The sequence below is a fragment of the Chenopodium album genome, chromosome 10, assembly GCF_948465745.1.
Source record: "Chenopodium album chromosome 10, dcCheAlbu1.1, whole genome shotgun sequence".
Classification (NCBI taxonomy): domain Eukaryota; kingdom Viridiplantae; phylum Streptophyta; class Magnoliopsida; order Caryophyllales; family Amaranthaceae; genus Chenopodium; species Chenopodium album.
Genome location: NC_137843.1, coordinates 38,081,552 through 38,153,640, shown reverse-complemented (window position 1 = coordinate 38,153,640; position 72,089 = coordinate 38,081,552). Strand labels below are relative to the sequence as shown.

Sequence of the window (72,089 nt, the reverse complement as noted above, 5' to 3'; positions counted from 1 at the left end):
CAAATCTGACAAGGTTTACTTTGTGGGCTACCCAAAAGAAACCAAAGGGTATTACTTCTACAACAAATCGGAGAACAAAGTGTTTGTTGCTCGCGATGGTGTCTTTTTGGAGAAGGAGCACCTTTCTAAAATGACAAGTGGGAGGAAAATCGAACTCGACGAAGTTCGTGAGGATGAGCAACAAAATCATAATGACAGTCAAAATGCTCAAACAGCATCTGTTGACGCAGGTCAAAATGATCAAAATGTGCAAAGTCGAACCGACAATGCAAATGCTCAATCCATTACCCTACGTAGGTCTCTGAGGCCGAGATCTCAACCTGAAAGATATCTTGGTTTAGTATTAACCGAGAATCAGGACATCCTGATTATGGATGGAGATGAACCAGCAACCTACAAGCAAGCGATGGCAAGCACCGACTCTGCTAAATGGCAAGAGGCCATGAGATCTGAAATGGATTCCATGTTTGAAAATCAAGTCTGGGACTTGGTTGACTTACCCGAAGGTTATACACCGATCGGATGTAAGTGGATTTTCAAGTTGAAAACCGACAAAGATGGAAATGTATTCATTTACAAAGCTAGATTGGTGGCAAAAGGTTACAGACAAGTTCATGGTATTGATTACGATGAAACCTTTTCACCAGTTGCAATGCTTAAATCCGTTCGGATCCTCCTAGCGATTGCTGCATATTACGACTATGAAATATGGCAGATGGACGTCAAAACCGCCTTCCTTAATGGTTATTTGGAAGAAACTGTGTATATGACACAGCCTGAAGGTTTTGTCGACCAAAACAATGCTGGGAAAGTTTGTAAGCTTAAGAAGTCCATTTATGGATTAAAGCAAGCAAGCAGAAGTTGGAATCTGCGTTTCGATGAAGCCATCAGTAAGTTTGGTTTTATCAAGAATCCAGATGAATCTTGTGTTTACAAGAAGGTCAGTGGGAGTGACATCGCCTTCCTAGTCTTATATGTCGATGACATATTGCTCATTGGAAACAGCATTCCGTTGTTAGAGTCTGTAAAGGCCTGGCTTGGAAAGTGCTTCTCAATGAAAGACTTGGGAGAGGCTCAGTACATACTAGGCATCAAGATCTATAGGGATAGATCGAAAAGGATGATTGGATTGAGTCAAAGTACTTATATTGATAAGGTACTTGCTCGATTTGGCATGGAGGAGGCCAAAAGAGGTCACCTGCCAATGTCACATGGCATAACCCTAAGCAAGAAGCAGTGTCCACAGACACCTGATGAGCGGGTAAGAATGAATCAGATTCCATATGCTTCGCTTATTGGATCTATCATGTATGCCATGATATGTACTAGGCCAGATGTGTCGTATGCCTTGAGTGCTACGAGCCGTTACCAATCAGACCCAGGAGAGGCGCATTGGACTGCGGCCAAAAATATCCTAAAGTACCTGAAAAGGAACAAGGATAAATTCCTGGTGTATGGTGGTACAAAGGATTTAGTTGTGGAAGGTTATACCGACGCAAGCTTCCAGACAGACAGAGACGATTTCAAATCGCAATCTGGATATGTGTTCTGTCTAAATGGAGGGGCGTTAAGTTGGAAGAGCGCAAAGCAGAGTACAACTGCAGATTCTACAACTGAAGCCGAATACTTGGCAGCTGCTGAGGCAGCTAAGGAGGCTGTTTGGATTCGTAAGTTCGTTGGCGAACTTGATGTTGTACCCTCTATAAAGGGTCCAATAGCCCTCTATTGTGACAACAATGGAGCTATTGCTCAGGCCAGAGAGCCTAGAGAACATCAGAAGGTCAAACATGTCAAGCGGCGATTTCACATGATTCGAGAATGGAAATTAGAGGGTGAAATCAGAATTTGCAAAGTTGGAACGGATGACAATGTAGCCGATCCACTTACTAAACCTTTGCCTCAAGTGAAGCACAACAAGCACGTTGAGGCAATGGGAATCAAGCATGTAGGAGACTGGCTTTGATTTCCTTGTTTAGTGTTTTAGTTAATTTTAAGAAAAGTTAATGTAAGACACTAAGGAAAACCATTCATGTTTTGGAGTAATATAAAATTTCATGCAACATTTTATTACTCCGTTATGCTATTTAATTGTGGTTTAGGATTAAATAATGAGTCCATTCGATTCTGAGAATATTCAAAATAAAGTATCAAGACCAGTCTTGGTAAGGAAACACCTATTAAGTGAACATTGAATATTATAATCGAAAATTATCCCTAATCAAGGTCATTTAAACGATGGACGATTAATGACCAATTGAGATTAGTGTGTAGTCTGATTTATAGCACCGTTTCATGTGCTACGAGGACATGATTGTCATAAATCATTTGCACAGGTATTGGTTTAGAACCATACTGGATCGACCTATGAGAATACTTTAAGAAATTAAAAATTTGTCATAAGTATACTTCTCATTATGGCTATCGGAACCTATTTCCTCGACCATGAGTAGTGTGAGTTCTCTTGTTTGAGTACTAGTTCGCTTTGATGTTGTCAAACGTCTGCCGTAATAGGGGATTATAACGGCAACACTCGGGCGGCTAGGTCCTCTCAGTAAGAGGAGCTACATTGCAAGACTGGGAATGTCCCCCTAGTAAAATAGGGAAGATGTCTTTGTTGTATACAAGGCCTCTCGTAGAGCGAGACTGTAAAATGCATGGCCGTGCTCGGATGGATTTTAGAAATCATCTGTTTATTGGCAGTCGGACTCGGAATCGGGAAACACTTCTGGACGTAATAAGGATGACAAAATAAATCTTACCTTATAGTTCATGAAGAGACATTAAGCGACATAGGAAAGGGCTGTACACAAAATGAGCACTTGTCCGGAAGGACAAGTGGGAGATTGAAAGGAATGGTGTCCTTCGAACAAGTATACTATTCCGTTAGCGGGTTCAGAATTATTAGAAAGCTAATATATTCAGTAAGGTCAAGTGATCGGAATGCCTGGGTGGAGGCCGCTTCCGATCAGTAATATTAATGGATAATTAATGTTACAGCTTAATCTTGACTGAACCCTTCGAGTCACACCCAAGCATTCAACAAACCGAAACGACGAATTAATTCGGAAGGAATTAATGAGTCGACCGAGTAATATTTATTTAGACGTCGGAAATTCGAGCTTAGAGCGTCGAAACCGAGCGTCGGAAGTCGAGTCGAAAAATAGTGAAAGACGAGACGAGAAATAGTAATAAATCAACAAAAGACCAAAATACCCCTAGCATCGGAATGCCCAAGCAAACCGAGTGCTAAGGGCGTATAGCCTAGCATGGTGGCTAGCATGCGCACCAAGCCGAGCCTAGGCTGGCTGGTGCGTGCTAGCGCACTCATGCTAGCATCGCAAGGCTAGGCGCTGCCTAGTGCGTGCTAGCATGCTAGGCGCAGCCTTGTGCGCGCAATGGCTAGCAAGCCATGCCGCAACAAGCTGCTGGAGCTAGCACGCTAGGCGCGCCAGCTCGCAACAGCTAGCAGCAGCATGGCTAGGCCATTGCTTGCTGCCTAGCAACGCTGGCCAAGGCACAAGGCCAGCAGCAGCAGCCCGCACAAGCATGCTGGGCGTGCTGGCCAGCAGCGGCTGGCAGCCCGCATGCAAGTGCTGGGCTTGCTGGGCTTGCTGGGCGTGGCTGCCACGGACAGCAGCACATGGCAGCCCACCTTGGCTGCCTTGGTGCCCAAGGGTGGGTGCCATGTGGCTTGTGGTCCTTGAGTGTGTGGGGAGTGAGGTGGCCGGTTATGGGAGAGGGAGTGGGGAGCAAGTTTGGTCCCCCCCTTCTCCAAATGGTCCTCACCTAACCACTCACATGAGCTTGCCACTTGTTGATTTATTACTAGCTTGATTATTGATTTTATTTTAGCTTTAAAATAAAATGGAAAAATCATACTATCCCACATTGATGGGAGAGTAAATGATACTCCCATCATTTCCTATAAATACCCAAGTATGGGCATTGGGAAAGATGCTTGAGTAAGAGTTGGAAAAGGCATCACAATTAGTGAAAACCTTTGAACTCAATATTATTACTCGGGTTTTGTTGGTCGGGTCTTGCTAACTCCAAGACATTGGACCTAGTCGGTTTTGTTGGTGCGGGTGGACTTCGTAGGAGGTCTCCGTGCGAGCGGGACTAGAAGCTTTCAAGTAAGAGCTCATTTGGAGCGAAGCACGCATCAAAGGTAATTAGCTTATCTTAATCTTGTGATTAATTTAATTATGTTTATGGTTTTATTTATTGCGAGTGCGGTCTTGGTTTTGGGTTTGTTTCCGCGGTGAGTCGGACTCACCAAACCCCAACATTGATGCCGAGCCGTTGCAGATCATAGACAGAAGCTCTACTTGGATGGAAGAAGTGGTCTCCTATCTGAGGGATGGAACACTCCCGGACGATCCCAAACACTACTACAAAAACCTTGTTTTCTCGACGCTATCATCTCGACGCCTGGGAAGACTGTCATTGTGAATTTGGAGTTTGCGTGTTTTGTCGACGCTTTTAAGCATCTTTTAAAATTGTCGGCTACTTTCCGCGTCGAGAGATTAATAATAGTCACGTGACCTGTCTGTGAAACTATCTTGGAGCCCGCGTATTCAAATTTTAGGGTTATCTTCCCCATTATCTTCATTCTCAACCGCCTCTCTATGCATTTTCTCTCTCTACTTCTTTATCTCTTTCATTGCTCAATTTTTTTCTTCTTCAAGATCTACTTCTGATTACTTATTTTGGTGCAATAACTTATCTTTCCGCTCACAATTTTATCGAATTTCCAGAATAATAAGTTGGTTTTTATCTTAGATTGAAAATTTTCCAGATCTCGTTGTTCATGTAAGTAATTTTTAATGAGTTTGAACGAGTTTTAATTACTTTCTGATACTATTGCAAACTTGAAACGAATATATGAAATATATGGCTTATTTTAACGTGCTACAGAGTAGTTCTTTGCAATTTTCAGTTCCAATTGATGTTATTTTCATTTTTTTTCCCTAATTTTAAACTAAGTATGGTTAGGATATTTTAAATTGATTTTGGTAAGTCTTACATTATTATTGTTTCAATTGATTTTGTTACTCCATTACAAAGTAATTGGTTGGACCAAATCAAAGTTTAAAATGGTTTTTGCAATCGAAGATCACAGTAAATGTTGGGCAGGGTAAACTCTGGTCTCTAACAATACGGGCAAAAATTGCTGAATTTATGTCTCTTTGTTATTTGCACTGTATAAAATTGATATGAAACTTTGATTTCTATTTTAATTTGTTGCTTTGATGTGATTTATTATTGGTGATTAACTAGGCTGAGATGAATTCATTTTCCGGGTAAGAAGAGGTTTGATAGATGTTAGTGGGTTTTTTCCCTTAATTGCAGAATTACATCAGATTTAGTGTTTAGATTCCAAGATGGTCAGCTTCATGATTTTGGTTATATTGATTTGCATAAATTTTGTTCAAATATTGCGTTTGTTATAACTATGCTGCTTGCTCCCTATATTTCTATTATAACTTTGCTACTTGCTCCCTATATTTCTATTATTGTGAACTTTTATTTTTTTGGGTTGTGTTTTGCTTTTGTTTAGAAAAAAAATTGTATTTTTATGCCTTTTATCTTCTCTAAATTCTGGAATTTTACTTTAACAGAATTTGACTTATTTTTTCACAAGAAGGATAATTCGAAATCAGGTAATTAGTAATATAGAATTTTAATTTATTGATTCATGAGAGGTGAGGATTCTGCTCATTGAACTTTTATTTTGGCTAGTTAATGTTTCCAGGTAGCAACTCTATGTTACATTCTATGTAGAATGCTCTAAGAGGTGACTACAAATTATATGATGTGTCTTTGGTGTAAAATGGGGGTGATTTTGTCCATTTTCTAAAATAAGCATTATACTTATGTTGCTCAGACTCGGATATGAGTGTCTAGCCTTACTGAAGTTTCCAAATTTTTTTTTTTTTTTTTTTTGGTAGTATCCGAGTGTTCCAAAATAACTTAAAACTGACGTGATGTTCCTAAAATCCCAACATCATCACTTTTTGGTGCTTCTTCAGTTCAAGGTGGATTTCCAACATATTTATTTGCCAAGTGATTCAAGAGGTGGATCCTTCCTGATAAGGTAACCTCTAATCTGCTAGTTAGACCTTTGGTTTTATAATTTTTTTTTATTTATGTGCAATTGGTAACTGATGGAGGCTTCCTCTTTACAGCCATTATAATTATAATAGTGAATTCATTATTTAGTTTTAAGTTTTTGCCTTAGACTTGATGTTATTCATCTAAGTTTACTTCAACTAAGATATTTTGCATATAATAATTTGTAGTAATATTGTGCTGTAACTATTAAAATTTGTACATGTTTTCATTTTGGCTCTCTAGCTCTTTTTTTCCTTTGTATTTTATATTTTGACGTTGTTTTCTATATACTAAAGAGTTTATGACTTAGCTTGAGCTAGATCAGTGAGAAATAGAAATGAATTATGTGGAAATTTGAATGGAATATCCCATGTATTGTCATGATAATGCATCTCCACTGTTCAAATTGTTTTTTTCATCGATATTTCTCACCATCCCTTTTTTCTTCTAAACACAAATAGCATCAAAATCAGAACAATAAGTTCTATAATAAATATATTGATGTTGTTATTGCTTCAGGATGCTGACCACACTGTTGTTGCTCCTCATTGCTAATGTTGCTGCTCCATAATGTCGGTGATGTTGTTAATCCACGATGATGTTGCTCTCTGTCTCCCTAAGCCACACTAAACCAGTAGTTCTTTCTTAAGGATTCATAAACATTAGAGGGTGTGCGGTGAATTCAAGGCTAACAATGAGTTATTGGTTAAAACTTTGCTTTACGCGCTTGTAGGCGTCGTTCGAAGTGCGCCTACGTTAAGCATGTGTGAATATGCTTGGCACTCATAGAAAGTGGGAATTGACGTATACGATTAGGGACAAATAAAGTAGGGAGCCGCCAACAAGTTTTCAAGGAACTTGTAAACCGTTCACGGATCATAAAAGGCAACCACGATAAGGGACAACGAAAGGCAACAACGATTGACCCGTGAAGGTTACACGCCATTCATAATCCATAAGATTACTAACCCCATATGGTTCGGAACCACGAAAGGAGGATCGGAGATGATGGTACGAAGTGATTCATGGAGTCACATTCGCCCGTATTGGCCTTTACTCGATTCTTATAGCAAAAAGTATTTCTGCGATCTCAAAGGCATGCAAACAAAGATTCAATTTGCTCCAAACTATTATTAAGCTAAATTGGTTGAATATTAATGCAACATATAATTCTAAAATATTAGTGATCACTTGATTTAATAACAAGATTAAAACGGAACCCAAACCGGTCGTTCAAATTATCTTATTAGGCGTGATGTTCAATTACATATTCCCTTTAAACATGCAATATGGTGATCAATAAATATAATAGAATAAACATTAATATTGGAAGCAATTCAACAATAATAACGTTAGTCAAATCAAATAATAACAAACCCTAATCATGATACTAGTAATATAAAAATAAGTAATTAAATTAAATAATTACTCACATTACGCGCGTTCCTTAAAATTACTACATCATGAACAAATTGTTAGTAACTTCAACAAAATTATTAATCAAATGGAAATTAAATTAAATAAGTGTAGAGTTTATTTGGTCCAAACCCTCAGTTAATTATACCTTTCACGCCTTGGTTTAAGGACAGAACCTCGGGTCAAGTATGGACTCCTTGGAGTGCTTAGGGAAGGACTAATGTAATTAGAAATACAGGTTTAAGGTTTAGAATATGAGAGAGAGAAGAGAATAATTTTTAGTGTAGAAGAGAGGAAGAGAGAATGATTTGGTACCCCGAACTATAGAAAGGAGGGGGTATTTTTAGAGAAAATGAGTAGAGGGAACACACGGAACCCTAAAAAGATAAAACCGTAAATTTGGGTGCCGTGACACGTCAGGGGTTTGCCGCGACACTCTAAAATATGCCGCAACGTGGCCAAATAACTGCCCTAAAAAGATAAAATGCATTCAGGTCTTACGCGGAGAAAACACGGGAAAATCCCGTGACATGACACATGTACCATGAAACGGCAGAAAATGTCGCGATGCGGCAATGTATACCGTGGCGCGGCACGCGGCGCCGTGTCATGGTGTACAATTTTCCAGATTTGCGTCCAGGGAAATTCCCGTGTCACGATATGTGTACCGTGACACGGCAGAAAATGTCGTGACGCGATAAAGTACACTGCGGCGCGGCACGTGGCGCCGTGTCACGGTGTACTTTTTTTTTGAAATGAGTGAGGAATTGCGGAAAATACACGAAAAATGCACCGTGACACGGTGTGGAGTACCGTGTCACGGCAACAAGCACCGTGCCACGTCACAGTTGGGTTTCGGTGAGTCCGACCCACCGGGGAAGGACACCCGAGCCAAGATCACACTCACAATAATTATAACCATAAGCATAATTAACATAAACACAAGACTAAGTAAGAGATTATTACCTATGTAGCGTGCTTCGCTCACCAAAACGAGCTCTTATTACTTGAAAGCCCTTTAGCTCCGCTCACACGGAGACCTCCTTCGAAGTCCACTTGCAACGCGAGCACCGAACTCGGTCTATTGCCTTGGAGTTAGCAAGGCCCGACCTCAAAACCCGAGTAATTAGTGTTCAAAGGTTTTCACACTGTGATGCCTTTTTCAACACTAACTCAAGTGAAGTATTCCCAACTTCCTAAGTTGGTATTTATAGGAAAAGGCTCTCAAAATTCCTATCATCTTTCCATGTGGGAGATTTTGATTTTATTCATTTTATTTTAAATCTAAAATAAAATAAATAAGCAAGCTACTAATAAATCAACAAGTGTCAAGCTCACATGAGGGGTTAGGTGAGGACCATTTGGAGGAGGAGGGACCAAACTTCCCCACTCCCTCTCCCAAAACCGGCCAACACACCACCAAGCCCTCCATTTCGCTCGCGCCACGTGGCAGCCCCACTTGGGCACTAAGGCACCCAAAGTGGGCTGCCATGGCTGCTGCCACCTTCGGCCCAACAGGCTTATGCGTGCGGGCTGCTGCTGGTTGAAGGCCGATGCTGGGCTTTTGGTGCTTGCGGCATGGCTGCTGCCTAGTAGCGCCAGCCTAGCAAGCTTGCTTGCTGCTTGCTGCTGGGCGTAGCGCGCCATGCTTCAGCTCCCCTTGGCTGGCCCTGCGCGCCAGCACGCATGCACTGCTAGCTAGCTAGCATTGCTAGCTTGCTGCTGCTAGCGTTGGTGCGCTATCACGCACCAACCAGCCTAGGCTTGGCTTGGTGCGCTTGCTAGCCACCTTGCTAGGCTATATGCCCCTAGCACTCGGTTTGCTCGGGGCATTCCGATGCTAGGGGTATTTTGGTCATTTTGTTGATTTATTAGTAATTTTCTCATCTCATCTTTTATTATTTTTGACTCGACTTCTGATGCTCCAAGCTCAAATTTCCGACATATAAATATTAATTACTCGGGCAACTCATTAATTCCTTCCGAATTAATTCGTCGCTTCGATTCGTTAGTTGCTTAGGTGTGACCCGAAGGGTTCAGTCAAGATTAAGCTGTTATATTAATTATTCATTAATAATACTGATCGGAAGTGGCCTCCACCCAGGCATTCCGGTCACTTGACCTCGGTGGATAATTGGCTTTCTAATAATTCCGAACCCTCTATCGGAATAATACACTTGTTCGAAGGACACCATTTCTTTCAATCTCCCACTTGTCCTTCTAGACAAGTGCGCATTTAGTGTATAGCCTTTTTCCTATGTCACTTAATGTCTCTTCATGAACTATAAGGTAAGATTTATTTGTCATCCTTATTATGTCCAAAAGTGTTTCTCGATCCCGAGTCCGACTGTCAATAAACAGATGATTTCTAAAATCCATCCGAGCACGGCCATGCATTTTACAGTCTCGCTATTCGAGAGGCCTTGTAAACAACAAAGACATCTTCCCTATTTTTAGTAGGAGGACATTCCCAGTCTTGTAATGTAGCTTCTCTTACTGAGAGGACCTAGCCGCCCGAGTGTTGCCGTTATAATCCCCTATTACGGTAGACGTTTGACAACATCAAAGCGGACTAGTACTCAAACAAGAAAACTCACAATACTCATGGTCGAGGAAATAGGTTCCGATAGCCATAATGAGAAGTATACTTATGACGATTTTTAATCTCTTAAAATATTCTCATAGGTCGATCCAGTATGGTTCTAAACCAATACCTGTGCAAATGATTTATGACGATCATGTCCTTGTAGCACAAGAAACGGTGCTATAAATCAAACTACACACTAATCTCAAATGGTCATTAATCGTCCATCGTTTAAATGACCTCGATCACGGATAATTTTTTATTATAATATTCAATGTTCACTTAATAAGTGTTTCCTGACCAAGACTAGTCTTGATACCCTATTTTGAATATTCTCATAATCGAATGGACTCATTATTTAATCCTAAACCACAATTAAATAGCAAACCGAGTGATAAAATATTGCATGAAATTTATATTACTCCAAAACTTGAATGGTTTTATTCTTAGTGTCTTACGTTAAATGTTCAAAAATTAACTAAAACACTAAATAGGGAATCAAAGCCAGTCTCCCACATGCCTGATTCCCATTGCCTCAACGTGCTTGTTGTGCTTCACTTGAGTCAAAGGTTTAGTAAGTGGATCGGCTACATTGTCATTCGTTCCAACTTTGCAAATTCTGATTTCACCTTCTGATTTCCATTCTCGAATCATGTGAAACTGCCGCTTGACATGTTTGACCTTCTGATGTTCCCTTGGCTCTCTGGCCAGAGCAATAAATCCATTGTTGTCACAATAGAGGGCTATTGGACCCTTGACTAAGGGTACAACATCAAGTTATCATACATGCATGGTCTTTACACAAACGTTGTATATTCTTTTTAAAAAAAAGAGAGACCGCCTAACTGAGAAAGTGGTCAAAGTTATTTCAAAAAGAGAGACCGCCTAAGTAAAAAAAGTGGTCTTAGTTTGGTGTACAAGAGACCGCTTTTCTGACAAAAACGGTCTCTTATGCTTCTACAATTTCAAAATATCAACCACCCAAAGAGACCGTTTTTGTCAGAAAAGCGGTCTCTGGTATAGCAGCTTAAGACCGCCTCTTTACAAGCGGTCTCTTAGCCAAAGAGACCACTGAGCTAGAGACCGCCTCGAAAGCAGTCTCTTTGGCCTTTTTCAACTGGTCTCTTTGGCCTTTTTTGTAGTAGTGGAACTTACAAATCCAAATAGCCTCCTTAGCTGCTTCAGCAACTGCCAAGTATTCGGCTTCAGTTGTAGAATCTGCAGTTGTGCTCTGCTTGGCACTCTTCCAACTAAACGCTCCTCCATTTAGACAGAACACATATCCAAATTGCGATTTGAAATCGTCTGTCTGTCTGGAATCTCGCGTCAGTATAACCTTAAACAACTAATTCCTCTGAACCACCATACACCAGGAATTTATCTGTGTTCCTTTCAAGTACTTTAGGATATTCTTGGAAGCAGTCCAATGGGCATCTCTTGGCTCTGATTGGTAACGGCTCGTAACACTCAAGGCATACGATACATCTGGCCTAGTACATATCATGGCATACATGATCGATCCAATAAGCGAAGCATATGGAATCTGATTCATTCTTACCCGCTCATCAGGTGTCTGTGGACACTGCTTCTTACTTAGGGTTATGCCATGTGACATTGGCAGGTGGCCTCTCTTGGCCTCCTCCATGCCAAATCGAGCAAGTACCTTGTCAATATAAGTACTTTAACTCAATCAAACCATCCTTTTCGATCTATCCCTATAGATCTTAATGCCTAGTATGTACTAAGCCTCTCCCAAGTCTTTCATTGAGAAACACTTTCTAAGCCAAGCCTTTACAGACTCTAACAACAGAATGTTGTTTCCAATGAGCAATATGTCATCGACATATAAGACTAGGAAGGCGATGTCAATCCCACTGACCTTCTTGTAAACACAAGATTCATCTGGATTCTTGATAAAACCAAACTTACTGATGGCTTCATCGAAACGCAGATTCCAACTACTGCTTGCTTGCTTTAGCCCATAAATGGACTTCTTAAGCTTACAAACTTTCCCAGCATTGTTTTGGTTGACAAAACCTTCAGGATGTGTGATATACACAGTTTCTTCCAAAATACCATTTAGGAAGGCGGTTTTGATGTCCATCTGCCATATTTCATAGTTGTAATATGCAGCAATCGCTAGGAGGATCCGAACGGATTTAGGCATTGCGACTGGAGAAAAGGTTTCATCGTAATCAATACCATGAATTTGCCTGTAACCTTTTGCTACTAATCTAGCTTTGTAAATGAATACGTTTCCATCTTTGTCGGTTTTCAACTTGAAAATCCACTTACATCCGATAGGTGTGTAACCTTCGGGTAAGTCAACCAAGTTCCCCAGACTTGATTTTCAAACATGGAATCCATTTCAGATCTCATGGCCTCTTGCCATTTAGCAAAGTCGGTGCTTGCCATCGCTTGCTTGTTGGTTGCCGGTTCATCTCCATCCATGATCAGGATGTCCTGATTCTCGGTTAATACTAAACCAAGATATCTATCAGGTTGAGATCTCGGTCTCTAAGACCTACGTAGGGTAATGGATTGAGCATTTGCATTGTCGGTTTGACTTTGCACTTTTTGATCATTTTGACCTGCGTCAACAGATGCTGTTTGAGCACTTTGACTGTCATTCTGATTTTGTTGCTCATCCTCACGAACTTCGTCGAGGTCGATTTTCCTCCCACTTGTCATTTTGGAAGGGTGCTCCAGGTTACTTTTGGGTAGCCCACAAAGTATACCTTGTCAGATTTGGGATGAAGTTTATCAGATTTCAATTTCTTGACATATGCTTCGCATCCCCATATCTTTAGAAAAGACGACCTAGGAGGTTTCTTCGTCCATAACTCGTATGGAGTCTTTTCTACAGCTTTTGATGGAGCACGGTTCAATGTTAGTGCCACAGTTAGAAGTGCGTGTCCCCAGAAAGAGATAGGAAGATCACTAAGACCCATTTGTAGATCGTACCATGTCTAACAAGGTTCGATTTCTCCTTTCGGATACTCCGTTCCATTGTGGAGTTCCTGGAGGTGTCAATTATGAAAGTATACCTTTTTCTTTCAGATGGTCATTGAATTCTTGGCTCAAGTATTCACCACCTCGATCCAATCGAAGGGCTTTGATTTTCTTGCCAAGCTGATTTTCAACTTCACTCTGAAATTCTTTGAACTTTTCAAATGATTCAGATTTATGCGACATGAGGTAGACATATCCATATCTACTGTAGTCTTCTGTGAAGGTGATAAAATATCGATGTCCGTTCCGTGTGGCGGAGCTCATTGGTCCATATACATCGGTGTGTATTAGACCCAATAAGTCTCCTGCCCTTTCTCCCAACTTGGAGAATGGCTGCTTAATTATCTTGCCTAATAAACATCCTTCGCAATTCTCAAATGATTCTAATCGAAAGAGTCAAGAACACCTTCTTGCAGAAGTTATCTTAATGCGTTTGATGTTAATGTGGCCAAGACGACAATGCCATAAGTACGTTTGATTTGACTAGCAATTATTATGCCTAGCTGTCCTAAGAATGGAGGTTCTTTCAAATATTGCAACTTGGCCGGATCTATGACCGAGTTGGCGAATTGGGGAAAGTGAAGACCCGGAGTTTGCCCGGACGCTTCCCTAGAAGAAGAGACGCCTTGCCTCCTCTAACGCTCTTCGAATGAGGCAGTCACTTCTACCGCCAAGCATTCGCTGCCACTAACCGTAGCGGTGTTTGTGTTTGTGTTTGTGGTGGTGTTTGCGATCTCCCCATCCGTGTTACTTGGATCATAGGGAACCCTTGGGTTTACCAGATTACTAGACTGCTGTCTAGATTTCTAGTGGGGTACTTGTCATACGTCTGCATGGTCTGTGCCATTTGCTACTGCAAGGATAGAGAAGAATAGGTGGATATGAGTTGGTACGCATTAGAAATGGACCCACTCCACAAGGGAGACGACTCGTCCCCGTCCACTCTAGACTCCTCAATCCCAGGCGAATGACCGGCCTCATGAGGAGAAACAGACGAAGCCGAGTATTGAGCCGGATTTAAAAATAAAAATGAAAAACAAAGCAAAGTAAAAGAGGAAGTAAAAGGGCAGGCGGTTACCTTCGTCCGTGCAGAAAACTTGGGAAAATCTTAAAGGTTAATCGGAAAACTCAAAAACTCTGACCGGAAACCTCAAACGTACGGCGGAGCTCTTGAAGATTTAGGGAGGAATTACTTTCTCTCTCTAAAAAGCTCTGAATTCTCTCTAAAATTCTCAAAGTTCCAAAGTAACAAAATGAAGTCAAACATCCTATATTTATAGGCAAAATTTATGAAGGCAAAACGGTAAAACCGTCTTTCCCGCCCAGGAATTCAAACGATTACTTTTTGAAAAAGTTAACCTAGAATTCAAATAGTTAAAAACCAATTCCGTCATTTTAAATAGAAGGGAATGCGAACGGGCTAACGACACGTCAAAATAGACGACCAGGTCAGCTGAATCCAAACCGTCGTCCAAAAATCTCGGACGACAGGTGTCCTCCATAAAAAGACAGTCGGCCTGCTCCATCCGACTGACCCCAAGACCTAGAAGTGTCCAAAAGAGGAATTACAAGCGATCTGGACAAAGCGTCCGGCCCCAAGTGATAAATCCCCTGTTAAGACGGACGGACTTTTCGTATACCAAAGAAATGCTCGAAACTTCTACGAATACTTGGACACATCCGGACGAGTAGAAACTCAGAGGAGGCGGCCCATAGAGAACGAGCCACCCCCTCTGAAGGGCAAATGTTTAGGGTAAAAATTACCCCCAAAGCGTAGACCAATCCCATAGTGACACGTGGCCCAATCAAAGGGCAACATGTGTCCCTATAGGAAGACGACACGTATGCAAGCCCTACAAAGAGCACCTGAAAAAGAGAGAAAAGGGCCTCCTTACATCAGGAGGCCTAAATCTCGAGAAAGCCGCAAAACAGCGCCCCCAAAGGACACGTGTCCATGCCTGATTGCGCCGCCAATCAGAAAAAGTCATTCTAAGGTAATAACCCTAAAAGGCACAAATCCTCACCCCTATAAATACCCCAATCATTTATGATGGGAGGGGTGGATTGTGACATAACATTCAATAGAGCATTAAAACAGCTCCAACTTCTCTCTACTTTCTCTCTCTAACTTTTTCGATTTCCGGTTACTAACTTAACCGTCGAAGGCGAATATTTCGGTAACAGAATATTCGTGTTTTGCAGGTGTCCAGGTCGTCTATCCGAAGAACGTGACCAGTGTCCCAGGGGAAATCACAAAAATACCCGAAACAAAGCTGGTGCATGTGAAAAAAGTTTTGATTATCTGAAGTCATTCTATCAAAATACTCCAACATAGCTGAGGCATCACCATTTTTTAATTTCAACCTCCTCTTTTTATTCACTAAATTGTGAATATCTTTTTTCGCGAATCCCATATTCTCAACACCATTTCCTTAGCTTGCCATATTATTGAAAATTTGCCCTACCGGAGTGCCGAATCCATGGTCATTTTCAATCCTATATATACGCTAAATGCTTTGTAATATTTTCATTTCTGTACATAGAAATGTGACTTGACAACTCAATACTTTATGATTGTGCTCATTAAAAGCCTTCTTGATCTACCAACCATCTTCATCATTACCTTTACCACACATCATAACTGGACAAATGCATTCTTTTAGTTTTCTTCATAATTTGTTTATCATAAACCACAACCCTCTTCCCGTTAACCCTCCTCCTGTATGTTGTCTTACCATAGCACTCGCACTTTTTTTTAGACTGGCTGGCTTCCCACCACCTATACACACAACACTAAATCCTTCTTGCTTCCCATAACTACGACAATACGTATTTGATCGGGCTAGGATAGGTCGTTAAACTATTAACCCTAATCAAATTAACTATTTATAAAACCTAGACTTCACACTAAACTAGTTAGTGGCAAGCAAGGGTCGATCCACTGAGGAAGCTTTCTCATTTAATATCAAAATCACCATGCAAGAGTAAGAAAGGGGTATATTTTGTTGGAATTTGGAATGTAGACACTAGAACTATAAATTAACAAGTAAAAGGGTGATTAAATCAAGGAATAACAACGCTAGGGATTAGGGGGTTTCAAACATGATTAGAATGAAGGAAAACAATGATAAGCATCATGATTAACATGCCGAAGAATATAAAATTCTACCTAAACAACTCATTTTCATGCAATAGTTTAGGCAAACCAATGAAAGTGGTCTAAGCTGATTAGGATCATTTTCATGCATCCCATTAGGCACAAGCTAACCAAAGAATAAAGAGGCACAATACATGGAACTCTATTTTAACAACTTATTCTCATGCAATCATTAAAATAGAGGTGATCTAAATCTAGTTCAAATCATTTTCATGCATTTAAACTAGAAGGCAATCAAATAAAGTACTACAATAATCTCAAGCCAATAAAAATCATATCTTTCATCAATTTAAGGCATGTAATCAATCCACTATCATCATTCATCCATCATTCAATACATATTTTACACCCCCTTCCCCTAGCTAAGAGATTAGCCTAGAAAAGGGGGACTAGACATGATAACAAAACTAGATGAAAACACAATAAACATGAAAGCAAACATGATCAAAAACAATGAAAATACCAAAATATATTAATCCACAAAATAGATAGAAATAAACAACTAGAGTGCAAATAAACAAGACTAAGAGAAAGGATTAGAGATTACTAAGTAGGGAATAATAGAAAGATTAAAACTTGCAAAGTTGCTTGATGGATTGAAATGAAACTTGAGCCAAAGTTGCATACATGGAAATAACTTGAGTAATATTACACTTTCTCTCTCTAAGATTAGGGTTTAATTGTTTCTAAGATAATGCTAGATGATCCACTAATTCACCCTACGGCCTATATATATAGGTCCACTAAAAAGATACAAGAATTCGAAATAAAAAAAACTGAAACCCAGCGGTGCGCGCCCGCGCATATACACTGTGCGCCCGCACAGCTGCCATGCGTGCGCCCTCTCCGATCTTGTGCGCCCGCAGATCTGTGGGTACGGAGGAATTAGACCCATGGATGCGCGCCTTCTCCCAGCTACTGCGCGCTCGCGCATGATGAGTGCGCGCCCGCACACATGTCGCATATGTGGCGCGCACAACTCTCTGTTTTGGCTCTGCTTCTGCTGCTATCTCGTGCGGGTTCTCACAGGGCTGCGCACCCGCAAAGTTCAAAGGCGCGCGCCCGCGCATAAGCCGCGCACAAGGCGCACAAAACCTTCTGTTTCTGTTCTGCTCTTGAGGCAATCCTGCGCGGGTTCTCACAATGCTGCGCGCCCGCACACAGGGGATATGAGAATGAATTGCTCTTCTTCCAATGCGTTGATTCCTACAAAACGAAAACAAAGAAACACAAGGAGAAAGGCAAACAAAGAAAAGAAGAACAAAAAGGTGAGAAAAAAAAAAGGGGGCAAACAAGCTACAAGTGCGAGGAAAAACCCGTAAAATGAGCACTAAATTGTGGCATAAATGCCACTCATCAAATTCCCCCACACTTGCTTCTTGCTTGTCCTCAAGCAAAGGAAACCAAGGCAAAAGGCAACACATCATAACAAACACAACATGACAAGGTTTAAGAAAATCAATCAAGTACCATGGTGAGAAATGCTCCATTTGGACTCAAACATAGAGACATTAATCAAAGAATACTTACCTTTCTCAATTCAAGAGGGAAGACACACTTTAAGATGCTCAAGGTCGAAAGAGACAAACCTAAGCTAAGCATAGAGAACTAATGATTTCATCCTCCGCCCTAGCCCCATCCAAGACGGTCCACGTTCTCTTCGCTAGCTTCAATTCATCCCCTAGTTGGCTCTTCATGATTCCTCGAGGGAACCGGAAAAAATTACTTCTATGTGGAACAATGAGGTTATCCCGACATCTCAACTATGCATACTCTCTCCATAGGGTTGAAATCTATCTCCCTCCACCGTTCTTTGACCACGCCCCTTTAAAGTCCAAGGGTCTTAGTTAGGGTTGTAATGTCATGGCTAAAGGTTAAGGTTGGGAGTCAATTTGAAAAATTTGGTGGAAACTCCTAAGTGAAGCATAAGGGTGGCCATCTCTCAATAACAACATAAGAATCTAACCTAATCTCAAATTACAACCTTCAATACAAAATACATGACAATACTACTCCTCTTTGCATGTTTTTCATTGATCTCAATTTTTCCTTCTCTTTTTCCTTTCTTTCTTTCCTCATTTTTTTTGTTTTTTTTTTCATGAATAAACTTTCAAGACCTTATTTGAACCAAATTGCACAACTTCCTTGCTTAAAATCAAAACTCTCAAACTCGAACCTCACAAGCCGATGCTTCACTAACTATAAGGGTTGGTAGAACATAGGCCGCTAGGTTTGTAATATGGTTTAACCAAGAAAGGGGAAATAAGGCTCAACATGGCTAGCAAGAAGGTGAATGTAAAATAAAAACCAAATTTGTAACAAAACACAAGGAAAACAAAGAAAAATGAGAAGAAATGCCCTCTTCCTCCTCTAGAGTTATATGATCACGATCTTGGGAGCTAGATACCAACACAAGGATTAAGACACGCATAGTTAAGGACCCAATATGCCGCTCAACAAAAGTGATGGAGGCTTGAACAATTGACGCTCACATGGGAGATGAAAATAAGCAAATACCAACCAAGGGAATCCTATTCACTACGGAGAGCAACACCATCTTACCATTTTCCCGTGAACTAGGGGTTCAAAAGTCCTCAAGAGTTCTAAACCGGGCTACCTTAGCTTAAAATGTGTCTAGTTCAACCCTAAGCACTCTCAAACCGTGAAGACCCTCTTCAACTAGGAAGGTAAGCATTCAAAAATATGTCATCACGAAAGCATATAAGTCCACATGTCCAAATGAACGAGCAAATTCTCAACTTTCAAAATTTTTCACTTGTCATGGTCATGAATGTCACACAAAAGAAAGAAGAAAAGCAACACACAAAGAAAAAGGAAGAAATCGAAAAGGTTCATAAAAGAGGCATGTAAATCACATAAATCCCAATCGACATACAATGATCGTTGAATACAACATCAACGATCCCAGGTTCCTTAGAACCAAATCAAACAACCTCGAACCATTCAACTCCTTCCTAATCTAACCTAAACTATGCAACCAATCAAATATTTAAAGAGTTGAGAAGGAGAATTTGTCACCCAAATACGCTTAGAAAACGCAAGTCCACTATCAATGAAGCTCCATTGCATGGAAAAATTTGGGGAATGCGCCAATAAGCCCTACAAAATGTCAAAATCCAAAACAACTCGGCAAATATTTGGTTAGTAGCAAGAGAAATATATACAATGAAATAAAAAGAAAGCAAAATAGAGAAAAGAAACTACTAAAGAAAAAGAACAAAGAAAAGAGGATAAGGTTTGGATTAAAAGGGAATTTGGATTTTCGAAAACGGGAGCCAAAACAACACAAGGTTTCATTAAAAACATCATCATCATCATTTTGAGAAGAGGGGAAGGAAGCTTCCAAAAAGACACCTATTGGCCCAAAAATGCGCCCCATAAGAACAAAGCCCTTGAATGAAACAATGAATAAGCACCCCCCCACACTTGAACGGAAAACCGTCCTCAGTTTGAACAAAGTGGAAAATGGGGTGGGAGGAAGGGCTAAACTCGGCCCGAGGGCCCTAGTCCTCCATGTGAGAACTAGAGCCCTCTCCATATGGACGCCACTTGTAGTCGACGTCGATAGGAGGGCCATGGGGGTCCCAACCACCAGTGTAACCCGGTGGAAAACCACGGTTCCGGTACAACTCTTGTTGATAGTCCGGAAGAGGGTCAAAGGGAGGGGGCATCTCAAGAGGCTCGGATGTATACATAGGGTAGTTGGGATCCCGTCGGTAATCACATCCCCCCGGTGCCTTGTAATCGTACCCCTCAGAGGTGGGGTAGTTCACACGGGGGGCCCCTTGAGATGAAGGCCCGGGCCAATAGGGCCAAACCGGTTGACGGGGTGTGCCGTCAGCATGCGGTTCCTCGTGACAAGGAACCGGCCCCTGTTGGGGCGGAAAATACGGATAGTTAACCGGTGGGTCAAAATGCCCTTGGTTTACATGCCAATCATAAATGTTGGCATTGTAAACCGAGTACCCATCGGCGGCCTCCGTCAACTGGTTTACTTGCATAGACAAGTTTTGGAATGCACGCTCAAGATTGAAAGAAGAAGAGGAAGAGGCCATACCTTCCTCGCTAAAGGAGGGGACGTGCAAACCTTGTTGGGATCCCTCCCCATATTGGAATCCTTGTTGTTGTTGATGAAATTGTTGTTGATGAAATTGCTGCTGTTGTTGTTGTTCTTGTTGTTGTTGTTGTTGTTGTTGGTGACGCTCGCGGACAATCATATTACGCTCACCTCGAAGAGCGTTAGGCAGGACACCATTGTCCATAGGGATCTTCCACACATTCCTAGAATTCCGCTCCAAGGATGTGCGGCTAGGGAACGGTAAGATGCAATGGTGCACCCGCTCAACGCACCATTCGTGGAAGTTGTTCACATCGTTGGTCGGTTGGATGAAGACCGACTTCCTCATATAAGAAATGTCCACGAACATATCCTTGTCCTTTCCAACCCTCGTGCAAAAAGGGAAGAGACACTCACCCCCTAGCTTCGAAGCAATCCTTGTTATCATCCCACCAAGGGCAATCTCTCCCGTCTTGTTCCCATTCTTGATTGCCTCACAACACAACACAAACCAGTACCCCATGTTGAGCCGCCCACTCAATTCCTCCTTTGTGGCGACCCAAAGTGTGAAAAGCTCTTCATGAGAGAGCTTGCTCAAATCTTGTTTGCTAAACACCGCAACCCCAAGATGCGGTGTAGGATGCGGAGTACTGGGTGGATAATTTGGCTTGCCATCGAGTACCGAGTACTAAACTCTTCCATGTCGGTAATTGTCCGCCACCAACGGAAGGCATTGTACTCGGGGAAGAGCTCGGTGGATGGGGCAAGGAGATCGGCGTCAGGGTTAAAATCCAAAAGTTCATTTAGACGCCTTAAGGAGATCACATGGCGGGCATTGAAGAGTTGGAAGGAGATTTGGAACTCGTTGTTTCCAACGGGTTCCTTCTCAAAGGAGGCTAGGAACTCGTAGGTGGGCTCCTTGAAAGTTGGGTATTGGTGCTGGATGAACTCACTCATCCCAAGGTTATCAAGAAGGGACCGAAGGTCCTCATCTATACCCAGATCACGCATTGAGCGTTGGTAGTAGTGTCGAGTGGGGTTTAGTTTGCGTTTGATGAGGGTTTGATGGATGGGAGCGTGGTGTCGGTTTACAAATTTCAAGGTGGGTAGAGTTGTTTGTTCTTGGTTTAGATTTTGAGAGGAGGGTTGGGGTTCATCAATTGTTATCCTGGGCTCCTTCCTGCTCCTTCTCCTACTACTCATCTTCACCAAGTTTAACTCAACAATCCCAAAAATACCGAGAACACCAAAAGAGTGATCCAACACTCAAGAATACCCAATTCTTCCCACAACAACAACAACAATTGAAGCTTTAACTTTGTTATCTGAAAAGAGGTTAGGAGCAACAACTTTCCAAGATACAAATAGCACAAGAAGAACACAAGAATCGCCAACAATATTCAATGCCAAAATTTGCAATACTCAATCACGAAAGAGACAATTACTAAGCAAATTTCAATATCAAGTATCAAAAACTCTCAACATCACAAATTTTCAATTTCACATGCATCAACAATTCTCAATACTCAAAATAAAGCTAGTAATTACTTTCAACAATTCTCAATACCCACAATCAAGTAATTGCTAGGCAAATTGCATAAAAACAACAATTTTCAACAACAATACTCAACAAATCACCAAGAAATTCATATCAAATTCCACAATTACAAGCAAAACTACCCTAAATCACACAAAATTCTTACAAGCTCAATCTTGCTTAACAATCCTAAAACATGGTATTATCTAATGAATTAAAGCCACAAAGTAGTCGAGGTTTAGGATTATACCACAATTGAAGAGCATGAAGACCACCACGACCACTCACGAACCACCACTTCGACCACCAAGGAGCAATCCCGAATTTGGTGAAAAATGGGTGATTTTGAGAGGTGAAAGTGATGAATTTGTGAGAAAAGTGAGGGAATGTAGGGGATTTGATGAAATTTCAAGGTAATAGGTGAGATTAGAGGGGATTTGAGAGGTTAGGGTTTGTGTTCTTGAGGAGAGAGAGTGAGAATCGGTATGAGAGGCGTGAAAATGATGATGAAATCGGGGAAAAAGAGAAGCTATCCCCCGATAAACCCAGATCTGTGCGCCCGCGCAGGTATCCTGCGCGCCCGCGCAAGTGTATTGCGCGCCCGCGCAGATGTCGCACACACGTCGCGCAAAACTTTCTGCCAGAATCTGAAATTTGGCCTTAATTCTGTGCGGGTTCTCCCAGGCCTGCGCGCCTGCACAGCCTTCTCTTGCGCGCCCGCGCAGATGTCGCGCACAAGGCGCGCATAACCTTCTACCAGATTCTGCCTTGCTGAGCTTCCCTGTGCGCGGGTTCTCCCAGGCATGCGCGCCCGCGCACAGGGTCTTCATCAATATTTTTGCTTTAAATCCCCCTCACTCACTTCCAAGTCTCCAAACCCCAACTTAGCTCCATATATAACACCAAACGGCCTCCAAATTCCCTCCAAACATGCACCAAAGAGATAAGTGCCTACAAAGCAAGAGGAAAAACGAAAGCCATAAGACAAAAATCAAACAAACAACCTACCAAAAATATGGAAAATAGAGAAGAAAAGGGTTTAAAAGCCGGGTTGCCTCCCGGGAGCGCTTCTTTATAAGGTCATTAGCTTGACCATGATGAAAATCCATTCAAAAGGGTGGCTTAGGACCCAAAGGGTCAAGCCTCAGATACTCAATCACACCAACTTCTTCCATGCAGAAATAGTGCTTTAAACGAGAGCCGTTCACCATGAATTTGTTTCCGTCAGCATCCAACTCAAAAGAACCACAGGGAGTGGTCTTTGATACAACGAAAGGCCCCAACCACTTAGATTTAAGCTTGCCCGGAAACAAGCGAAGCCTTGAGTTGAAGAGCAAGACTTTGTCCCCAACCTTGAAACTCTTGTTCCGGATATGTTGGTCGTGCCACTTTTTTGTCTTCTCCTTATAGACTCTTGAGTTTTCATAGGCATCATCTCTAAGATCCTCGAGCTCGTTGAGCTTCAACAACCTCTTTTCACCCGCTAACGACAAATCCATGTTTAGCTCTTTGATGGCCCACCAAGCTTTATATTCTAGCTCGACCGGCAAGTGACAAGCCTTCCCATAGACCAACCTATAGGGGGTTGTACCTATGGGAGTCTTGTATGTCGTTCGAAGAGCCCAAAGTGTATCATCAAGCTTGAGAGACCAATCTTTCCTTGATTTGTTCACCATCCTCTCAAGTATATTCTTGATCTCACGATTCGAGACCTCCACTTGACCTTGAGTTTGAGGATGGTAAGGTAGACCAACCTTGTGATGAACGCCATATTTCTTGAGAAGAGCTTCCAATTGCTTCTTGGCAAAATGAGACCCTCCATCACTAATTAGAACTCTTGGCACCCCCAAATCTAGGAAAAATGATTTTCTTGAGAAGCTTGAGCACCACCTTGTGATCATTGGTAGGAGAGGGTATAGCTTCGATCCATTTCGTCACATAGTCAACCGCCACCAAGATGTATAGGTTCCCACATGAAGAAACGAACGGTCCCATGAAATCCACCCCCAAACATCGAAGGGCTCCACCTCTAGAATACTTTGTTGGGGCATCTCGTCCCTTTTGGTAATGCCACCACTCCTTTGGCATCGATCACATTGCATAACGAATTTGTGAGTATCCTTGTGCATTGAAGGCCACCAAAGCAAAGATTGAGAGATTTTTGCTACCGTCTTGTCAACACCACCATGTCCCCCACATGGTAGTGAGTGACAATGCTCAAGGACACCCTCAATCTCATGATCGGGGACACACTTCCTAAAGAGACCATCACCACATTGCTTGAATAGGTACGGATCATTCCAAAAATACCTTCTCACTTCTTTGAAGAACTTTTTCTTTTGTTGAGAGGAGAATTCCGGAGGAACTACCCCACAAGCAAGATAGTTGGCAATATCCGCATACCAAGGTGTAGAAGTCGCCACCATAGCCATGAGGGCCTCGATCCCTATCTCATCATTAATTGGAACATCCTCCTTGTTCTCAAATGGAAGCCTAGACAAGTGATCCGCCACATAATTCTCCGCTCCCTTTTTGTCCCTCATTTCCATGTGAAAGTCTTGAAGAGAGAGAACCCAACGGATCAAGCGAGGCTTCGCTTCTTTCTTGGTCATGAGGTATCGCACCGCAATGTGATCCGTGTACACAATGACTTTTGAACATATGAGATAGGACCGGAACTTATCAAATGCAAACACCACCGCTAGCATCTCCTTCTCCGTTGTTGTATAGTTATTTTGAGCTTTATCGAGAGTCCTACTTGCATGGTAGATGACACATGATTTCCCTTCTTTCTTTTGACCAAGGACGGCACCTACTGCAAAATCACTCGCATTGCACATTAGCTCAAAAGGCAAGCTCCAATCCGGAGCTTGCACAACAGGAGAAGAGATGAGAGCTTCCTTAAGCTTACGAAATGTCTCAAGCCAAGCCTCATCAAGGCTAAAAACAACATCTTTCTTAAGTAATTCGGTCAAAGGTTTGGCAATTGAGGAGAAATCTTTTATAAACCTCCGGTAGAAACCGGCATGCCCAAGAAAAGCTCATACTCCCGTGACGGAAGTAGGAGGGGGCAACCTCTCAATCACCGAAACTTTGGCCGGATCAACCTCAATGCCATTTTTTGAAACTTTATGACCGAGGACAATGCCCTCCTCGACCATAAAATGGCATTTTTCCCAATTCAAAACCAAACTCGTCTCTTGACACCTTTGCAAAACTCTTTCAAGGTTAAAAAGACAAGTGTCAAAAGACGAGCCACCAACACTAAAATCATCCATGAAAACCTCAATTTCTTTTTCAAGCATTTCGGAGAAAATGGAAGTCATGCATCTTTGAAAAGTAGAGGGGGCATTGCATAATCCGAATGGCATTCTTCGGTATGCAAATGTTCCATATGGACATGTGAAAGTAGTTTTCTCTTGATCGCTTGGATGGATAGGGATTTGGAAAAATCCGGAGTACCCATCCAAGAAACAAAAGAAAGCATGGTGAGAAAGCCTTTCAAGCATTTGGTCCATGAAAGGGAGAGGAAAATGATCTTTTTTTGTGTTCTTGTTCAATCTCCTATAATCAATACACATTCTCCACCCGATCACCGTCCGGGTGGAGATTTCCTCTCCCTTTTCATCCTTGACAATGGTCATTCCACCCTTTTTGGGAACTACATGAACCGGGCTCACCCACTTGCTATCGGAGATAGCATAGATGATGCCTGCCTCACGTAGTTTCAAAATTTCTTTCTTGACAACCTCTTGAAGGTTGCGGTTCAACCTCCTTTGAGGTTCAATGGAGGTGGAATGATCATCCTCAAGATGAATACGATGCATGCATAGAGAATGACTAATGCCCTTGATATCATCAATGCTATACCCTATCACATCTTTGTATTTTCTCAAAACATCAAGCAATTTTTTCAAATTAAGTTCATCAAGGGTAGCATTGACAATAATAGGGTATTTTTCCTCCTCATCAAGATAAGCATATTTCAAAGAAGGGGGGAGGGGCTTGAGTTCTACCTTGGGAGGAGGCTTGGAACTCTCCTCCGATTTTTCCTCCATTGATTCAAGCTCAATCTTGCTTTGTTGATCAACTTCCTCCTTTGAGGATTCCTCCATTGCCATGACAAATTCTTTGGCTTCTTGAGAGTGGAACTCCTCTTTGCATGTGAGAGCTTCCACAATTGGATCTTGAGGCTTCATCATGACCCTTCCTAAACGGTCTAACTCCTCATTCACAACATCAACTCGATAACACTTTTCAACCATAGGGGTCTTTAGCAACTTTGAAAACTCAAAGACTATCTTCTCATCGGCCACTTCACATGTGATGGTGTTGTTTTTGCAATTGATGACCGCCCCCAAAGTCTTAAGAGCTTCCCGACCCAAAATCAAGGGTGTGTCCACATCTTCTTCCATGTCCATCACTACAAAGTCACAAGGCACATAGATGTGTCCCACTTGAATTGGAACATCCTCAAGTTCTCCACAAAGGTAACTTCACCGAGCGGTCGGCTAGTTGAATTGTCTTCCTTGTAGGGATCATCTCAATATTGAGTTTTTGAGCAAGGGATAAGGGGATTAGACTAACACTTGCTCCAAGATCGGCCAATGCACCCCTAGCTTCCATATTTCCAATTTTCACCGGAAAAGTGAAACTCCCCGGGTCTTTCTCCTTCTTGGGAATTTTATGTTGAACAAGAGCACTCACTTCGTGTGGAAGGGTGATAAGCTCATCATTGAGCTTCCTTTTGTTGGTGAGGATGTCCTTGAGAAATTTGGAGTAAGATGGCATTTGTGTCACTACTTCAAGAAAAGGGAGATTGATGTGCAAGTTCTTCATCACACTTAGAAACTTTGCAAACTTATCATTCAACTTCCTCTCCGCATGCCTACTTGGAAAAGGAACCGGTCCATCAAGGTTCCTAGTCTCACTAGGAATTGAAGTTGTCTTCTCGTTGTTGACCTTCTTCTTCTCCGAACTTCCTTCTACCTCATCAACTTTTTCCTCCTCACCTCTCTTATCTTCATTCACACTCTCTTCTCCTCCCTTCTTTCCCCCACTATCCCCCTCATTTGGACAATCATAGGAAGTTCCTGACCTCAAAGTGATTGCCTTGCATGTATCGGGTTTTTGGTTATGAGAAGGGTTAGGTTGTGGTTGTCCGGGTAGAGTTGATGGTGAATTGAAAGGAGTCCTCTCGGCCAATTGAGCTAGTTGTGAATCAACCATCTTGTTGTGAGCCCTTATTTCTTGCATTTGTTGCCCAAAAGTTTGCATTTGTGAATGCATAGCTTGAAGGAGTTGTGTGGGTGTTGGCTCCGCTTGAGGTGCTTGTTCTTGATTTCTTTGGGGTGCTTGGGTTTGATTGTTGTATTGGTGTTGGTTATTGTATTGGCTTTGGTTGTTGTATTGGTTGTTCCTTGGGTAGGTTCCTCTTGGGTTTTGGTTTTGAGATGGAGGTGGATTTTGGTATTGGGGGTTCGAATTGTAAGAGGGTTGAGCTTGTTGGCCCCATTGTTGAGGTTGAGATGCAAACCCGGGTGGTGGTTGTCTCCAAGCCACTCCACCACCGCCTCCTCTAAAACCATCTTGCCTTGTGTTGTATGCCGCTACATGCTCGGGGCTCAAACCTCCACAATAAGATGTATCATGGTTCATTCCTCCACAATTTTGACAAGAGAAAGAGTTGACTTGAGAAGAGCTTGCTCCATCGCTTTAGCTTGCATTTACACTTGTGTTCAACTTTGAGAGCCCTTTTGTGAGTTGCTCAATTTGATGTTGCAATTGATCGAACTTCTCCAATTCATACATCCCACCTTTCTTCGGTGCACTCCTTCTCCTACCTCCCCAAGAGTAGTTCTTTGCTACCTCCTCGATCGTTGCCTCCACTTGATTTTGGGGAATCTTGATCAATTGTCCACCCGCCCCCGCATCCAAGTTAGCTCTAGACATGGGCTCCAATCCATCGTAGAAAAACCTCATGAGCAAACTTTGATTGTATTCATGGTGAGGACACGCTTGTACCAACTCTTTGAACCTCTCCCAAGCTTCATTAAGGCTCTCATCCGCTTCTTGTTCAAATGATGCAATCTTCCTTCTCATCTCGGCGGTCTTTTCCTCGGAAATGAACCTCTTCAAGAATGCCTTAACTACCTCCCTCCAAGATGTGAGTGAGTTAGGCTTCACTTACTTCAACCACTTCTTTGCTCTACCCGAAAGAGATTGTCGAAATAGGTGCATCCGGATGTATTCTTGAGAAACTTGGTTGGTTTGAATCATGGCACATAGCTCAAGGAATCTATCAAGGTGCTCTATGGGGTCTTCACTTGTAGAACCCGAAAATTGCTCCGATTGAACCATTCTTGTATATTGGGGATGAATTGTGAAGTTAGTTTCCGTGACGGGTACCAAAATCCCTCCCGTGAGCTCATAATCCTCCGGATTTCCGAACTCACGAAATAAAATATCATCCTCTTGTCCCGCCATTGATTCACTTTGCGAACTAGAAGAGTAAGAATCACTCCCACTATCAATTATAGCACCAAGTCCTCTTCCTTCTTCTTGAAAAAGTCTACGGATTTGTCTTAAAGTTCGGTTGATTTCTTGGTCGATATGATGTGTAGGTGGTCCTTGAGATCTTCTAAGCATTCACCAAAGCTAAGAAAACAATTAGCAATGACAAGTATGATAAAACAAATCAAACACAAAAAAGAAAGAAATTAAAATTACCCTAACAAAAGCAAAATTAGACACTAAACAAGCCGCTTCCCCGGCAACGGCGCCAAAATTTGATTGGGCTAGGATAGGTCGTTAAACTATTAACCCTAATCAAATTAACTATTTATAAAACCTAGACTTCACACTAAACTAGTTAGTGGCAAGCAAGGGTCGATCCACTAAGGAAGCTTTCTCATTTAATATCAAAATCACCATGCAAGAGTAAGAAAGGGGTATATTTTGTTGGAATTTGAAATGTAGACACTAGAACTATAAATTAACAAGTAAAAGGGTGATTAAATCAAGGAATAACAACGCTAGGGATTAGGGGGTTTCAAACATGATTAGAATGAAGGAAAACAATGATAAGCATCATGATTAACATGCCGAAGAATATAAAATTCTACCTAAACAACTCATTTTCATGCAATAGTTTAGGCAAACCAATGAAAGTGGTCTAAGCTGATTAGGATCATTTTCATGCATCCCATTAGGCACAAGCTAACCAAAGAATAAAGAGGCACAATACATGGAACTCTATTTTAACAACTCATTCTCATGCAATCATTAAAATAGAGGTGATCTAAATCTAGTTCAAATCATTTTCATGCATTTAAACTAGAAGGCAATCAAATAAAGTACTACAATAATCTCAAGCCAATAAAAATCATATCTTTCATCAATTTAAGGCATGTAATCAATCCACTATCATCATTCATCCATCATTCAATACATATTTTACACCCCCTTCCCCTAGCTAAGAGATTAGCCTAGAAAAAGGGAACTAGACATGATAACAAAACTAGATGAAAACACAATAAACATGAAAGCAAACATGATCAAAAACAATGAAAATACCAAAATATATTAATCCACAAAATAGATAGAAATAAACAACTAGAGTGCAAATAAACAAGACTAAGAGAAAGGATTAGAGATTACTAAGTAGGGAATAATAGAAAGATTAAAACTTGCAAAGTTGCTTGATGGATTGAAATGAAACTTGAGCCAAAGTTGCATACATGGAAATAACTTGAGTAATACTACACTTTCTCTCTCTAAGATTAGGGTTTAATTGTTTCTAAGATAATGCTAGATGATCCACTAATTCACCCTACGGCCTATATATATAGGTCCACTAAAAAGATACAAGAATTCGAAATAAAAAAAACTGAAACCCAGCGGTGCGCGCCCGCACAGCTGCCATGCGTGCACCCTCTCCGATCTTGTGCGCCCGCAGATCTGTGGGTACGGAGGAATTAGACCCATGGATGCGCGCCTTCTCCCAGCTACTGCGCGCTCGCGCATGATGAGTGCGCGCCCGCACACATGTCGCACATGTGGCGCGCACAACTCTCTGTTTTGGCTCTGCTTTTGCTGCTATCTCGTGCGGGTTCTCACAGGGCTGCGCGCCCGCACAGTTCAAAGGCGCGCGCCCGCGCATAAGCCGCGCACAAGGCGCACAAAACCTTCTGTTTCTGTTCTGCTCTTGAGGCAATCCTGCGCGGGTTCTCACAGTGCTGCGCGCCCGCACACAGGGGATATGAGAATGAATTGCTCTTCTTCTAATGCCTTGATTCCTACAAAATGAAAACAAAGAAAACAAGGAGAAAGGCAAATAAAGAAAAGAAGAACAAAAAGGTGAGAAAAAAAAGGGGGGCAAGCAAGCTACAAGTGGGAGGAAAAACCCGTAAAATGAGCACTAAATCGTGGCATAAATGCCACTCATCAGTATTCATGTCATCCTAAGTGTCAGACACCATTCCTCTTCTAGATGATGTACTGAAGTAGCCTTTAATGATCTACCTCACCCTGAACTCTCTGAGCCCCTCTCTGAGCCTGCACTATGTGAACCCACACTACAATCGTCATTCAAGTCCATATCCTCCCCAATACTGGTACATTCAGTAGGAGGCTCCTTATTCAAGTCAAAATCCCCTATACATTGTCATTTAAATCACTTTTGTGAACTATTTGAGCTACAACAAACTAATGAGTCTCCCTCTGATCTCTCTAAATGACCTGGTTCTCACAATCATTCTGCAACCCAACACAGAAAATAATAAAAACCAACTCTTGTCTTACTAATAGCTATCATAATACAAGAACAACAACAATACAAGAACACACACAACAAGAACTACACTCAATAGCAAAATATTGGAGAATCTTCATTTAATTGGATATATGTACATATATGGCCTTTAATATCACACAAATCAAACCACATAAATTGGAAGTCTTATAAATTAGAATCTTTTATATTTTTCCCAATTAAATACTAATCAAGTCCCAATTGCCTATTACGAATTCCAATGGCATATTCCAAATTCCAGTTGATTACAACTTATATATAATAAAGAAATGTTCATACTAAACCTCTTATTTTTCATTTTCTGACTACATAATTAACGAATTTCAACAATAACTTAACAAATTTCTGAACAATTACGAACCAAATTCACAATTACGGTACATAATTAACTATGTACAAATAAATAGTAACTTCAATGATCTCACTTTGTTTGTTCACCTGATTACCAAAATTCATTTCGGCAACCTATCCCAACTATAGATCCGCTCCAAAATTTCTTCGATTTAAATTTCCTAACTTGTGCAGCTCATTCTATTTTCGAGGATTAGATTGTCGCTAATTAGGGCTTCACTCTTTCACCCCCAAACTTTGGTTTTTTTTTTCCTTTGGCAACTTCAATTAACAATTTGGTGCGTTTCTTGTGGGACGTCTTTAGCAATAGGGTGGGAATTCTATTAATTTTTGGTCAAAAATTTGGGAGGGAAAAACATAATTTATGTGGCGGATTATTCAATGCTAGTGAAAATTTGGGGAGGAAAAGGATGGTGCTTACTGAAAACAGGCCCTCCTCTCTTTTACTGTTTTTTGTTTTTATCCTAGTTTTCCAATTTCCTTTTCTTTTTAAAAGTTAGTGAAATCCTTGTGGCCTCAACTAAAATCCTCGCTTTGGGAAGGGGTTATTTACAAATAAATCCGGATTAAAATAAACTAGTTTTGTGCCCTGTGCGATGCTCGGGTTGTTTATTGAATTTTAAGATAAATTTTTAATCTATATGTCAAATTTTAAAATATATCATTAATACAAAATTAGTTAGGAATTGATGTGCTTTTGTGATAATTTGGTATCTAGTAGACATGTAATGACTAATAATAATGTTGGTGGAAGTGTTCAATTTAATTCATTAAAAAAAAAATAAAAAATTAGCAAAAAATAAATTAAATGAAATAAATATTCAAAGTCCGTTGAGTTGACCCGAACCCAAAACTTTGGGCAAGGGTTGAACATTTCTTGACTCTTAATCTGAAGTGACCCAATACGAGATGACTAATGACCCGAACCTAATTAACAGATCTACATAGTAGTAAAATTCTATTAGATTGTGAAGTATATTATTTTAACCGATTAGTTATATTATAAATGGATGTTTTACACATTGAACTACTTCCTTCACTCCTAAAATATTATGATGTAAAAAATAAATTTATATGATATTTTTTAAGAATTATAATCTAATATTTTTTTTGAATAAAATTATAATTCAATTTGTACATCTAAAATATTAGTATTTTATCAAAAATAAAACTATAAACTAACAATTTTATCCTAAAATTCTATCCAAATAGAATTGTTAACTAACTTTTTTATCTTATAAAGTCTATTTGAATCTATCTAACGTGGCGCGACACTTGGCGAAAAGTTGGAACGCCAAGTGTCACTGACTCGTGACCTGGCTAAAAAGTTTTAATTTTTAAGAATTATAATCTAATATTATTTTTGAATAAAATTATAATTCAATTTGTACATCTGAAATATTGGTATTTTATCAAAAATAAACTCTAAACTAACAATTTTATCCTAAAATTCTATTCAAATAAAATTATTAACTAACTTTTTGATCTTATGAAGCCTATTTAAATTCATTTAACGTGGCGCAACACTTTGGCAAAAAGTTGGAATGCCAAGTGTCACCGACTCGTGACCTGGCTAAAAGTTTAGGTATTAGTTAAAAAAAAAAAAAAATCCTGGCTTTGGGAAGTGATTATTTACAAATAAATCCTTATTTAAAATAAATTTGGTTTTTCATTTTTTTAGGGGTGACTATATACTTCGTTTCAATAAACCCCCAGTCGCTCACTTGCTCTCTCAAAGACGGCCTCCACCATCGCTCAACACCCTCTGACTATTCCGGCAACGATTACCGTTTGCATTTGTTCTTTGCTCATCTAAACCAAACGCATATACTGCTTCTCACGCACGGTCGCACCCGCGTTCGAGTTCGAGTTCGAGTTCAAGTTCAACACATTACAACATCTCAAAAGACTGCGTTACAAGCAAGCCAAAAACCAGGCCTTGTTGCTTCAAGCTACCCGATTTCTATAATCAATGGCAGAACCTAAAGTCAAATACGATCGACAACTTCGGTATTACATCTTCTTAACTCCATTGTTCTTGAATTGTTGTTTTTATTGACGAATTTTGAGTTTGGGTTTTTTGATAATCATTAGGTGATTGAGCATCTTTGGTGTTGTAAATTGTTGAATTTCTTACATGTTTTGTTCTATTCTTATTGAATTTTCAATTGGGTATTTGGGTGTGTGCTAGAAGATTTGATGATTTCATGGTTGATTGTGCTCATAATTTTATATAATCTGCAATTTAAATTCAATTTCCTCTTATATTTCCTGGACTATTTGAAATTTTCGTTGTTTTATTTGCTAGCATAAGTATCTGTTCTTTTAACCTTTACAAATAAAATAAAATTATGCTGAGTATTATTTAGGATGAATCAGTTTTATTTGTTTAAATCAAGCTCACGTCTTTTAATCAGTTATAAATAGTTTCAATTAGTAAAAATCAGTTTTGTTCAGTAAATATTAGTTTTTGATAAATTTGATCAAATACACATTGAATAAATAAAAATCAAGTATTTTAAAGTCAAGTTTTATTGGAAAAATAAAGTTCAATCAATAAAATTAATTGAAGTTTCAGCAAAATTAAGGTGAAGACTGAAGATAATAAGGCCAAAGAGGAGTTTAGTTGAAGAGTAAGAGAATACTTAACTCAGATTCAAGGTTAACTCATTTTTCACCTCGTACCATTTGCTATATTGACGTGCAAATGTAGGCATGCTTAACTTTGTATCCTATACTTGAGACCAATGTTGTGAAAGATCTTATTTCTATTGCAAGTTCACAATTAGTTTGCTGAGAAAGGCAAGAGGTAATAGCAATTAGTGGCTGCAGGATATGGGGTGAGCAAGGACAAACAGCGTTGGAAAAAGCGACTGTCTGTTTGCTGAATTGTGGACCTACTGGGTCTGAAACTTTGAAGAATTTGGTTCTTGGTGGGATTGGCAGCATCACTGTGGTTGATGGATCAAAGGTCGAACTGGGTGATCTTGGAAATAACTTCATGGGTATTATTCTCTCCCTTTTTGAAAATTTTGTATCCTTTTTTGCCTTATGATACCTTCTTTTGGGTGCAACTGTCGTAAGTAACTGCTTTGTTAAACACAATTTTGTGTTAAAAATTATATTACAATTTCTGGACTGATGACAAATTTGTCTTAGAACTTAGCTAATCTTTGATCTGCGGCTTTCATCTTGTTATGCTTGAAGCTGCTCATGCCCTGGTTTAACGAAATAATTCTGTAAGTATACGAAGTTTTTAAAGATTGTAATAGGAAAATTCAGCATACACAAGGCACCATATCAACATTTAGGGCTCTTTGTTGTTCTTTGCTGTAATGCATTGTTCTCTTACATTTTGTTGGTATATATTTCTCAGGATTTTGGATGTATGAGTAATTTGTCTTTACTGCTGTAAAAACTGTTCAATACTATTTTGCTTAAGCTTTTCCTTTCCTCATGGTAGTTTGATGGTTCATGACTATTGCTTCTCTTTATATCCGTGTATTCTGAGTCACAAACTTCCTTTTCTTTTCTATTTAGTGTACATTGGCTTTCTAATTGTTTCTTATGGGATGTCTAGTGGATGAAACCAGTCTTGGTGAATCAAAGGCAAAATGTGTCTGTGCATTCCTGCAAGAGCTCAATGATGCTGTGAATGCAAAGTTTATTGAAGAAGTACCTGAGAAGTTAATTGAGTCAAATCCATCATTCTTTTCACAATTTACCTTGGTGATAGCTACGCAGGTATGCATTCTTATTCAGCTTTTAATTGTGCATTTTCTTGATCATCAACTATTAAAGAATGATTTAAGGTGTTTCTTGAGCTATCAACTAATGTACCTGGCATAACATGCTTGTTATGGATTTCCATTTTATGTTTTCTAATCTTTTGTTTGTAAGCGCATGTTGTGCAACTGTCTTTATGTAATGGTGTACTAAAGTTATTTTTTTTATTTATTTTTACATTTACATAGCATCTCCTTGTACAATATATTTGCAAATTATTAAGAAAACAAAAATTAATGAAGAAAGAAGATATCCATGGAAGGTAAGTAAATATCAAAAGCTACGAAACAAGTTGCTGAAACAAATACACCTTAGTGCATAGAGAATGGATAGGAGAAGAAAGAGGGGTGTGAAACATGTAATATATTAACATCTTATTGAGTAAATGAATGCATGATAAGATGGACATTATTTTGTGTTTGTCTGAGACTATTTTAAGATTTTACCCTATGTTGCATGGACACAAGTTCGAGTATCCAATATGGGTACGGACCTGAGTATCCAATACGTCATTTTCAAAAACTTAGGACACGGAGACACCATCTTATCTTTGGACACGGGTACAAGATACGACAATAAATTTTTTAACATAATAATTTTAAAAAATACAGATAATTAGTCTTGTTTGGGGAGACAAATTTTATTTAATTTTACATTAAAGAAGGTGAAGCCTTTTACAACCATTACCCTACTACATGGAATCGTTACAACACATGATTTTCAACTTCTTGTTGTGCATACCAAAAAAAAAAAAAAAACCTCATTACTCTTACAAGCTTACAGCTGTAAACATTTAAAAAAAAAAATTATCCCTTGTATTATTTTACTTTAACAATTTACCAACAGGAAATGACATTAAAATGGAAAAAAAAAAGTAAAAGACCGTCTTCTTCCTCTCCCTCTCTCTAAGCTTCATTCATGACCACCATGAATGTCCCAAGTTCCCGACTCCTCTTCTTCAACAACATTGTTGTACCCAACTAGATGACGTATCCGAAACGGATTTCATACCCGGGTCTGTGTCGGGTCGTGTTGACCCGGGTATGACTGTAAAAATGCCATGTACATGTAACATAGATTTTACCTACACTAGAGTAATTTGTATCGTTCTGTTATAATGCCTTTCTTCTCCGTTCATGTGTCATGATTCAAGTCAAAATCATGAAAAGGCCCGTGAGTCAAAGACAAATGACACTCATTGGAAATGAAGACTATAACTATGAAATAATCCTCTTTATTCAATGGGTAACGTAAAGGGTTACTGCTTCTTTAGTTATATTGGTAAATAATTATTACCATAGATTTATTGACCTAAGGTTAGTGATAAATGTTCCGAATATTTGCACCAAATCCCACATTCAACTAGGTCATGGGGCCTATTCACGCATAGTGTAATTTAGAAATTAATTATAAAATATATTTCTTTAATTGAGCTAGCTAGCTTAAAGTTTGTGTACAAGGTGAGGAAATATAAGTTCAGTAAGTTTATTTGAGGGTTATTGCTTTTATATCATGAGATTCATGACTAAAAAAAGTTAGATAAGAGGCAATAAGTACATATATAAAATCAAGGGGAAAAAAATGAAGCTGTGTGCAAATCATAGAAATGAACAAGGGATAGGAAGTGCAAAGGCATTTAAAGCTATTGAAGCTAGAAACTTGAGTTGGTTTACAGGTCTGCTATGTTGGTGATAACTACTAGCTGGCCGTATGTTGACACTGGAGTTCTCAAAGGCAGGGAGGGAGAGAAGAAGAGGGGGGGGGGGGGGGGGTGGAGAGAGGGGGCAGAAATTTGATCACTATTTTATGAATTCACAGGTGGCATCCTCTTTACAACTTTGTTATGTTATAATTTACCTATCAATCTGTGTGAAATGGATGTGCTTTTTCATTTAGCATGTTTAACATAATAATTAAATATGTACTTTTGTGCCGCATTGTACTGATTTTTGTTGCTGTATCATGTTGTCAAAATTCCCTAACCACAATCACATATCATTTGCTTTTGCAAAGGTTTGGCTCTAGCTGTTTTCTACTTTCCCAAATTTTCTAATTAGTTTTCCTGAAATATTGTCTTCCCACTTTTTAGACAGGTAGATTTATTCAGTTTCAATACCACCATCACCACCGCAAAAAATAAGGGCTACCATTCCTATCCACAGTTGCCACTTTGATGGATGCAATAATGGTGCTGTATATAATATTTCTGTTGATGTAGAATGTTTTGTTGTCTATTGGCCTATATTGGCTTCATATTGGCTCCTTGTTAGTTGTTTTGGCTGACACATGATGGAACTTTATAACTTAGTGAATAAAGATTCTGCAAGTTGGTAATTAGATACATCTCAGTTGGCACATTTCTTATCAGCAGATACTTGAAACCATGTCAGCCAGCCTTGCTCTTTTCCACCAAAATGGACTCTATTTTTGTCCATGCCCCTATCAAGAGCCATTTATGCCTTGTAACCTAACCTAAATCACTTTCCCTCCTCTGCACTTACCCAGTATCATTTCTGTAATTTGAGTTCTGTGTGCAAATTGCAATGCAACTAAGTATGAAAATCACAGTTCATGATTAGCTTGGATTACATGTAGCAAGGAGGAATTTTTTTTAATGACCTAATCTTGCACTTCATCTTATGCTAAGAAGTAAATGTCTAATTGTGGTCCAAAGTGAAGGGTATTGATGTGTTGAATGTTGGTAATAGTAAGTAATCATGAAATGTTTGTGATGTTTGAAGTTATTTTCTCTTATGAAGTTTGAAGTTTGTAATTCTCATATACCTTTTCTGATGATGTATGCTTTCAGTCTCACTTATTGCTTAAGTGGGTTAAACTTTTGGTATCAGTCCTTGCTGTATGTTAATTATTGATGCTGTAACATATTCCTGAAAAAGTTACATTACCGTACAGTTGGTGGAAGACAAGATGATAAAGCTGGATAGAATCTGCAGGGAGGCTAATGTGATGTTAGTATATGCTCGATCTTATGGCCTAACTGGCCTTGTACGTGTTAGTGTAAAGGTAAAGCTTAGAAGTTTTGATATTTATGCTGTTTATGTATTTATCTAAAGTGTGCTAACTTCTTAAATATGCATGGATCCATCTTTTGGTAAAATCTCATTTATACCATGGTAATGTTCCATGGTATAACTTTTTGCTAACATCCAATGGTATAAAATTTACCGTGGATGGGAATACTCGTATAGTGGATGATGATTGGTATTCTTATTTGTGGAATTTTCTATTTAGTTGTTTTTGGATTAAGTAGCCTAAATTTGAAATATATATTAAAAATATGTGTTAATTCTGATGGTGTATTCTTTTTGTATAATGCAATTGTTTTTTCTGGTCGCACCTTGTCTGTGTTTGTTTTGATTGCATATTCGTTTTCCAATTGACAAATGTGTTTATTTTATATATGTATCAATTAACATTTCACCGACCATTTACTTTGGTTTTGAGTGGGTTGAAAATGATTGGAGTCCTTCCATTATCACACCTGAAAACTAAATTTCAAAACAACTTTTCCCTCGGGAACATGAAAAACAATTATATACTCCTGTCCGAAAATTATGCGTACACTGTTTACTGCATTAATTTTAGGCGATAAATTGTGGTTGGATGATCAATTGTTAATTTAATATAAAAGTCAGTGTGATGGTATTTAGTGGGGAATCAATGTAGTTATTTCCTTACCTTATAAAAAGTTCAAAAGAACTCTTATGAATATTGTGATGACTTTTTTTCTCCTAAAAATGTTTATTTACCCATATACCCATTTATGTCATATTAACTCTTATGCTTCCCGTATTTGTTTCTCTTCATTAGTCTTCCTTCCCTTTAAACTTCCCACCTTTTCCTCTCTTAAACCCCCCTTTCTCTCTCCTTCCTCCTTTACTTCCCTACTCTCTTTCTCTCCTCCATTGAAGCGAAAGAGTCTTTCATTAAAGCGCCTTCGGAGCTAAGCCACATGAAGAAGAAGAGGAATAGGAGGAGATAGTATAATTTGATGTCGAGTTAGAAGACAAAACTATTTAACCTTATAATAGTCCTCCTCAAGGGGTAGGGGAATAGGCTAGATATAATTCACTTTGTTACTATTTTCTTAAAAAAAAAACACACACACAAACCCACCGAAATCACTCCCTTAGTGTTTTGCTTACCTCATCACCTAATTAGACATTTTTCTTTTGAAACTTTCTCCTTTAAAAAATCTAAAGATTAAATATTTAAAACATATACGTAGTTTATAAATCGAGATGACTCTAATAAGATCCCATGTAACTATTTTGTCCAACAAAAAAAGTCAATAAAAATAAAGATTAATTATAAAAATGTGAATAGTGTATATATATTTTCAAGTGTTGCAACTAAAAGTGATGGAGGATGTATATTATAACTCACAACAAAGAGAATGAGGGATAGCTCAAGTGGTTAGAGTTCCCCTCCCGATTCCAGATTTCTAGGTGATGATCTTGTGATCGATTCTCATCACCTGCCCTTGTGGCTCTTTTTTTACAAAAAAAATAGAAAAATAAAAAATAATAAAAAAAAAAACTCACAACTAAAATGTGAATATATACTGTATATATATTTTCAAGTGTTACATTTCTGTATCCACGCAATCGTGTCAATGATTTATTTCTTAGTGTATGTGTTCAAAAGCCCAACCAATAAGTTTTGGGTGTCACGAGTCTCATGACAAGCTATTACAACTCGACCATTAAAACTGATTATGTCTCTCGCAACGCGCGCGTAGGCTACCTAGTTTAATGAAAAAGTAGGTGTGGTATAAAGATTGTGGGCCCAAAAGGAAGGTAAGAAATAGTTCATGATTGATGGAACCTTACTAAAAAAGGAAGTGTTCAAACTATACTGGGATGGGTAAAGTGGTAAACATGGAAATTGTTCAAACTATTCATTGGATGTACGGAATAGTACTTGAATAACTTGACACTAACCCATCTATTTTCTCTCTCCAATGATCACCGCAACATCACCTTCCTTACTCTCTCTGTCTCTCAATTAATTAAAATTTTCCCACTAAAAAGCATCCAAAGCCCAGGATTGCTGGCTGTAGCAGGTTGCAGAAAAACTGGTTGTGGTGGGTGGTCTAACTTATGTCATGGACTTATGGTGGTTCCGGACAAAGGAAGTCCATGGTGGAGGTTGAGGAGAGAGAAAAGTCATTAGGTTCTTGGTGAGCACTTTCGAAAAAGAAGGGGATAAGCTGAGGAAATAAATAGAACATAAGTGGTCTTTTCCTGCTTTCATTGGGTTATTATAGTCCTGCCATAGTTTCATTAAATGGAATTTCGAGTTCCTTGAGAGACTGTTTAAAGAAGCTACAAATTGTAGATGTCGTTTTCAAAGTCTCCAGAAGCTATTTGGGTTTCTTGGGAGCCCAATTCTGCTTTTACTTAGCCCTGTTTGGAACTGGGATTCAACTAAAAAAAAAAGCTGTCTGAGCCTGGCCAAATGGTCTCTAAAAATGCCAACTTCTTACTACTTCTGCATTCTGAATCTAGTGAAGTAGAGTATTTTGCAATAAAATTTGTGGAAAAAACTTTCTTGTATTATTAAATTTTACTCGGATATGACCTTTTTTTTTTTTTTTTGCTTGTCTTTGTATCAGGAGCACACTGTGATTGAATCTAAGCCTGACCATTTCTTGGATGATCTTCGGTTAAATAATCCATGGCCAGAGCTCAAGAGGTGGTATTTTCTGTTGAGTTAATCATGTCTCCTAAATAAGCTCTACTGTATTGCTTGTGACTGCATAATTTCATGATTCTTGTAGCTATGCAACCATGACAGACTTACATTATTTGTGGCTTAATTTTTGATAAATTGTTATATAAGAGCTAGAAGTCTTAATTTTTGACAGACTTACAATCCTACATATGTACATGTTCATGAGTCACATCCCCTTGATGGCACATAGGGGTGAGAAAAGAAAAGAGAAGGTGGCATTAGATTTAATACATGGTCTTGTTTGGGTTGGCTGATATTTGAATTATGATTGTCATTTTCTATGCTGAATGCTTATTGTTTTTGGATACAGGTTTGTAGAATCTATTGATATAAATGTGCAAGATCCGGTTTCTCACAAGCACATACCCTATGTTGTGATTCTTGTAAAAGTGGCTGAGGAATGGGCTCAAAGTCACGGTGGTGCCCTTCCATCAACTAGAGAAGAGAAAAAAGAGTTCAAGGTTTGATTATTGTCAAATTTGATTTGTAAAATATGTTTTTTTAATTACTTGACATTGCATTTTGTTAAAGAAATCTTCCTTATTATCGTAATTTTCTGCTTATTTAATTTAATTTTGATTTTTATATGAGATTTTTCTTTTAATAGTCTTTATCTTATCTATAACACACCTTAGGATCTTCTCAAATCAAAGACGATTGGTCTTGATGAAGATAACTACAAAGAATCTGTTGATGCCTCCTTTAAGCTCTTTGCTCCTCGAGGAATCAGTGAGTAATTACTTCTCTGCTACATCAATTGGTCTTGCTACATGAGCAATACTGTATAGTGTATACTATTGTACTGAAATTGAGACTACTGTTTAAATTATGCTATGCCACACTGCCACGTGATGCAATAGATCTACACCGGTGTGTATATGTATGTGAATCTTTTCTATTAAAGCCTAGCTAGTATGAGGGTGTTATTGTTTTCCATAATATGGTGTTTATGAACATCACCTTGTCATGGGTCCAAGGTGGCGTGACTTGTGCGATCACACAGGCCCCCAGATTTTTGATGTTTAGTTTTATGTGATAAACATAAATTGGTGGATCAATGGTTAAAACATTGGGCCTATTCTTGTGAGATCTGGAGATCTAATATTACTTTATACATCATTTGGCACGCAATCTCTCTTTCTCTCTCTCCCCTGTGCCCCACACCTAATTTTTTTTTCCCTTGTGTGTATGAGCTTTGAGACCCCTGCTTCTCGAAATCATTGTTGACCTGCTGGGGATTGAGGTAAAGATACTACTTACCTCTCCAGATCTGTGATATTTCTTGTAAACTAGACAATTAAAAATTTAGAAATAAACCCACTAATCTATCACACTGTCAGTGCAGCAACTGCCAATAAATTCCTTATTTTCTTGATTGATTATTTTTAATCATCTCATGTTGTTCTTTATGTTCATGCAATTGACGACTGTTTTCTTAATTTACTGGAATTTGTTAAGTTCGTATAAATTGTGTATTTATATTTTAAGTATGAGTTAAGGGCCCAATTTTGAGAACTTGTGTAGGGCCCTTTTTTAAGCTTCTTTCCTACAGAGTCAATAGAATTATGTTTGTTTGATGAATGAGCTGCTGGATGTGTCTATAGAAGGTATTTGTCGTGCCTACCTTTGTAATGTATAAATTATATGTGCAGTCTGGTTTATTGCTTTGGTCTGTTATAAATTGGAATTTGATCTAAGCTTTGCATTGGTCTCTTGAATTTGTGTACTGTAGGGTGGATATAATAGTAAATATCTTCTCTTGTTTTGCCCTTTTTATGGAAGGTTTGGTTGAGGTTATTAGGTCTTTCTAAGTTGTGCCCTGTTGCTTGTTAGTTATGCTTCAAATCTGTAAAGAATTTGTTGGGCAAACCATTGTAGGGTTCTTTGAAAAACTGTTGTTTTTTCAGGGATCATGTTCTTCCGTTTATGTTAAATTTTTTTTTAAGCCCTCCGATTGGGTATTAGCTCTGGAAGTATTATGTGAAATCTCATGATTGTATTTGTGAGTGATTGAAAGGCTTTGAAAAATTTAATTTTTTTTTTTAATTTTTTTTTTTTGATTAGGACACCTTATTCTGCTGTAAATAGCAGTAGAATTGTAATTGCCAAAAAATTTGGTTAGAAATAAATTTTTGCTCATTGTACGACCAAAAATGAATTACCATGTTTTATTCCTGATATCTAGAATCTAGATCCAAGAAAAAGAAAATGAAGAAATAATGGAGTAAGACATGGATGGCAGAAAGTAATTGGCCAAATCCATGCAAGGACCATATATACATAGAGACAGTCTGCCACCATACTGATCAGATATACAAACACTTATGATGTCAGAATTTGGTCTTGTATAAAATTTCTTGTTTGAAATTTGAGTTTTGGATTAAAAGTTTAGTTGGTTCAATTATTCTTATGAGCTGTATCTCTTTTCAACTTATAGGTCCAAATCTGATGCAAATACTGAAAGACAGTTGTGCTGAAATTAATTCCAATTCATCTGATTTTTGGGCGATGGTGGCGGCCTTGAAGGTTGGTAATCTGTTGAGTTGTTTCAGAGACTAATACTTTCTATGTTTTTTGACTACCTTATCTGTATACTTAGAATTAAAATATAATTATATGCTTCAGTTCATATTACTATTGTGCTTTTTTTTTTTTTTGAAGAATATTAATATTGTACTTAAGTTTTGCTGTATATTTGTTTGTGAAAATTATGCTATGATAAGATAACATTATATTTTTAGATTCTCGATCTTGCATCCTGGTGTTCAGGTAGGTTTATAGACAGCTATTATCTTTTCCTGTATGTCATCTTCTGTTTGATGTCACTCGCTAGTAGTCAGAGCTTCTGACTGCTACCTTCTGTAGCTAATTCAACTGTGCATTTAATAGCTGTATTGTTAATAGACGTGATGCATAAAAGGTCCCTAGAGCCTAGGCAAAAAGTCTCTTGAGCCTAGGTGCAAGGCATGTGCCTTGGGACACAAGGAGCACGTATCTCCCACTGTATTATTATTATTATTATTATTATTATTATTATTATTATTATTCTGTTAATGAGTTCCTTATCAAAATACAATAAAATTAAATTTCTAATTAAAAAACGAAAAGTTATGTTATTTATTTTAAAATTATGCATAGGCCCACGTCCCACTGTGTACTCACATACTTGAAAAGGGAGAGAAATAGTTAAATATGGGTCATGTGAATATAATGTCACTGCCTAGTCAGGTAAAAAGGTAAGAAAAGGGCTGCTGGTAGTCTGGTACAGGGTACTCACAGAGAAAGAGAAAGAAAAGGAGAAAGAGAGAAATGGTAGATCAGAGAGGAGGGGAAGGGATTAAGAAAGAATGAAGGCAATAAAAAGACAGAGACAATGGAGAAAGAGGTATAAATGGAGATCGAAGAAACAGAGGGTAAGCGACATATTTTGAAGACAGAGGATATAAACTAACTTGAATAAGCTTGACCAGAGATGACCACTGGGGAAGATGATGTTGACAATCACCAGAGATGTCTCTCCGGCAAATTATGTCTATCAGCAACCACTAATATGTCAATCACTTCCATTCCGTGCCTTACACCCTTTTTTCTGTATTAATAAACCAAGCTTTCAATTTGTGGGCTAAAATGAAGGCTCTCCATGCAATTCATTGAGGGATTTTGCTCAAAAATGCATCTTAAAAACTGGATATGATCTAATCCTAGTTTCCTCCTCTCGCATCTTAACGATATCCATATTATAGGCTTTGGTGATATATTTTCTCATTCTTTGTGCTCTTGCAGAAAACTAATGTTGTACATAAGTGAATATATATTCCCTATCTCAATTTGCCATGGCTTATTAACGTGAATCTAGGAATAAGTTAGATTGTATCTCGGACAGATTTACTTATGTTTATCATTGCACTTGGCATTAGCACATAGTACTTCAGGCATTCGATTAGATGGTTGTGTTCAATGATTCCTTACTCTTAAATCTTGTTACTTAATAAAGTGATACAAACTAACATAAGAATCCCAAACAATATTAGTGCCTAATTATTTATTGTCTGGCCTCATACAAAATGGTTAATTGGGAAATGGAGCTCTAAAATTGCATTATGCATTAGTGGCTGTTTGGAAATTGTCTTGTTGTCAGTGCTCTCACTTTTGGAGTTGATGAGTTGAATTGTGCAGAGGGAAATAGTGTACAGCAGATTTTATTTTTCTCGTAGACAGAGTACATAAGTTCCTGAACATGTTTTAAATAGAAATTATTTGGATGGAACAGTCTCTATCTCAATATATAAGTCTGCCATATATTATTAGAGGCTAGAAAAACCATATGACCTATGTACATATATCAGTGGTTCTTGATTTTGTGTTGTTTTAGTTGCTGTTTGTTTGAGATTTTTGCAGACTGTGTATATAATGCACCCTTGCTTTTTATTCTCTTTTGTTTAATGTAATGGTGCAGGAATTTGTTGCTAACGAAGGTGCTGGTGAAGTTCCGCTTGAAGGATCAATTCCTGATATGACATCTTCAACAGAGTAAGTAACAAATTTATTGAAGCAAGATATTCAATTAATATTCCTTGTGGCAAATTTGTTTTGCTTATTTCTCTTCATTTCCCGTCAGGCAATACGTGAATCTCCAAAAGGTTTACCAGGCTAAGGCTGAAGCTGACTTTCTTGCTATGGAGAAGCGTGTGCAAAATCTTCTGAAGAATATTGGTAGAGATCCGCAAAGCATTTCCAAGATGACAATTAAAGGTTTTTGCAAGAATGCTAGAAAACTCACAGTAAGTATGATAAGATTTTGCTGTTCTTGTACTTTGTAAGCACCGTGACTGGCTTTACTTTTGCTGTTCTTGTACTTTGTAAGCATCGTGACTGACTTCACTTTTTGCTTGATGTGCCTGTTGCTGTTTCACCAAAGGAGTAGGTTATTGTTTGATGTGCCTGTTGCTGTTTGTGTCACTAGACTGTAAACCATCTTGCTTTGAATATTGATGCGCATTTTGCTTACACTTTTTCTCCTGATTGTCTCTCACTACACTCTCAATTCCTTAAAGCCTCATTGTATTTTTTAATTTAGAATTCATTGGTTACTATGTAGTTCTCATAATATATATTGGGAGAACTACATAGTATTATCCGACTTAGCTGTATCATAGGCCTTCCTGAGGTCTATTATTATCATGCAGCTTCTTTGAGTTGTATTTTTCCTTTATTGTTTTTGAGACCTTGACATACTAGAACATTATTCATGTTACGTCTACCAGCCACAAAAGCACCTTGGGGAAGAAATTTTTGCAGTTGAGAATAAAATAGCTTTGTTATGCTCATATTAGTCATATATGTCGCAGTACATTAGGCTATTTGCCTATAATCTCCTACTTCATTTCAAATTTTTGAACCATAGTAAAAGTGCTTTTGTTTACAGCATCTAGCAGCTTTGAATTTTGAAAAGTTTCCACATTTGCTCCTGTTATAGTTTTACCAATAATTGACCTAGTTGCTTTAAAGGAAATCACTGCCATAGTCATCTTTTTTAATCCTGGTGCTTTAGTTTGAGGAATATATTAAAAATGGTATCATTAATTTAATTTTCAGTAGTCTTCAACAAAAAAAAAAAAAAAAAAAAAATCATTTTCTGTAAAGACAGTTTAATAAAGTGTGTTGATCCTCTGCAAATTTGGCTCTTAACACTACTATCTCTTGCTTCACCTTGCTTCTGTTACCTTTTGTTGATTCAAGAAATCAGCAGAGTATTGTACATAAGTATGTTGAATCTTCTGATAATCTGTGACCCATTCACCCTGTTCGTTCCTCTCTGCATTGATTTATTTTGTGATGTTCCGGCTTTCATGCTCTATTAAGACACGAGTACTACGTATTTTCCTCCCTATTAACCAGGCAATTTATATTGACCTTTTGTTGAAAAAGAAATATTTTATTGATGAAGTTCATTATAAGCTTGGCCTCATGCCTTTGTTGGCTAGTGCAATATCCCTAGGGTTAGCATGTAATTTCTCTTGTGCCATCAATAATTCCTTTAAAGCCCTTGTATCAGTGACTTGAATATTGTTAAAGCCTTCCTGATTAAGCTTCCCAATATCTTCTTTAACAGCTTCATTTTCTGAGTTACTTGATACATTATGTCCTGAGACTTGCCTCTTCTAAGATGAAATAATTATGTTTATTAAATTGGTAATTGATTCCTCATTTTATAGCATTTGAATCTGGTTTAAAAATTAAACTTCATACTGAACTGTGATCAAATTTTCCTTAACATAACCTCTGTAGTAGGGTAATCAGTAATCAGTGCTCCACTCATCACTTGCATTATTCTAAGAGGCACCTATATAAAGAACTAGATTCCCTTAATTAGGAGCTTGTTTGGCAATAATGCGTTCAGAATCCAGGTCCAATATGATTCTTTACTTAGAGCCACCTATGGATAACTAGATTCTGTACACTTTTGTCAAAGGCTAGTTTTCTTATTCATCATGTTATTGTTTTAACTTTCTGAGCAGTAATACTGCTTCCCACCTTTAAAAAATCATTATCTTAGGCTCTTAGCTTCCTGAAGCAGCTTCTTTTAATAACTGTGCATATATCTCTTTCTTCTTGTTAGAAGCTGTTATGTTATTCCATAAGTTGGAGATCTAGCATGATTGAGCCCATATATGTAGAGCATGATAACATTGCTTTCATTGAGGATCCACTAGATCCAAGAACCTTTTCTTTTCTACTCCTATTTTTCTTGTGTCTTAATTATACTTTATTTTCCTAGGTATGCAGATACCGGATGGTCGAAGAGGAGCTCAACACTCCTAACCTTTCCGAGTTGCAGAAGTATTTGACAGATGAGGATTACAGGTATTATTTTTGTCGTCACAAAGCAGTGTTTTTGCACTATCTATCCTTTGCAATCTGAATACTTTTGGAAAAATTGCTTTGCATTTTTAATGTTACTCCCTAATTAAACTAAGCCATGCATCCCAACGTAGAACTTTGACCAAAACTATCATTAATTATCAATAAGGATAATTATAAAAATTTAATATTCGGAAACTATATGTTGAAACGATTCTAATAAGTACCCACGTGATTATATTTTTCCTTATATACTTCATTTTTTTAATACTCTCAACACTCCTAGCAATCTCTCACCCCCATTTTAAGTGTATTAAATTATGCAAGGCCCATTTTTGAGAAGAATTATTATCGGTGGTCTAATATGCTCTATGCTTATTTGCATGACTCTTTGTTTTAACCTTTTGTTTATAGGTGACAAATGTGTTACTTTCGTAGAGCTACATTGATTTAGCGAGTGAATGGTAAAAAAATAAAAACGTCTAATAAATTTTAAGTGCTTATTGAGATGAATTAAATAAATTGAATAAGACATCTCACAATTATATAATTCTTGTATACCTTATATATTAAAACTAATTTAGGGTCTCTTTGATTCGTTGTATTAAATATTGATCAAATTCCAAATAGGAAAAACAAACAAAAATGGAGAGGGTAAAAGATGGTTTTAAATATTGAAATAAACATCTTTTTATTTGCAAATAATTGAATTTAGGAGATTCTAGAGACAATTTTAAGGCTTTGAAATCAAATGGGGTAAATATGTAAAATAATATTTTTAGGGATATGAATGTCCATGCGTGATTCATAAGAATTTTGTTATACTTTTTATAAGGTAAATACCGTGTAAAAGCGTGTGTTGCAAGTATTAAAAACGGAGAATCATTATCATTGGTCAAAGTGGATTATGTAAATAGTGCAAAAAAGTCAAAATGGGGCATTTATTTTGAAACTTAAGGACTAGGGAGTAAGAAATTTATGGCCGTTGGCCTTATAACTTTTTGTGTGTTTTGCTGTGTAATGAGCTGCTGGAGCAATACAATGAAATTAAGTTTGTTGGAGAACTCTTGGTGCACAACTGCTATTTACTTGCCTTGTAAATAGCATGAATAAGACAAAAGAGTGGTTGATGAGTTCTAAATATGAACATTGGTATAAAATACCATTAAATAGGTAAATAGTACCATTAAATGCTTTAGCACTATAAATGTTTTTCTAGTGGTACAAATAAATATATAAATTGTACGTCAAATATTGTACCACTACAACCTATATTTTAATAGTATAAAATGCATGTATAATAGTACATTAAAAAATACCACTGTAACCATAAAAATTACAAAAATTATCAAATGTCATGTAAATATACCAGTTAGCCCTCCTATATGCATTCCTAATAAATAGCTGCTATGCGCCTAGTTGCATTCAAGTTTATCGTTACTCTTTTCCTTAAAAATGCTTGACAATTTCCCCCCCCCCCCCCCCTTTCATACCAGCATGGCTGTTGGGTTTTACATCTTGTTGCGAGCTGCAGATCGTTTTGCTGCCAACTATAATAGTTTTCCAGGCCAATTTGACGGGTAACTTTAACTCTGAGGAATAGGTACATGTCGTTATAATTTAGTAATGGATCATAATGTTGCAACTTCATCTTGGCAGAGAGATAGATGAAGATATATCTCGTTTGAAGACTTTGGCTGTAAGCTTATTGACCGACATGGGCTGCAGTGGCTCAATCTTGACCGAGGATCTCATTTATGAAATTTGCCGGTTTGGAGCTGCAGAGCTCCATGCAGTCGCTGCTTTCATTGGTGGGATTGCTTCACAGGAAGTGATTAAGGTATGCTACATTGGTCTAGTATTTATGGTTTTATTCTGTTATTGTCCAAGTTCCATAGTGCCAAGAGTTCGATCTTATAAAATATATGAGTAGAGGAACTTGAAAGCTATGACTTTAGCGTTTTCTGGCTTCGCTGGCAAGTCAAGCTCTATGGCTTCAAACTCTGTTTTTCCTCTGAATGGTTTCACAGATCTGTTGTTTATCATGTGCAGTTCTCATCAACAATAATAATAAGTAAAAAAAAACAACCATCCATTATAGAATGCATATCACACCAGTTTCGGCTACTGCCATATTGAATTTTCTTCGCATTAGCTGTTGCCATCATTCTGATTTGCTGTTGGGGCGGGCGAAAATATTGTGTCTAACTAGTCATTTTTCTTTGTCCATGCAGCTTATCACAAAACAATTTATTCCCATGACTGGAACGTTCATTTTTAACGGCATTGATCACAAGTCTCAATTATTGCTCTTATATTAAGTGTTTACGCAAGAGTAGCAGTCACGTTGGCTCGCATTTTGGCTACCATTCTGTTGCATAATGTGTAGAAAAGCTTAAAGTATACTGTCATAGTTGGGCGATTCCCAAACTTAGTTGATCAATCTTTTGTAGCTTTGAGGGATACTGGAATCCTGCCTTCCTTTTTAAACCAACTCTCTCGTTTTGTTGGAGATGCACAAACCTTCGTTGTAATTAGTGCTCCGTAATATATATACTTAACAAGGTACCATCAGATCTCATGGAAAGTTGAGAGCTACTACGTAAAATTTATGACTAGAAAGCTGTTACTCTTATACTTTATTTTATTTTTACTGTTTGGATTTCTATATTATCCACCCAATCTCATTTGATCATCCTTTGTGATTTGTACGCAAGGAAAAATATAGTCTATGGATCTAGTTAGATTGGTTTTGATATCTACTTTTCAAATACAAAACTTCTTATACATACCTCACTTTTTTTAATTGACACATAAGGAAGTTTATTTTTAGTTGACACGTTTCCTTTTTGGGTAAGTTTTATACCTTGCATTACTAGTGTACTTTATTTGCTTTATCAGTCTCTCTAATTCTCTCTCCTCTGTTTAATATGTACCTAAATTGAACACGTTAGTTAAATAGAAACGGAGGAAGTACTAAAGTAACCAAAGTTATGCATTAGCGAGTGTGAAATCACAAATGGTGCAATCAAAGAAAATGAAGGAACTATTATTTTTTGGCGAATTGTTAACACATTAATTTATTTTTATTTTTTTATTTTTTTTATTAATAGTTCATGGTACTTAGATTTATATTTTTTGGCATACAAACAACTTTTGCTTAGTTTTCCAAAGTTTTGCTCGGATTTAGATTTTATAGGGTAACAAGCAGTGGCGGATTTTCAACAGAGGGGGGCACCAATATCTACCAACATAAAAGGATATAGACGAAACTTTTTTTTTTAAAAAAAAACTTCTATTCATAGAGGTAAATTCATAATGTAATAAAAAATTTCGATCATCTAGTTAAAAAGTTACAATTGTTCTCGTCGGGTTTTCATATTTTGGAATCGGTTTACGATACCATCTATGCTTACATTCAAAAACAAATCTTTTTCTAGACTAGTAACCAAACAATCATTCAACAGCTGATCTCTCATGCTATTGCGCAATTTGCTTTTAATTTGAGTCATTCCTGAAAAAGCTCTTTCAACACTTGTTGTCGCTACAGGGAGAAGCAACACTAACTTCAAAAGCAGGTATACTATCGGATGAGTTTCATTCTTTTGTGTCTCAACAAGTTTCATGGAAAGCTCATTAAGGTTCTTCAAATTAAAAAATCTCTCGTCACTTTTTATATCCACAATAAAATTTATAAGTGAATCTTCCATAAAAGAAATTTCAACACTCGAAAATTCATTGGGATAAAATTTAGCAAGTCAGATCAATTTGTTAATGTCAAAAGAAGAAAATTGGTTAATGGGATTGAAGCAAGACATACATATAAGTAATTCCTTACTTGCCTCATCAAATCGATAATCAAGTTCTTGCAACTGTAGATCAATGACACTTAGAAAAACTTCAACTCGAAAACGGTGAAGATTAGTCACTTGTGGCCTACCACCATGAAATTGTCGTCTCCCTGGGACAACATACTTTTCCTCCATGTTAGGAATTTCAATGTCATACTTAACCATAAATATGGGTTACTTTTTCAATGTGAGAATCCCAACCATCATCTCGTAACTCTTGTAAATTTCTCTTAGTTACATCAACCATTGTCATTGCATTCGTAATATCTTGATCACTTTTTGGTAATGCCATTTTCAACTCATTTGTAATAGAAAATATACTCTTCATCAAATGTGCCACAAAGATAAAATCAAATGTCATTAATAAGTGATTAAGCGACTCAGCTTTATTCCTATCAACACGATCAGAAATAGCTCCAATGTCATCCAGTGACTCAAGAATTGTGGGATACAAATTAAGCACATTCAAAATGGTTCTAAAGTCTCAACCCCAATGAGTATCACCGGGTCTACTCAAGCTATGCTCCTGATTTAAACCAGTTCCCGATTCAAGTTCACCCAAGGTTAGTGCCTCCGCAAGATGTTCAGCCTGTTTTTGTCGAAGAAATTCTTTTCTCTTAGGTGAACCACCCAAAAAATTCAATAGTGGTGCAAGCACATCAACAAATAGCCACCCACAATCAGCATTTTTCTTAGCTACTGCAACAAGAGTTAATTGGAGTTGATGGGCAAAACAATGAACAAAATATGCAGATTCAGATTCACTTTTAATTAAAGTTTTAAGGCCGTTAATTTCACCTTGCATATTGCTGGCACCATCATAACCTAGACCACGAAATTTAGAAAAAGTGAGAGAATGCTCTATAAGTAAAGATTCAATTGCATCTTTTAGTGTCAGAGATTTGGTATCAGCAACATGGATAATACCAAGAAAGCGCTCAGTCACCTCTCCTCTTTTATTTATGTATCGCAAACAAAGAGCCATTTGTTCTTTATCAAATATATCATTAGACTCATCAGCAAGAATAGCAAAAAAATCACTTCCCAATTCATCAATTATTGCTTTGGTTCTTTCTTTTGCACAAGCGTTAATGATGTCTTTTGAATAGTAGGAGATGTCATTTGAGAGTTACCCGGAGCATTTTCAAGAACTACTTGCCGAACATCAAAATTTTCAGTTGCAAGAAATTTCAGAAGTTCTAAAATATTACCTTGATTCGTCGAAGACTCACTTTCATCATGACCACGTTGGGGTAACCCTTGAAGTAATAACCACCTCAAACACTTAATAGAAGCTTGTAGTCTTTTCGATACTTACTCATAGTATCCTCAGTTTGCTTAGATAAACCAGATGCAATGGAACCATTCTGAATTTTAAAAGCATTTTAATTCCCCATAGCTTGATTGTGGGCACTCATATGTCCTCCAATATGCTTATCATATGCATCTGTTTTATTCCAAGCTCTAAATCCACCACTTACAAAAGCATCTCCACCCAGTGAATTTTCATTCTTGAATAAATAGCAAGGAAAACAAAAGCTGCATCCTTTTCAACACTATACTCAAGCCAAGATTTATACTTTTTAAACCAATTAGGGTTAAATCGATGCATTTTCGCCCTAAAAGGTCTGAGGAAATTCATAGTCTTTAGGCTGGCAAAGTTTTCTTTGAATATATGCTCACCTAACAAGATCCATGTCATCTGGATGAAACTCATATATCTTTTTTTTTTTTTTTAGTCCTGGGGGTCATGAGGAAGATTTATAACATCAACCACAGTTAATCTTTCTTCATCGTTTGGAGCTTCAGTCCTAGGATTTGAACTAGCTCCAATTTCTGCTTCACCTCCTAAAATTTGAGGGCTATTTTCAGTTTCATGAGATGGAGGATTATCAATTTTTTTGAGAAAAATCAGGTTGATTTGCTTGAGATTGGGGAGGATTAGGACTAGAGTAGCACCAAATTCTTTATGAACTCTTTTTGAAAAAAAACTTTTAATATCTCTTGTTTTTGTTCTCTTCATACTGTAATTTTAAATAAGTATAATTAGATTTTTTACAATTACTTTAACAAGATACAATTATTTTATATAGATTTACAATTAATTGATAATTCCTCATTCCCTCAAACAAATTTACAATTTATAAATAGTAATAAAGTACCACCGTAACAAATTATCAATGTGCAATATTCAACAGATTATATAATTCATATCAATTTCAATTGCAAAATTTATTAAAAGTATCAACATTCAACAACCAAATCAAGGACAAAAATTAAAACATTAAAGAATAACAAAGGATAATAAGAAAGTAACCAACCTTAATTTGGTAGATACGACACCCACAAATAAGAAACAATACAAAATTACACAAGAAATCGACCAATTTTCACTTTCGTCAAAACCTAAAGGTTAAAATTGTTGAATATTTGCAAGGTATACTTTTACTGTTGGGGTACTATTCGTTTTTTAGTGTGGTTGGATCTTGGGGATTTGTAATACGAGTAGTTGGGATTTTGGGAAGTGGGAAAATTGGGAATATCAGATTTAGGGGAATAAGGGTTTGGTGTATAATTGATATGTCTATTTTGTATAATGATTTAATCCCGTCCCTTGGTCATAATTAGGAGTATTCTTGGATTTTTAGAGCCACTTTTATTACTAATATGTGTTTTCAAGTGTTTTCGTAGTCTTGGTAGTATTTTGTAGGAAATTGCAGATTTGGAGCATTTTCCTGGTTTTATTTGGAGCCATTACGAGCACTATAAGATATTAACCGTCTTTCATAGCCCAAGGTCGGTTAGAGTCATCAAATCGGTGATTAAGGGCTCAACTTAGAAGGAAATGAGGCATTTGGACTGAGTTATCAAGCCCCAAAGAGGAAATCCGGATTGGGCTAAGAATTGAAGCCCAAACGAGAGTCCAAAGCAATGCCCAAGTAGTCCACCCGACCGGGCAGCCCTCGCCCTGAAGCGCGCCCGAACGGGCGAGGCGGAAGAACAAAGAAGCATAGCCTCGCCCTATCTCGCTACCGACCAGGCGCGAGAGATGCCCTATGAAGAAAAAGGCTGTAATACCCCGTATTTTTTTATGTATTTTATTTTAAATAAGTATTTTGTGGGGTATTTAAATAATTTGAAATAAATTATTTATGGCATTTTAATTATTTATTTTAAATAAGTTTGGAAATATTTTATAAAAGGAAAGTTTTATTTAATTAATTATTTTATTAAGTTGGGATTTAATTTAGGAAAGTTTTATTTTAGTAAAGTTTTATTAGGAAAGGGATTAGAAAAGATTAAAAAAGGGAAAAGTTTAGGTAAGAAAGGTTTCTAGAGAAAGGGGTATAAATATTCAACACTTGGGCAAATTAAACTTTGCCCAGAGTTGAGAATACCCAAGTTAAACTTTCTATCCCTTCTCCTTTATTTTCTTTTTCTTTTTCTTTCTTTTTCCCCTTCCCCTTTTTTGGCACTCACCACCGCCGGCCACCACCACCACTGGTGTGTAATACCCCATATTTTTATACAAATTTTGATTTAAAATAAGTATTTTGTGGAGTATTTAAATATTTTGAAATGTTTTATTTATGGAATTTTAATTATTTATTTTAAATAAGTTTGGAAATATTTTATAAAAGAAAAGTTTATTTAATTATATATTTTATTAAAGTTGGGGTTTAATTTAAGAAAATTTTATTTTAGTAAAGTTTTATTAGGAAAGGGATTAGGAAAGAGTAAATAGGGAAAGTTTAGGTAAGAAGGGTTTCAAGAGAAAGGGGTATAAATATTCAACACTTGAGCAAATTAAACTTTGCCCAGAGTGGAGAAAACCCAAGGTAAACTTTCTCTCTCTTCTCCTTTATTTTTCTCCTTTTTTCTTTCTTTCTTTTTTTCCCCTTCCCCTTGTTTTCCATTCACCATTGCCGGCCACCACCACCACCGGTGGGCCGCCGGCCACCAGCAGCACCAGCCGGCAGTGGCGCCGGCCTATTGTCCTGCTGCTCCCTCTCCCCTTCAAAAAAAAATAATTCGTTCTTTGTTTTAATTTTTGTTAAACCTTAGATCTAATTGTTAAATATGAGTTTTGTGATTAATATTATGATGTTTGATTATAAATAGTATGTAATTTAATTTTCAGATTTTAATTCTAATTAAAAAGCCCCAATTTTGAAACCCTAGATTCTTAAATAATTAATTATTGAAGGATTATGATTTAGAGTGGTTTAAACATGTGATTTAAGTGTTTTAAAGCCTAATTACAACAAGTTTTCATCAATATATATTGCTTGAATTTTTGGTAGTGTATTAAAAATCAAGTTTGTTTAAGGAATTTTAATTATCCATTAATTGGGATTAAAGTATGAGGTTTTAAATAAAATTTCAGCTTGTTTTAGTTAAATTATGAGTGGTTTAATAAGAGTATATATTGCTGAAAATTTGTGTAGAGTGGATTTTAATGCTCTATTATTATTTTAAATTGTAGGAGACTTCGAAGTGAGTGATTTCTATTAGTTGTGGCAATATTAAGATCGTATTCAAAGTACGTTCGCGTACTTAGCATATTTTTGATGACGTAGTAGCATCCTAGATGTGATTAATTGATTACAAGTAGTATCATGCTAGATTATGAATGGTAATTGTGATTTGGTTGATATTGGTGATTGAATTATGAAGCATGATTTATTTGTGATGGATTAATGATTGGAAAATAATAGTTTGGCATGTTGAGTATGAACCACACTTTTATTTATGGCATGATAGAAAACATGTTTAATTAAACTAAATGTTTAATTTGGATTGGAATATTAAAAGGGAATTTTATTATGGTTCATATAATTTTTATTGATGCTATAAGCATGAGGAAGGAGCTATATAAATGTCTATGAATACGAGGAAAATATTGTATGTTGGTGCCTTAGTGCACTTAAGGTGTTTTTAACACCGAAGGATAGGATTTGTGGCGCATTATGCGTTTAAGGTGTCTTTGGCACCGAGGTAATTTAAAAAGGGTTCAACATTAAATGTTATGTGGTCCCTAATTATTCAAGAATTACATTGGAGTGTTTAATTGTTTGAATAATTATAATGTTTGATGTTATTATGATTTGAGAGTCATCACCAAGTTTAATAAATTGTAAAGAACGTAAAGTGAAAGATATTACGCACCAAAACTCTTGGAATGTATATACCTTGAGTATGAACATAAGGGGGAGTTATGCGACTTTATATTTGACCATAACTTCTAATGGGAGTACAAGATGCTGTATTTTCCTTTTACTATTATGCGCAGGAATTCCGCCACTTACGAGTGGTTCTTTTATACTGGCACGGTTAGCTCCCGTGTTAGTACCCCTTTATTGGGGCAGGTTAGGGGGAAACCCGTTCGACATGTAATCAAAACTAAATAAATTGTTTAGTTACTTAGTTAAGAAGTTTTGTTGTATGTTATGTGCTTGAAAACAGGTGCAACAAGGTAAGTTGTGTGTTGATAGGTAAAAACATGTTAGTGTATTTAAATACGCTTATGTACTCAACTTTGTTGATTGTGTGTTTGTGTGTTTGTTGGCCTTGTCTTTACCTTGGCCTTATGATGACCCATTTTTAATGGAGAGTAGTGGAAACAAGTAGAGAGAAGCTTTTCAGGTGATGAAGCATATTCATGATGGGCATGAGTGAAGAACGAATCATGCTAGTTTCCATAAGATTATGATGTGTTATTGCATTTTATATATTATAATATTATTGTTGCGAGACTAACGTAAAGGTTTTTAAATTGAATTTGTTTTGTTAAGGGCCTACAATGGTTCCAAGTTGTAGGTTGACTTTATTTTTCTTTAGGTTTGACTTTGCTTTTGATTGGTTGACTTTTTAAGTTGAGTCGTTTTTAAATATTTAAAAGGAGAGTCTTCCGCTGCGTGTCTTTGATACTTGCCTTAACCGTTTCCACGGTGGCAGTAATATCTTAGATTTTCCTATTTAAAGTTTTAAACAGGGCAAAACAGGTATTTTAAAAGAAAAGAATTTCTAGGGTGTTACACGGTGGGCCGCCGGCCACCACCAGCAGCAGCCGGAAGCAGCGGCGGCGCCACCAGCAGCACGACAGTGGTGCCGTGGCTGCTGTCCGGCCACCCTTTTTCGAAAAAATAATTATTCTTTTTTTTTTATTATTTTCTTTTGTTTAATCCTAGATCTAATTATAAATAATGAGTTTTGTGATGGTTTTATGATGAATAATATTAAGTATGATGTGAATTAATTTTCAGATTTTAAATTTAATTAAAAAGCCCCAATTTTTGAAATCTTAGATTTATAAATAACTGATTATTGAAGGAATATCATTTAGGGTGGTTTAAACCTTTAATTTAAGGGTTTTAACGTATAATTATAGCAAGTTTTCATTAATTAATATTGTTGGAATTTTTGTTAGTATGCTAAAAATTGCGTTTTTTGAAGGAATTTTGACCACCCATTAATTGGGATTAAAGTATGAGGTTTAAGTTAATTTTCAGCTTGTTTTAATTAAATTATGAGTGGTTTAATAAGAGTATATATTGCTGGAAATTTGTGTGGAGTAGATTTTTATGCCATATTATGATTTTGGTTTGTAGGAGACTTTGAAGTAAGCGATTTCTATTAGTTTTGGCGATTTTAAGATCGTATATGAGGTACGTTTGCGTACTTAGCATATTTTTGATGATATAGTAAAATGCTAGGCGTGATTATTTAATCCTAAGTAGCATCATGCTAGATTTTGATATTGGTGATTGAATTATGAAACATGATTTATTTGTGATAGATTATTGAATGGAAATAATTATTTTGGGCATGTTATATATGAACGACACTTTATTATTGGTATGATAGAGAGCATGTTTAATTAAACTACATGTTTAATTTGGTTTGTAACATTAAAAAGGAATTTTATTATGGTTCATATAATTTTTATTGATGCAATAACCATGAGGAAAGAGCTATTTAAGTGTCCATGTACACGAGGAATAAATTATATGTTGGTGCTTTTGTGCACTTAAGGAGTTTCTAACACCGAGGGATAGGAATTTTGGTGCATTACGCGTTTAAAGTGTCTTTGATACCGAGGTAGATTTAAAAAGGGTTCAACATTAAATATTATGTGGTCATTAATTATTCAAGAATTAAATTGGAATATTTAATTATTTGGATAATTGTAATGTTTGATTTTGTTATGTTTTGAGAGTCATCATCAAGTTTAATAATATGTAAATAACGTAAAGTGAAAGAGATTACGCACCAAAACTCTTGGAACGCATATACCTTGAGTATGAACATATGGGGGGAGTTATGGGGTTTTATATTTAAACATAACTTCTACTGGGAGTACAGGACGCTGTATTTTCCTTTTATTATTATGCGCAGGAATTCCACCACTTACGAGTGGTTATTTTATGCTGGCACGGTTAGCTCCCGTGTTAGTACCCCTTTATTGGGGCAGGTTAGAGGGGAAACTCGTTTGATGCGTAATCAATACTAAATAAATTATTTAGTTACTTAGCTGAGAAGTCTTGTTGTATTTTGTGTGCTTGTAAACAGGTGCAACGAGGTAAGTTGTGTGTTGATAGGTGAAAGCATGTTAGTGTGTTTAATTACGCTTATGTTCTTAGCTTTGTTGATTGTGTGTTTGTGTGTTGTTGGCCTTGTCTTTACCTTGGCCTTATGATTATCCATTTTTAATGGAGAGTAGTGGAAACGAGTAGATATAAGCTTTTCAGGTGATGAATCATATTCATGATGGGGGATTATCCATTTTTAATGGAGAGTAGTGGAAACGAGTAGATATAAGCTTTTCAGGTGATGAATCATATTCATGATGGGCATGAGTGAAGAGCGAATCATACTAGTTTCCATAAGTTTATGATGTGTTTATTGCTTTCATTATTTTATTATATTATGTTTGTGAGACTAACGCAAAGGTTTTGAAAGCATGTTGGTGAGCTTGGGTAGGAAGGAATTTGGGCATATAAGTTAGAAATAATCATGTTCTTGTGTGGATTAATATTTAGGTTGTGATGTTTAATCATGTGAATGGATTACTTGTGAATATGTATTTATGTGATTAGAAATAAAAAAAATTGTTTGATTGAACATTGAACCTAACTCATGCAAGAACTATATTATTTTGTTTTTTTTGGGAAAGAGAATTCTTTTCTAAGTCTTTTCTTTTACAGGATGTTGAACCTTCCTTCCAAAAACACCCAAATTGGTACTCTAGTCAAGAAAAACAATGAACATCTCTACGATTATGTGGAGAAAATTCGTTACTATTGTTCCTATATGAGTAACGTCCTTGGAAACAAACTTTATGACCTCCTTGATCGTATCTCTGCTATGATCGTCCATTGCCTTCCGGATGAGCCTCCATATCTTGCTATTAAGGTAAAGTTCTCTGATTTCTACCTTCCAGGGAACATCCCAAACTATTCTAAGCATAAGGCTTTCTTTGGTCAATGGTATCCAGATTATCGATTCTTCATCACTTATCTCATTAGGGTCGAGAAAACCCATTGTCAACGTTTGCACATTCCTTATCCAGACTACTACTATGACAATCCAGTGGGGAATAATCCCCCTTCTTCTAGCTATCAATCAAGTAGTTATTCTTCCACGGGAAATCAATCAGGGGCAAATGGAGAACAAGAACAGGGAGAAGCGATGAAAGAGAGTAATAACACTGTTAACAGTTCCCTTATGGAGATATCTGATCCAAATCCACCTCCAACCCCAATAATAATTGATATTTCATCTGATGAAGAGGAAGAGGGAGAGTTCGTGCAAGTAGAGCCTAAACCAAAGTCACCCGAACCCATGGAGAAGACAAAGGATCCTAAGTTCGATCCTGGAAGTTACAAACAGTCCGCTGATAAGAGGGACAACGTCCGAAAGGATTAGACTTTTATGGTTTCTTTTCATTAAGGATTCTTAGTTTCATTTTCGTTTAACATTTCTTTCAGTTCTAGTGACACTAGTGGAAAAATAGCTATCCGTAACGGGCAAAAATAGCCTATCCGTAACGGGCAGCGGGCGTTACGTATGCTGCCGTTACGGATAGGATATGTTATTTGTAACGGGCAGTCAAACTGTCCATTACGAATAACGGGTAATTTGTAACGGGCAGTTTGATTGCCCGTTACAAATAACGGGTTATTCGTAACAGACAGTCAAAGTGCCAGCTACGAATGACCCGTTATTTGTAACGGACAATTTGACTGCCCGTTACAAATACAATTGAACCCAAATTAAAAAAAAAAAAAATGCAGCAGGTGATACCTGCTAGTCTGCTGCCAAATTTTAATTACTATTATAAAATCCAGCATATGCTGGATAGCTTGATGATTTTATCAATTACAAAAAATAAATAATTTTAAAAAATAATTTATACAAGTATACAGTTCAAATTCTATTAGCAAAAGCTATACAACATTCAAATGATTTTATCAATTAAAGAAATTAAAAACAAGTCATGTTCTTGCTAATTGCTATAACTAAGATTAGATTCAAATGATTTTCCACCACTTTTCTAAATTGTTGTGACTTGAAGGTAGTTTTTCGGCATCTTCTTTACATTTGGCTGGTTTGCTTGACATTTCTTAGAGGAATTAAAACCTGCATTAGATCTATAATACACTTCAGTCAATAGTTTTAAACATTAAAACATAACATTTATTAAGTGAAGAGGATATGAGAGAAATAGATGGAGAGATGGGAGGAGATTAAGTGAGGATAAGAGAGAAAATGATGGTCATCAATTGGAAAAAAAGCTCAAATTTTGAGTAATCCGGCAAACAAATTGGGTTTTGTACCTTACATAATATATCAATCAACTCCCATAGATGATTATATCAATTCAAAGACCAATTTTATCCGAAATTGTTAAGAAATTAAATCTATAAAACCGAATTAATCAACCTGAACAATTTCTTAAAAATTGTCACAACCCACAACAAATTCTCAAAATTATAATGTCTACTAAAAATCCTACTTTAAATCTTCAACACCATCTAATCAAATCTCAAAACCCCACTAATAAAATATCAAAAAAAAAATAATGCCAAAAAATTAATTGTGGAATCAAAGCAAAATCAAATAGAATGAAGAAGGCAAGATACCTGGATGACGACATTCAGTGGGACTCGAAGCCGGAGACTTGAGAGGGGTATTTTGGTCAAACTGAGTTCTTCTTGGTGTTCGTTTAGTAGCAACAATGGACTTAAGTTGAAGAGAGAGATCGACAATGCCAATTTTCAGTAAACGTTCACGGTTTTCTTTAATCCGTTGCTCTCTCGTTTGCTCATAATTCGAAACTGTTTCAGCAACAACAACAGCAGATTGTTGTTCTTTTTGGGGTTGTTCATGTTGTTATTTAATTTGGGCATGATTTCAGCAAAGGGGGGCAGCGGAGGAACTGGAGGAAGCACTACCAACTGTGTTGAATTGTTGAAGCCGCCTGAGAAGATCTGAGTAGCATATCTTGCTGTACTCTCGGTTTACTCATCACCATACCCAAACTAGAAAAGAAAGATCCAAAATCAGAATAAAAAAATCGATAGATCTGAAGTAAAAAAAGGCAAACTACACTGGTGAGGAATCAAACACAACATGCCTATATTATTTATTAAAGTTAAAAAAATAATATATACCAAGAGCTAAGCATAAGGCTAGTCAATTCCATATCAAGTCAACTCTCTATTTAATGCAAGACATGTATGAGCATTACTTATTCTGCTACCTACAAGCTATACACTATATAAGACTATCCTCCCTCCATAAACCACAAATAATTGCAACCACGTTTCTAGCCTGCTTTAAGCCTTAAGCCATCAAAAATTAAACACTTCTTCAACTTAATCATCATAATAATGTAATTGCAACTTCAATCACCATTGTCCAAATTAAATAAAAATAAGACTATATGGTCCCTAACTCAAATAGATATTCATTTAGAAATGTTCTGATACATTTAGAATTGTTCTGATAGTTAAAATAGAATGAGAAAGGTGAAAGCACCCGAGCAATCTGGTTTATCTCATTTATAGAAACATTTGCTTTGGTTACACCTTTATAAATACTGCAAATTCATCAAAATCAATCAGCTTTACAGACCCTCTCATTTTCAATATCAAAATTCTTTAAAGAAACAGATACCAAAAGATGAAAAGATTCATTTTTGTTTCCAAGTATAATACCCAATAAAATAGTGACAGCATTAGTGAATATGTGATACAGATTAATTATCTTAAAAATTCAGGTTATTACAATAAATGTCAATGCAACAGCCATAGATCCGGACAAAGTACATCTGTTAAAAGCTACTTTTGCATCTCTAGTTCAACAATAGTCCACAATAAACAAAAAAAATCAGTACTTATATACCCATATAAAGCAATATATCTCAAAGAATTACATTAACAGAAGTGTCAAAGTAATATATCTATTGCTCATTAACACTGAAAGCAACATGCCAATCAACCAATGTATCCATATAAAGCAACTACAATAATTCAAGATTATGACTTCCAATAATCTCAAAAAATTGATTCGTGATAGATAATAATTTTATACACCTTCAAAGAAAGGAGGTGTCAGACACAACAAATAAAACCAATAACATGATGGAAAAAATAATCTAAAGAACTTACATCTTATTTTACTAGAAGAATAATCTAAATCAACAGCTTCACAAGCATATATAGATCGTTAGATCAATATAACAAGCATTTATAGATCGTTAGATCACTATAACAAGCATAAAACAATAGCTCTGAACCAAAAATTTGAAATCAGTTCATGTAAATTATTATCAGATTAACATTTAAAAATTCCAACTACAAACATTCCTTAAATCAACCAGCCAAATTCAGCCTCAACGAAAGAATGAATCAAAACTATATAATTTTAAAAAATCCAATACAATAATTCTTTACACCAGTTTATAGTAAGTAAAATTCACAATGTTCAAATTCCATTTCATGAGTACATTTTGTAAGATCTCAATTATAAATCAAGTTTTATAATTCAATTCATTTTGCAAATTAACAATCAACTAATACATTAATAATCAACACTACAACATAAGAAGCTAACCAAGCGTCATTCCTAACATGAGATCAACATCAAATTGGTAAGTACTACATTAATCAAGTTCAAGATCCTTTTTACTTCATGCAGATCCACTTAAATAGTAACATTAGGGTATAAGTTCAGCTCCCAAGCTCAGTCATTTAAGATACATTTTACATGTTTTTGGTCCTAATTTAAAAGTTGTGTTCATAAAGCTACAACATGTAACAAGGTACATAGAGGTCAAGTTCAGCTAAAAGAATTAAAGAATAGCTTTTGAGACATCCTTAGCCGCTTCTTCTTTTTAATTCCCTTCTAACATTGTTTAAGTTACAGAAATCTGTCCCCTCTTCTATATCTTCAATTACAAATTTCAAGATGATAATATCAAGTCATTTTGTTATTAAATATTGGCCTCTATTAGTTTATATATCTAGCCTAAATAATCTAAGAGACGATAGTATCGAAAACAAGCAGCATTAAATAGAATCAACACTAACATTAACTCACAACAAGTATGCAATTCTACAGCGATATAAAAGATTATACTCCTTAAGTTATTATTATTATTATTTATACCATCACAATATGTTCTTCTAAAACAAGCAGCATCAAATTGAACATGGAATACAACACTAACATTAACTCACAACACATGCAATTCTTTAGAAATATAAAAGATTAACACATGAATCATTTTTTGAATTTCACTAACAAATTAAAAACTTATTATAGTATACCTTGATTGAGCAGAACCCCCAAACATAACTCCATCATCATCCCCATCTCATTCCATCCAAATCATACCTCCCCCTAAACTCCCCCGCGCGACATCGGCATCATCATCCCTACCACTATCATCCAAAGCTCCTTATTCTCACCAGCAATCACCGGCAATTCTCAAACACCAAATCATTCTTCCTTTCTCACCTAATCAACTCCAAAATAAACAAAAATCAAAATGAAAACCGTAAAAAAAAAAAGAATTAAATCAAATCAAAAATCCAAAAAAGGGGGAAATTACCAAGAAAACTTCGTTGAGGAAGACACCAGATCCTCTATCGCATCATCAGAATCGTAATTAGGGCTGAAAATGAAGGGAGGTTAATGGAGGGGGAGAAAGAAAATGGAGGTAAGGAGTGTGAAGTGAGAAAAATCGCCATTGAAGGAAGAAGATAGTGAGTGAGATAGAGGAGAGAGAGTGTACATGACGGCCGCTTGAAATGAGGAGTGAAAAAGGATGTTAGACGCTTCGGGTTTTTTAACCTCAAACCTATTTGTATCTGGAAACTGGTGCCTATTACAAACACCAATCGAATTTTTTGTAACGGGCATCATTTTGCCCGTTACGAATACTATTTTCGTACCACTAAGTTGTTTTATTTGTAATGGACTGTTATTTTGCCCGTTACAAATAGGGTGTTACAAATGACAATTTTTCCACTAGTGTGAAGTAATAAGTGGCATGACCACAGTGAGTCAGTGAGCTTATGTATTGCATAAGTTTTTAGAACTCATTTTATTTCAGTAATTCTATTCATTTCCTTTATAATTAATAAAATTCTATTTATTTCCTTGTCAATTAATTTATTGTATTGACAAAAAATTCCTTTCAGTTCCCAAAATTGTTCATTTCATATCACTATTCCAATGAGCCAATCGTTAATCAAAAGCACCCCAATAAATTATTTCTAATCTATGGGAATTATTTTTATTTATTTATGTGATGCTTTATTAAATGTATGGTTGGTTAGCGATCAATAATTGATTGGTAAAACTACAAATTTAGGGAATTTTAGCTTTTGCTATCCCAATTTGTTAGCTTCAAATTTATTGCGAAAGTTTCAAGGGTGTTAATTAATAGATGAGTGTATACCTTGAGAGCTAACCAAGACCATATCTAATATAGACCTTTGTAATTAATTCAGGAGAAGAAAGATGGCAGGAGGAAGTGGTAACAATAATGATGGAGGTGATTTGAGTGAAGTTGTGAGGCAATTGACAGCTGTTACCCAACAGTTGGCAAGGAATTCAACTAATAATAGGGATGCTCAAGGAGAGATTTTTAAGAAGGTGGCCCAAAGCAAAACACCAACCTATCAGGGAGAGCCTGACCCCACCATATTGGAAAATTGGTTTGAGGGAGTTTGAGAAATTGTTTGGGGCAGTTGGATGCCCAGAAAATTCTAAGGTGGGTTGTGCTACTTATTAACTGAGGAGCGAGGCTAACCTTTGGTGGCAACAAAATGAAGCTACCATTAGGGCATTACCTGGATTCAATTGGACTAAATTCCAAGAAAAAGTGAGAGATAAGTTTTACCCTAACTTCTTATAGAAGCAGAAGGCTGAGGAGTTTTTATACCTTAAGATGGAGGAGATGTCAGTCACTGAATACTACACAAAGTTTATTGAAATGTCTCGTTTTGCTGAAGAGACTATTGCTACAGAGAAGGCAAAGGCTAGAAAGTTTGAGAGTGGTTTGACTACTGATTTGCAGCTGAAGTTGTGTGGGCAAGTGTTTGAAACCTTGGATGAAGTGTATGGGAGAGCCGTAAACCTTTATGCACTAGAAGTGAAGAAGAAGAAAGAGTTAGCTGAGATAGTGTTGGGTTTTGATGAGTCCGACTCATCGCGGAATAAAACCCGAGCCAAGATCACACTCACAATTAATATAATCAAAAGACATAATTAACATAATTAACAAGAATTAAGGAAAGACTTGATTACCTTTGACGAGTGCTTCGCTCGTACCCCGAGCTCTTACTTGAGAAAGCTTTAAGTCTCACACGGGCGAAAACCTCCTACGATATCCACCCGCAACTCAACCCCGACTAGGTGTGAGAGGTTAGCTAAGCCCGACCAAATACTCGAGTAATTTTATGTGTTTAAAGGTTTTCTCAATGGAGATGCCTTTTCTAACACCTTACTCAAGTGAACAATCCCAAGGTATGCCTTGGCTATTTATAAGGAGGCTTCCTTGTGAATTACACTTATCTTTCAATGTGGGACTTTTTCACAAAAAGATCCCACATGGAAAGAATGTTGAATTCAATCCTTAGTTACATAAACCAAGGAATAACTAAGTAACAAGTGTCACATGGTTAGGTGAGGACCACTTCCTCACTTGCTCCCCAAGGAAACTCACATGCACTGTGAGCTAACCATGTGGCACCCAACCTTGAGCCCCAAGTTGGGTTCGGTTGGGCCGCCATCCTTCGGCCCGCGTCCATGACCCGTCACCCGGGTTCGTGGCCCGTTGCCACATGGCATTGCCAACATGGCACGCTGCCACGTGGCGTGTTGCCACCTGGTGGCTGCCAACGTGGCGCGGTGCCACTTGGTGGCTGCAAACATGGCGCGGTGCCATTTGGTGGCTGCAAACATGGCGCGGTGCCACTTGGTGGCTGCCACGTGTCTTGACACATGGCGTAGTGCCATGTGCGCTGCCACGTGGCGCGCTTCCCTAGCCTTCGCGTGGCTAGGGTTTTTACTTGTTACTTGAAGCATTTTCCCGTATCGCCAATTTTTAAATTTTGGCTCGACTTTTGAGATTCAGTTCCAACGCTCTAAGCTCAGAATCCGACATCTTTGTTCATAATACTTGGGTGACTCATTAATTCCTTTCGGATTAATTCGTCGCGTCGGATCGTTAGTTTCTTGGGTGTGACCCGAAGGTTTCAGTCAGGATTAAGCTGTAATATTAATTATGCATTAATATTATTGATCGGAAGCGGCCTCCACCTAGGCATTCCGACCACTTGAACTTACTGAATAAATGGCTTTTCAACAGCTCTGAACCCTCTATCGGAATAATACACTTGTTCAAAGGACACCATTCCTTTCAATCTCCCACTTGTCCTTCCAGACAAGTGCCTTTTTAGTGTATAGCCTTTATCCTATGTCACTTAATGTCTCTTCATGAAATATAAGTTCAGATTTATTCGTCATCCTTATTACGTCCAGAAGTGTTTCTCGAAATTCGAGTCCGACTGTCAACAATTCCGAGTCCGACTGTCAACAAACAGATGATTTCTAAAATCCATCCGAGCACGGCCATACATTTTACAGTCTCGCTCTTCGAGAGGCCTCGTAGACAACAAAGACATCTTCCCTATTTTTAGTAGGGGGACATTCCCAATCTTGTAATGTAGCTTCTCTTACTGAGAGGACCTAGCCGCCCGAGTGTTACGTTATAATCCCCTTTTACAGAAGAAGTTTGACTAACATCAAAACAGACTAGTACTCAAACAAGAGAACTCACAGTACTATGGTCGAGGAAATAGGTTCCGATAGCCATAATGAGAAGTATACTTATGACGATGTTTAAATCTCTTAAAGTATTCTCATAGGTCGATCCAGTATTGGTTCTAAACCAATACCTGTGCAATTGATTCATGACAATCATGTCCTTTTAGCACAAGAAACGGTGCTATAAATCAAACTACACACTAATCTCAAGTGGTCATTAATCGTCCATCATTTAAATAACCTCGATTAGGGATAATTTTCGATTATAGTATCCAATGTTCACTGAATAGGTGTTTCCTTATCAAGACTGGTCTTGATACCCTATTTTGAATATTCTCAGAATCGAATGGACTCATTATTTAATCCTAAACCACAATGAAATAGAAAACGGAGTGATAAAATTGCATGAAATTTAAATTACTCTAAAACCTGAATGGTTCTTCTTAGTGTCTTACATTAAAATGTTCAAAATTAATTAAAACACTAAACAGGGAAATCAAAGCGAATCTCTAACGTGCCTGATTCCCATTGCCTCAACGTGCTTGTTGTGCTTCACTTGAGGCAAATGTTTAGTAAGTGGATCGGCTACATTGTCATCCGTTCCAACTTTACAAATTTTGATTTCACCCTCTGATTTCCATTCTCTTATCATGTGAAATCGTCGCTTGACATGTTTGACCTTCTGATGTTCCCTTGGCTCTCTGGCCTAAGCAATAGCTCCATTGTTGTCATAATAGAGGGCTATTAGACCCTTGATAGAGGGTACAACATCAAGTTCACCAACGAACTTACGAATCCAAATAGCCTCTTTAGCCGCTTCAGTAGCTGCCAAGTATTCAGCTTTAGTTGTAGAATCTGCAATTGTGCTCTACTTTGCACTCTTCCAACTAAACGCTCCTGTCTGGAACACATATCCAGATTGCGATTTAAAATCGTCTCTGTCTGTCTGGAAGCTTGCGTCGGTATAACCTTCAACAACTAATTCCTCTTCGTGTAGTTTAGGATATTATTGGCCGCAGTCCAATGCGCCTCTCCTGGGTCTGATTGGTATCGGCTCATTGCACTCAAGGCATACAATACATCTGGCATAGTAAATATCATGTCATACATGATCAATCCAATTAGCGATTCATATGGAATCTGATTCATCCTTTCCCGCTCATCAGGTGTCTGTGGACACTGCTTCTTGCTTAGGGTTATGCCATGTGACATGGGTAGGTGACCTCTCTTGGCCTCCTGCATGTTGATCGTGCCAGTACCTTATCAATATAAGTACTTTGGCTCAATCCAATCATCCTTTTTGATCTATCCCTATAGATCTTGATACCCAATATGTACCGAGCCTCTCCCAAGTCTTTCATTGAAAAACACTTTCCAAGCCAGGCCTTTACAGACTCTAACATCGGAATGCTGTTTCCAATGAGCAATATGTCATCGACATATAAGACTAGGAAAGCGATGTCACTCCCACTGACCTTCTTGTAAACACAAGATTCATCTGGATTCTTGATAAAACCAAACTTACTAATGGCTTCATCGAATCGCAGATTCCAACTTCTGCTAGCTTGCTTTAGCCCGTAGATGGACTTTTTAAGCTTACAAACTTTCCCAACATTGTTTTGGTCGACAAAACCTTCAAGCTGTGTCATGTACATAGTTTCTTCCAAAATCCCATTGAGGAAGGCGGTTTTGACGTCCATCTGCCATATTTCATAGTTGTAATATGGAGCAATCGCTTGGAGGATCCGAACGGATTTAAGCATTACGACTGGAGAAAAGGTTTCATCGTAATCAATACCATGAATTTGCCTGTAACCTTTTGCTACCAATCTAGCTTTTGAAATGAATACATTTCCATCTTTGTCAGTTTTCAATTTGAAAATCCACTTACATTCGATAGGTGTGTAACCCTCGGGTAAGTCAACCAAGTCCCAGACTTGATTTTCAAACATGGAATCCATTTCAAATCTCTTGGCCTCTTTCCATTTAGCAGAGTCGGTGCTTGCCATCGCTTGCTTGTAGGTTGCCGGTTCATCTCCATCCATCACCAGGATGTCCTGATTCTCGGTTAATACAATACCAAGATATCTATCAGGTTGACATCTCGGCCTCTGAGACCTACGCAGGGTAACGGACTGAGCATTTGCATTGTCGATTTGACTTTGCACATTTTGACCAACGTTAACAGATGATGTTTGAGCACTTTGACTGTCAATATGATTTTGTTGCTCTTCCTCTCGAACTTCATCGAGTTCGATTTTCCTCCCACTTGTCATTTTGGAAAGGTGCTCCTTCTCCAAAAGACACCATCGCGAGCAACAAACACTTTGTTCTCAGAGTTATTGTAGCAGTAATACCCTTTGGTTTCTTTTGGTTAGCCCACAAAGTAAACCTTGGCTAATTTGGGATGAAGTTTGTCAAAAATCAATTTCTTGACATATGCTTCGCATCCCCATATCTTTAGAAAAGACAACCTAGGAGGTTTCTTCGTCCATAACTCGTATGAAGTCTTTTCTAAAGCTTTTGATGTAGCACAGTTCAGTGTTAGTGCCGTAGTTAGAAGTGCGTGTCCCTAGAAAGGATAGGAAGATCACTAAGACCCATTGTTGATCGTACCATGTCCAACAAGGTTTGATTTCTCCTTTCGGATACTCCGTTCCATTAAGGAGTTCTTGGAGGTGCCAATTCTGAAAGTATACCTCTTTCTTTCAGATGGTCATCGAATTCTTGGCTCAAGTATTCACCACCTCGATCCGATCGAAGGGCTTTGAATTTCTTGCCAAGCTGATTTTCAACTTCACTCTGAAGTTCTTTGAACTTTTCAAACGATTTAGATTTATGCGACATAAGGTAGGCATAGCCATATCTACTATAGTCGTCTGTGAAGGTGATTAAATATCGATGTTTGTTCCTTGTGGTGGAGCTCATTGGTCCACATACATCAGTGTGTATTAGTGCCAACAAGTCTCCTGCCCTTTCTCCCAACTTGGAGGATGGATGCTTAATCATCTTGCCTAACATCCTTCGCAATTCTCAAACGATTGCAAATTGAATGAGTCAAGAACACTTTCATGTACAGGTTTCTTGATGCGTTTGATGTTTATGTGGCCAAGACGACAATGCCACAAGTACGTTTGATTTGATTCCATGGTCTTAGCCCTTTTGGCGGTATTATTCACATTATAAACTTGTTTGTCTAAAGAAAGCACATATTTTACATAAACATGTCATACCATAAACTTCAAGGCTTTTAAAACCAATTGTCTTGTGATCAAAACAAAAACATGACGTCCAACGTCAAAAGATCAATGGTTAACAAAAAAAACTTAAACAAGTTCTATGTTAAGACAAACAATGTGATTACAAACCTTCCGAAAAGATTAACTTCTTCTTACGCTTGTACATCCACATCCACTTGGTAAGACCTTCTCACTTGGTTCTTGAAATAGGATCACGTAGTGAGTCATTAATGGTATCTAATACCTTATGAATTGCTTGTATTCAAGTGTAGTTTATAAAGAAGATACATGAGGTGGAGATTTTTCTTCCCTTAGCCTCATCTTCCAAATACATGCTACATTCTCTCTTGTAGTGGCCCTGCCTACTACAGTAGAAGCATCATATCCTTGCCTTGTTCTTGAACTCCTTCTTCTTTATCTTAAGAGTAAACTTGAGCCTATCATTTCCGCAAGGGTCGGCCATTTGAAGCTCATTGACAACCTCCATGAAGGTGAGTTTGTCACAATTGGCAGTTAGCCGCATCTTCAATGCGATATAGCCCGAGTGTAGTGAGCTTACTAGCATGAGAGCAGCTTGCTCATCCTCCACTGACTTTCCAATGAGCGCCAAGTGAGTGAATAGCCTTGTCATTCGAAGCACGTGGGCTCGAAGTGACATTCCAGGTCTTAGTCTAGCATTGTAGACTTGTGCCCATACCTCTTTCCTTTCCTTGGCTAGGAACCCCTCTTGCGGTGGCTTAATCTTCATGTTGGAGAGTGACCTATTCACTTCCTCCACGAGACCATCATAGTTGCGATTGATGCTCTTGGTGACCCTCAAATTGACTATGTCCTCTAGAGCTTTGAGGGCATGTCTGGAAAATAGTTGGAGAACTTCCCCTTCCATTGTTCCGGGATGGAGCTTGCCATGAGTCGCAAGACTCTTTTGCAATCACAACTCCACTCCTTATGAGCCTCATCGCTCATAACCCCTTTTGAGTAGAAACTCGGGATGGGTATATCAAGAATATGCTCTAGGTAGCAATTTCGGAGGGTCTTTCGGAGTTCTTCTTCTCACTCCTTAAAGTTCACCAAATTCAAGCAAAATGGTAACTTTTCGGGAAGTTCCGGGCACATTAGGTTGTTGTCGTTAGTTGAAGACATGATTCTACAATTAAAATAATTTAAATGAAAAACCATTCATAATACTT

At 37.6% G+C, this 72,089-nt stretch overlaps 2 protein-coding genes, 1 long non-coding RNA gene and 1 other non-coding gene across 5 annotated transcripts; 2 read left to right on the top strand and 2 right to left on the bottom strand.

Annotated features, from left to right (window-relative positions):
- Nucleotides 1-23,007: 23,007 nt before the first annotated feature.
- LOC145565185 (uncharacterized) lies at nucleotides 23,008-23,397 on the bottom strand. Its single transcript, XM_081625265.1, has one exon. It carries the CDS (start codon nucleotides 23,395-23,397, stop codon nucleotides 23,008-23,010), a length of 390 nt encoding a protein of 129 aa, XP_081481391.1.
- Nucleotides 23,398-27,897: 4,500 nt separating this feature from the next.
- On the top strand, nucleotides 27,898-28,002 carry LOC145565767 (small nucleolar RNA R71). Its single transcript, XR_014095146.1, has one exon. It is a non-coding gene; the product is annotated as a small nucleolar RNA R71 (small nucleolar RNA).
- Nucleotides 28,003-32,755: 4,753 nt separating this feature from the next.
- On the top strand, nucleotides 32,756-50,100 carry LOC145562422 (NEDD8-activating enzyme E1 regulatory subunit AXR1-like). Of its 2 annotated transcripts, XM_081622695.1 has the most exons (14): nucleotides 32,756-33,071; nucleotides 33,894-34,066; nucleotides 34,642-34,805; nucleotides 37,761-37,871; nucleotides 40,486-40,565; nucleotides 40,915-41,065; nucleotides 41,240-41,333; nucleotides 43,042-43,130; nucleotides 45,061-45,134; nucleotides 45,223-45,385; nucleotides 47,383-47,468; nucleotides 48,962-49,045; nucleotides 49,125-49,305; nucleotides 49,700-50,100. In XM_081622695.1, exons 1-14 carry the CDS (start codon nucleotides 33,034-33,036, stop codon nucleotides 49,784-49,786), a joined length of 1,575 nt encoding a protein of 524 aa, XP_081478821.1. In that variant the 5' UTR covers nucleotides 32,756-33,033; the 3' UTR covers nucleotides 49,787-50,100. The 2 variants fall into 2 exon arrangements, with proteins under 2 accessions (XP_081478821.1, XP_081478822.1); XM_081622696.1 differs by lacking the exon at nucleotides 48,962-49,045.
- Nucleotides 50,101-60,631: 10,531 nt separating this feature from the next.
- LOC145563915 (uncharacterized) lies at nucleotides 60,632-64,645 on the bottom strand. Its single transcript, XR_014094677.1, has 4 exons — nucleotides 64,437-64,645; nucleotides 64,153-64,342; nucleotides 61,462-61,860; nucleotides 60,632-60,969 (listed from the first exon to the last, which is right to left on the bottom strand). It is a non-coding gene; the product is annotated as an uncharacterized LOC145563915 (long non-coding RNA).
- Between the last annotated feature and the right edge of the window lie 7,444 nt (nucleotides 64,646-72,089).

Bases quoted from the DNA above. Each gene is read 5' to 3' on its own strand.
- LOC145565185 (XM_081625265.1), bottom strand. From the start codon at position 23,397: ATGGATTTGTCGTTAGCGGGTGAAAAGAGGTTGTTGAAGCTCAACGAG.
- LOC145562422 (XM_081622695.1), top strand. From the start codon at position 33,034: ATGGCAGAACCTAAAGTCAAATACGATCGACAACTTCG. The intron at 41,334-43,041 runs GTGAGTAATTAC...TTCAACTTATAG, and splicing joins CTTTGCTCCTCGAGGAATCA to GTCCAAATCTGATGCAAATA. The intron at 49,306-49,699 runs GTATGCTACATT...TTGTCCATGCAG, and splicing joins CTTCACAGGAAGTGATTAAG to CTTATCACAAAACAATTTAT.